The following is a 72089-nucleotide window of genomic DNA, read 5'->3' on the forward strand; positions in this document are numbered from 1 at the left end:
ACTGGGATAGGACAAGACCTTTGTCAGGCTTGTCCCCCACTTTTACTGGCCCAGGATGAAGATTTTCCTGAGATACATCCTTTAGGACTTGCTTTACCTATCAGGCCAGCAGGAAGACAGGGTAGAAATTGCCAGCTCCCCTGAATCTCTTGCCTGTCATTTGCACCCATTTTGAAATGGGGTGCATCAATATTGTAGAGCTCATGGATCCCCGAATAGCCTCTGGCAACCGGTTTATCCTGGCTCCGGTGGATCATGCCACAAGGTATCCAGAGGCTATCCCATTGAGGACTGCAACTAGACCTGCAATAACTAAGGCCCCCCCAAGAAAGTGGTCTCTGACAAGGGCACCAACTTCATGTCTGCTTATACGCAGTCAATGTTTGGGGAGTGTGGAGTTACCAATAAGTGCTCCACACCCTACCATCCACAAACAAATGGGCTTCTTAAAAGAGTCAACAAGACCCTCAAGGGCATGATGAAGGGCCTGTCTGAGAACATGAGGACTAAGTCAGACATCCTCTTACCATGCCTGCTCTTTGCTGACAGAGAGACACTACAGAAGGGGGTTGACTTTAGCACCTTTGAGCTTCTGTATAGAGATCCTGTAAACTGATCTCTCAGTCTGGTTAGGAAGGGGTGGGAGCAAGCTCCCAAGAAGCCCCAATAAGATGTTGTTAGCTACATGAACGCCTTCACAAGCCAGATGGGCAAGTTGTTGAAGCAAGCTTCTGACAAATTAGAGGCTTACCAGAAGGTATTGAAACAATGGTATGGTCCCAAGATGCGTTTTTCCGGTCCAGGGAGGACCTGGTTTGGCAGTTTGGACTGGACTGTTCCCATCGGAAACATGGTCAATACTGATTTGCAAATGGCTTGGTCCAACTTGAATGACGTGGCGTGCAAAGAAATGATGGATTTAACCCAGATCTGTGACTGCGGCTGAATGATTGATTAATTCAGCGTTCCATCGATCATCTGTTCTTTTTGCATTTGTCACCCTAAGTTGGAAGAGTATGCCCAGACATTGTTCCTGTGCTCACTACGCCACCAGATTCAAGCTAGGCTGGCTAATGAAGGGTGTTTCCCCAGAACCGGTCCCAGGATGCTTGTTTCTGTTCTGTAGAGGACCTGGCAGTTTGGGCTGTTCTGTTCCCGTGTGGAACAAGGTCAAGACTGATTTGCAAACGGCGGGGCATAAACTGGAATTAAGTGACATCAAAAGAAACAACAGATTTAACCCAGATCTTTAACGAGGGGAGAATGTTTGATTAATTCAGCATTACGTCAATCATCTGTTCTTTTTTGTATTTGTCATTCTAATTGGGAAGTGTATGCCCAGACGTGAGTCCCATGCTTGCTACTCCACCATATTCATGCTAACCTGGCTGATGAGTGGTGGTACCACAAAACCGGTCCCAGGATGCTTGTTTCTGGTCCAGGGAGGATCTGGCCTGGCAGTTCAGGCTAACCTGTTCCCAGGGGGAACAGGGTCAACACTGATTTGCATATGGCTAGGTCTAAACAGGAATTGGTGTTTCCTGCAAAAAACAATGGATTTAATCTAGATCTGTGACTGGGAGTGAATGTTTGATTAATTCAGCATTCCGTTCATCGTCTGTTCTTTTTGCACACAGGCTTCAATGGCAGCCAGAGGCATTTTCAAAAACGTTACTTAAGTGGTTGGCACAAACAGTGCCCAGTCTCACAAACAGCATAGAATTTACAGTCCTTGGGTTACATGTAACATAACTTTACCAGGGACTGACAAGTAACTTAAATGTGCCAATTGGGTGTAAGCCAGTTTCACCATATTTAAGGGAGAGAGCACAAGCACTTTAGCACTGGTTAGCAGTGGTAAAGTGTGCACAGTACAAAGGCCAGCAAAAATGAAGTCCGCAAACTCCAGAGGGAAAACCACACCAAGGATGTCAGGTCCGTCACCAGTCTTGAAGTCTAACTATTACTTTTCTAACAGAAAATATCCATCTTTAGTAAGAAATTGCTCAGTAAGACCTGTCACCTGTCTTTTTCACCAGGTGTTAGAAATTGGATTGTAGGTTGAATGGGGTATGAGCCATTGTCAAGCAGAAACCACAATTTTAGTCACAGTAAGAAGCAGGCATACCCTAAATTACCCAGGGGGCTGAGTGGTAGGGCCAGATCTACTGCCCTTTTGCTTTAGGACTCCGAGGTCCAGCTTGCCCGAAAACAAGGAGGGGCCAGTCACCAGCCACCTCCTGAATGCTGTGACGTGCACTTATAACGTTTGAAGATCTCCCGCGGCATGGGCTGTGCGCGGGCCGCACCTGGCCGAACCTGACCTGCACCCATCAGCAACAAGAAGAGGCAGGGCTGAGCCCCACCTCTAACATCTAACGTATCCAATAAACGGACTGTCATTTGCACAATGTGCTTAAAAACGTCAGGGTATATTGCTTCTGGCGTGACAGACTTGCTGGGGGACTCTGAAAAGGCATTTATTTCTTTGTATACGTTGTTGTAGGTTGGAGTTAATTTCAAGCATTTTTTTGTGTTGCTTATGCTAATAAGGGTGCGAGGGCTGGCCACTTTTATTCCGTTTTCTCCAAGGAACAAAATAGTTTTATTAATAGTGTGACATTGTGAAAGTGGGTAATTATTGTTTCAACCTTACTCACCCTCAAGCCGCTTGGCACAGAGCAGTCAGGCCTAACTTAAAGGCAAAGTGTAAAGTATTTGGGCAAAACTTCAAATAGTACAAGAGTGAAAACACTACACAAAAAGATTTCACATCAGGTTAGAATAATAGAACTTAATTTAATGAATAAAACAAGACCTAAATGGCAAATATCCAATATGTAGAACTTGAGCTAAGCATCTTTAAAGAATATACTGTAAAGTAGCGCTTAGAAGCAATAACCACTTATTTGGGATATCTGATCAGCGCCAGACTGGGACGAAGTCAAGAGTTTAGGTAGACCGCAATGGAGTGTGGGCCAAATTCAGGATCTCACTGAGGCCTGCTGAACAAAAGTACCTTAATTCTAGTTGCATCGAGGAAGATGCGTGGTGCAGCTAAGCGATGCGTTGGTGTTCCCCGTCCAGTAGGAGGTGATGCTTTCATTTTCTTCACTTCGCAGAGGTGATGAACTGGTTCCAAATTATATATAAGCGTAAAGAGGATCCCTGGAAGACACCATTCATTCACTCCTTCATACTAGAAGCAATCATTGGTCATAAACTATTTTATACCGTTCACAGACTTTTTTTATTTAAAACAAAGGGAAACATACATAAATAGATAAAACACAATGCATTACATAATCAATGTTGTCATTTAAAAACAAGAAAAAAACTGTCCATACAGTAGGTAAAAGTCAAAATTGCAAATTAATTTGTTAGTATATATGTGTAAATTGACACAAGGCCTAGCATATTTCAAGGTGTCAACAGATCCTAACCACATACATAGCAGTTTAATGTAAAGAAAACAATACCAATCATGTGGATTCAAAAACAAAACCCCCAAGAGTCAAAAACAACCGTTTCTATTGTTGATTATGAGATTCATAAAGCCCTGCTAATATTTCTTAGAACAAATCTCGTATTTTTCTTTTGATCTTATATCAGAGATTTACTGGGCTTGAATTCTATGAACAAACAAAATGCGTCGACGCGTTTCGGTGTCACTGCCTTTGGATATCGGCACACCTTCCTCAGGACAATAATCGAAGTCCCTTGGGGTTAAACTCAAGTATCCTTCCTGCATGTAAGAAAAGGATTGGTTCAATACAATTTAAGGACATTTCTGATTACAAGAGAAGATAATACCTATTTCTCTGGTGTAGTTATTTCTAAGAACATTTTACTCTATCCTCTGTTTGAGGTTCCAGGTGTATACATTCTCTCATAACATTCTATTTATTTGTGCATCACTTCCTAAGATGCTAAAGATCTATATGTTCGACCCTCCGTTATAACCTAGTTGATGACCACTCTGGACTCGGTACAACACGACATTCAGACACTCATATGGACCATCCATTCACACAACTACTAACCTTAAAGAAGGTGTTTTTCTTTAAAGAAGTTCTCTTTCTTCACGGATTATGAAGACATCAGATCCACATTGAAATCAGTATCTTTAGAATATGTGGTCTGGAAAGATACAATTTTATAGTTTACAAAGATTTTAGGTATCAAGCTAGGGCATACATAAGCCTCGTAATACAAGCTTTTTATCGGTTTATTACTTAATTACCATCAGAAGGAGGATATTTTCGCTTAGCTTCTGTTCAGGGTTCGAATATCATTACATTTCCTCTGGATACGGGATTTTACCTTGTTTAATACAAGGCCCTGTATAGGGTGATATCACATAGTTTATTAACAGTGAAGGATCAAGGTTTTATTTGGGTCATTACTGTCGAATGCTATGAACCTACATAGTGGTTTTAGTGATGGCTCAGTTCATACCTGTAATATTATAGATGGCCTCTTCCCCGTGGCGTACGTCTCCTTTTAAATGGTTATCCCCACACCTTTGAATGGCGGTGAGTGGCTCGTTAGGAGTGATGCCTGATCTGTATACGGGGTAAATTGAAGAGGGTAGTATTTGTTCCAGATGATACTGAAGAAAAGAACCGCTTATTTTGGAAATACATGGTATATATTTGGTAAAGATAGTCATGACGATAATTTGGGAATCTTATCTCTTATCATTCAAATATCGTCCTGCCCCGCTGCACTGGATTGCTCATTCTTTACTAAAGATGAGCTGGACAATTTTATATTTGCTAGACGAGAAGGGATAACTCGTGCCTGTGATAGCCGGGACTCTACCCGAATGTAAAGTGTAGACGGCCCCTTTATAATACCATGCTATTCTTTCTTTTTCCCATTGTGGCCATATCGCATATCCCCGTTTTTTAATAAAGATAAAGGTGCGCTCCAAAAGTTAGGTTAAAACTAAAGGTAAATGCAGCCCCCCGTAGGAATTGGATTTGGCTATCGGGGGGTAAATAGGTCGCATAGTCAGGAGAATGCACCCGCGTTACCGATTGAGAAGGGGTTCAACCTACTCCCATTTACAGTATACAAGTCCCTCTTGCTTACCTTGATATTAGTCTGCATCTAGAGTCGCCACGGGTACGTCTGCTTCTATGCGTAGCTCGGATAAAAGTCCGATGCGCCGCTAGCGTTTATATGCCGGTTCTTATTCTATTAGATGCAGGTGTGCAGGGCAACTAGTCGCCCACACATGCGTAGAGGCGCCCCAGCTCCAAATGAAACAGTACGCCATTTTGTAATGGTTTAGATATACTGAAGGAGATAGGGTTTCAAGGGATAGCACCTATTTTACATAGACTGACTCGAGTCTTCTTACTGGATTGCTCATATCCTGTGTGATGTATAGACCCAGATTACGATTTGTCTGTACGTAACAAAATTATTATATTTGGTATATCTGGCTTCATTATTTAGTGCCGATGAATACCAAAGTGCCGATCTCCCGGGGATATTCTGTATTCCCAATTATGGTCTATTCATGTCCGACTTATTTAGAGTTCTCCTCATGGTTTTTTTTCATCGAGTTCTAATCTGGGTGTCGGAAAACAATTTTCCTGGACGCCATTTTGTAATGGTCAAATGATAACCCAGGGAGATAGTTGGTCCCTATGTAAGGGGGAGGGTATATCATTGTTCCATTTATAATTACTATCGACTTTCTGAGTTTTAAAGTATAATTATATGGGCGAAAAATAAAACAGTGCCAACCCTATATAGGATAGACACTTCTACATAAGTTGTGTGTCCCAATATAGGTATGATACTGTTATTTGAACTTATATATATACCTCCATCTGTCACTCGTATATTTTACTTCACACTCGTGGACAGACTCCACAACCTTTTTTGTACATATTGGGTAATTTTCTCTTACTAATCTGAATTATGTATAACTTCTATTCACTTCTTTTCTCCACCTGAGAAATTTCTGCTTGAACAAATTATGACCTTTAGATTAGAGTATCCCAATCTTCTCTGGTGTTCAGTCCCTTCCTTATGGTGTCAAACTTCATGATGTTCCACTGTTCTTGTTGTTTACATTTTTTGGTACTATTACCTTGTCTAGTCTGTTCCTTAACTTTTTCCAGAATTGCCCATTTAACATCTAGGTCATTATGACCTTTTTCGTTCCAATGGTTGACTAAAGGAGCATTTTCTTTGTTGCACCTAATGGCTGATTTGTGTTCTCCTATGCGTGTTCTCAGCTCTCTGCCTGTCTCCCCTATGTACCACTGACCACAGGGGCATAGGCTCAGGTATGTTAGGTTTTTGCTTCTGCAATTGTTTAGTGTATTAATTCTGTGTGAGACTCCATTCAGGCATATTTCTTTTGTCACTATACAAGAGTCACAGACACTGCATGAGCCACATTTATGATTACCCGTCGCTCTGGTCCCTTATAGGGTCATTTGACCGCCTGATGTATCCTCTCTATATGTATGGACCAAGGTAGATCGTAAATTTTTGTTTTTTCTGAAGGCATATAGGGGTTTTGGAAGTTTGGTTTCAGTTCCTTCATTCAATATTTTCCAATTATGATTGATTATATTTCTTATTTGGTTTGCGATTACTGAGAATTGGCTGACCATAACTATTTTGTCCATACTAGTGTCTTTTTCTTTCTTGTCCAAGAGGCTGTCTCTGTTATAATATCTTGCTCTCTTGAGAGAATGATTTACTAGTTTCTTGGGGTATCCCCTATCTAGGAATTTTTGTTTAGTAGCTTCCGCATGTTTGTAGAAGTCTTCAAGAGAGGTACAGTTCCTCCTGAGGCGGAGGAATTCGCCAAAAGGGATATTATCCTTCTGGCTCTTGGGGTGGTAACTATTATAATGTAGGACCGTATTACGGTCCGTTTTCTTTTTGTATAGTTCTACCGCTAACTGGTTGTTATCTGCCTTAATGCTAATATCTAAAAAATCTACTTTTTTGTTACTGTATGCAGCTGTGAACCTGAGGTTAACATCGCCTAAGTTTATCCAGCTCAAAAACTCATTTAAAACTTGCTCGGGTCCTGACCAAATGAAAAAAATATCATCTATAAATCCTACCCAATTTTTTACATTTTCGTAGAAGGGGCTGATTTCGTTGTAAATGTGCCTTTCTTCGAAAATACTGACGTAGATACATGCCAGACTCGGTGCGCAAGTTGCGCCCATGCTCGTGCCTTTACGTTGAATATAAAGGTCTTTCTTGAAGAGAAAAATATTGTTTAATAATACCATAGACACACATTGGGCTATGAAATTCTTATCTCCCCCTACAATTTCATTTTCCTCAAGAAGAGTTCTGATGACATTAATTGTGTCATGTTGTGGGATATTGGTGTAGAGGGACTCTACATCTAATGTTACCATGTATTCTATTTCTGAATTGAAATTGAGTCCCTCCACCTTGGTTATCATGTCTGCTGTATCTTTAATGTAAGATTTTTGCATTTGGACTAGAGGCTTTAAAAACTTGTCTGCGTAGATACTGAGTGGTTCTAGTAGGGAGTCTATAGAGGCCACTATCGGTCTTAGGGGTGGGTCCTCTATGCTTTTATGGACTTTAGGAAGTCCATAAAAAGCAGGTATCTTCGGGTCCTCATTTTTAAGGAATTTAAAATTCAGCAGACATGATAACCAAGGTGGAGGGACTCAATTTCAATTCAGAAATAGAATACATGGTAACATTAGATGTAGAGTCCCTCTACACCAATATCCCACAACATGACACAATTAATGTCATCAGAACTCTTCTTGAGGAAAATGAAATTGTAGGGGGAGATAAGAATTTCATAGCCCAATGTGTGTCTATGGTATTATTAAACAATATTTTTCTCTTCAAGAAAGACCTTTATATTCAACGTAAAGGCACGAGCATGGGCGCAACTTGCGCACCGAGTCTGGCATGTATCTACGTCAGTATTTTCGAAGAAAGGCACATTTACAACGAAATCAGCCCCTTCTACGAAAATGTAAAAAATTGGGTAAGATTTATAGATGATATTTTTTTCATTTGGTCAGGACCCGAGCAATTTTTAAATGAGTTTTTGAGCTGGATAAACTTAGGCGATGTTAACCTCAGGTTCATCTAAACTCTAAACTTAAAATCTAAACAAGTGCAAAAAAAATTTAGGAATTTGGGGCCAGATGTAGGTAGCAAATGCAGAATTTCTCAGAATTTCAGCATTTGCGATCGCCATTTGGACAGTGTGCTATGTAGCACACAAAAACCCACATGCAAAATAAGGAATCTCAAAATGTGGTATTCCTTATTTTGCAAATGCATTTAAGGAGTCCCATATTGCGATTCCTTAAATGCAATGTAGGAAGCACCCAAGTTGTGTGATTTTGGCTTAAGGAATCGCAAATTACCACCAACTTCAGGTTGGTGGAAATTTGCGATTTCTTTGAAAAATGCACTTTTTTGCATTTTTCAAAGTGCCATGTGGCGCACATACAAGCCCTTAGCACATGTATGTGTGCCACATGTGCATAAATGTTTATTTCAGGGGTGCAAAAGGGTGTCCTATTGACACCCTTGCAACCTTGAAATTGCATTCTCAATTTGCGACTCTCTAATTGAGAATCACATATTGATAATGTCTTCCCATTCATTCCTATGAGCCTTCTAGCCCATAGGAATAAATGGGAAGGTATTCCTTATTTGCGAATCTCAATTTGTGATTCGCAAATAAGGAGTAGGTGGGATTTGTAAAATGTTTTGCTAATCCTACCTACATTGTGTTTTGGGATTCTCTAATTAGCGATTCCCTCAAAAAACGCAATTTGAGAATTGCAAAACACGTATTACCCACAAATTGCCCTTAGTATTTCAATATTTTAAAATAGAAATAATCAGGTCTTCATTCTCTTCCTAAACTCATCTCTATCTTCAAGAAACTGTCCTCTGCTTAGCTAGATTTAAAGGCAAGAAAGTTACCACGATCTTTTATTTATTTTTATTTACTTGTTTCTTTTCCCCGGAGCTGTCCAATGAGGTAATATGGTGTCACACCTGTTACCGACTTCTCTCATTGTAGATTACAAGCCAGGCATCTTCATGTAGCCTAGATGTGTCAGTTTGGGTCATTAGAGAGATATCTGTGACAAGGTAGGGTTCACATGCTGCTAATTGCAAATTTAAGGCAAAGGGGACGATTAGGATGGCGGTTGTAAAACCACCCCGACTGCCATGGAAGCAGAAAACAACCACCTGCCGGCAACGTCGAAAAACCGACGACCAAATTAGGATAATCCGCTCAAAAACACTGACCGCAGTGGAACGGGGCCAAGAAAAACCGCCTGTAGCGGGCGGTGAATGCCAAAATCTGTCTGCGGTGGTCGGATACGCAGCAGAAAAAAACAACCCGCCACAATCATAGCGGAGTCCCTGCACGTGAAATTAGGATATACCCGATGGTCCAGCGGTACGTTCCACTGTTTGCAAGCGCTGCGGTCGCACACTCGGATGAATGGGAGAGGCAGTGGAAGATCTGCAACGTAGCCACAGCTGCGGACAATCCTTGAAAAATATGGTGGACGAAGCAAAAACCCCACAATAAGGCCAAAAATTGCACACAGCAAACTAGCAATGCTCTCCAAATACACAAAACACACCCCAATGACAAAAACACATGGCAAAAAAAAAATTACAATTCCGAGGATAAAACACACAACACACCTGGCAGCAGTACCCCATTTGGACACACCCACATAGCTGAGTATAAAACCAACCCCTTCCCTGACCACAATCCTTTGCAACCTTCCAAGACTGAAGGCCACCAACCCTCACAATAAAGGATAGGCAAAGCAACACACCAGTACTACTCACACCATACACAGCACCACCACCACTTTCACACATGCACCACTAATTCCCCTGTACATCACACACCATACACATCGCAACCACACCCACCACTCACACCCCTGCACCCACAACCACTTTGCACCACACACCATGTCAACACATAAAATGCCCAAATTCACAGGGAGTGAGTTGGCAGTCATGGTAAATGAGATAGTCAGAGTGAAACCACAACTGACAACCCTAACTGGAAAAAGAACTTGAAAGTATTCGTCAGATACATTGACGACTTATTCTTTATCTGGAAGGGCACCAAGGAAAACTTGGAACAAGCACTCATAGAGTTGGAATACTAAATACAACAGAATACAACTCACCTGGCAGATAAGTGAAGACACTATCACATTTCTAGACGTTTTGATTTCAAAAACTAACATTGGGTTTGAGACTGACTTGTTCCGGAAAGAAACGGATCGCAACAACACGGTGCATTTCTCTAGTTTTCATCAGGGTTCACTGAAACGCCACCTACCATACTCTCAGATGCTATGCGTGAAGCGTATAGCATCAAATACCGATGGATGTGAAAAACGATGAAAGAGATTGGCTCTAGATTCCTTGAAAGAGGATACCCGCAAGAAATCATAAAAGAGGCTGGAAATCGTGTATCTAAAATACCTAGAGAAAAAGCATTAACTAGAGCCATGAAACCTAAAGATACCAGGATGGTATTAGAATCGAAATTTTCCACACAAAGTGCCACCTACAAAAAGATAATTTTGAAACACTGGCGAATTTTGACATCTGAACCTGAATTCAATGATTTGTTTAAAACACCACCCATATTTGCCTATTCACGGAATAACAACCTCAAAGAGATCCTTTCTAGCAAACCCATCATTCGAACAGAATTCAAAGGAACCCGCCCATGCCTTAACTGCAACAGTTGTAATAATGTGACGAAAGGCAACTCCATCTGTCATCCAATGAAGGGTCATAACATCAAATTGAACGTCAACGCCACTTGTGATTCATCTAACTTAATTTACCTCCTCAAATGCCCATGTGGAAAAATCGATATTGGGAAAACTGAAAGGAAAATAAAAATACGATTGAACGAACATAAATCTAATATCCGCACTAAAAATGACAAATCGAACATTGCAATGCATTTCATGGAATATAAACACAGCATTGCCCAACTTAAGTTTCTGATATTGGAGATTATTGAGAAAAAAGAAGGTAAAGACAATAATAAGGCACTACTGCAACGTGAAATAGCTTGGATATATCGCCTTCAGGCTATGAAGCCCTTTGGGCTGAATGACAGGACTGAATTTAGTTGCTTTCTGTAAACCACCATGATGGTGGAGATCTAATGTATAATGCTTTTTTGCTGCCTGCAATGACACTATTGACTTTACTATGATTTATATATTTGTGGTTTGGATGCCATGTCATTAAATGATGCACCGTTTTCTATTTCTCACACCCCCGGCGTACACCCAATATGGTAACTCCATCATCAACTCGCCCACCTAGTCCGTTTTTTATTATTATTACACACGTGAGCGTTTTTGAGCCAACCAGGGCTCTTCACCTTTCATTTCCGCACTTGTCGTTTAAATATCCCGTAGCCCGGCAAGTTTACTACTTCCTGGGAAGAAATTGACTACACGCGTTTGGAACTCGCTCCCGTAACACACCCGCTGAGAACCTTGAAGCACCCCCCAACCTTTCATGTAAGTCGGCTTATTTTCCGCTGTCACCTTTTTTGACCTAGGCAATGTAGCGAGTTCGTGCCCTGAGAGGCCAGACCTCACTAACTGATGCTTGTTACCTTCTTTCCAGTTGGTGAACTCGTCCACGTTTGTTCACATAAGTGTAGTAGTTTTACCCCGGCGCGTTCTCATGGTATACTGGTATTTGGCATAATACACCCGCCGAACCGAGCACTTGATCACGTATCACATATCACTTGTCGATTTGCGTATGCATGCACAAATGAGCATGATACCCTTGTGCATGTACTGTTATTACTTAGTATATGAATGTTGAAATGATGGACTATATATTTAATTTTCGCTTGTAGAGCTCCTCGATAAAGGGCAATGGAGCCCGAAATGCATCGGAGCGGTTAGAAACATGATGGAATGGGAAACATCCATTACAACGCGGATGTTTCCCCGCGGTGCTGTTACGACGCGTCCCTAACAACGCAAGTCGTTACCACGACTTGCACTGGAGGGCGCTAGAAGATTAAAAATAGTAAATTTACTATTCCAACACCTTCCATAGCGTCCACGGGGACTGGTGTTAGAATAGTAAATGATACTATTCGACATCCGCGCCCCCAACGCAAGTCGTGGTAACGACTTGCGTTGTAAGGGACGCATTGTAACAGCACGCGTTGTGACGGTACGCGTTGTACCGTCATACATCCTGATGGAATATGTATTAAACATATGGATTGCTTGAAACTTACATTTGATATGAAGTGAAAATATTGAATTGAATCACAATATTAAAGAAATAATTAACCTACCTGAACTGAGTCTTCTGTGAAGAACAAAAGATGTGCCCATTGGCAGGGATGCACCCATAATGTATGTGTGCACATATTCTAAACGAAAAGTAGATTTAGTCATCTTCATTGATGCTTTGTTTGCATATGTTTGTTTTGTTGCTGCCATTAAACTGACCCTACATCTCTCTCTCTCATGCAACATCTCCTGTGGTCACAGAGGGACAGGAGACAGACACCAGAGGGGGAAACTAGCACAACAGCTGTACAGGAGCCCAGTAACACAGATGTCACAAGTGCCTCAGAGAGGGACAGGAGTCTGCTGGAGGAATCCCAGCCTGAGACGCAAAGTACCACGTCATCTGATGCCAGCGGGGATGCAGCCATGTTGGCGGGCGCAGGGAACGGGGAGTCTGTATCATCTTCCACCACACAGCGCCCAGTGCCCACCCTCCCAGTCACTTCCTCTGGTGCTGCCTGTGTCCACCTCAGTAAGAGGGCAGGAGTGTCCTGTGGAATTTTTGCGCCAGCTGTGTGTAGGTCCAATAGCTCTCCTCAATGCCTTCATTGGCCACGAAAAAAAAGTGACCCAGGTGGTTGCTTTCATGGAGGGCATATATTCAGACGTGGGTGGGCTGCACCAAACTCTCCAGGCTTTGTCCTCCACAGTGACATCTGCCCTTCAACAGGCACATACTCAGAGAGGACAGCTCTGGTCCGCTTCTCCACCCCCCTGGCAGTGGCCACATCTGACAATAGTGACCACGGTCCACATACATTAAAGTCATGATAAGGCACACGAAGCACACAGCAGCAGCAACCCAGGCGGTCCCGCCCGCAGACACCATCCCCACAGAATACCAAAGCCATCCCAGAGCGCAGAGAGAAAAGCCCATCAGATGACACCAGGGGACAAAAAGCAAAGCAGCAGACTCTCCTGGCCCTAAAGCATCTTCCAAAGTGAAGCATACTGTTTCTGTGTCCACCAAGTAGGTGGTGCATGCCAAGGGTACACCTAGGAAGGACTCCAAGGCAGAATCACCCACCACCTCGACTCCCATTCTAAGCCCAGTGAAGCAGGGGAAGGAGGGCACTGTAGGGGTGACACCTAGTAAACAGGGCAAGGGGGGCAGAGACGGAGCCAGGCAAAGCGCACCACTGGGTCCAGCACATCACCAAAGGGGGTGCCAGTTTCTGTGAGTGTAACTGTTGTGTCCATACCAGTTGCAATTGACCCCAATGCAGGGAAGCCAGTTAGGATCCCCAAGAAGTGGAAAGGCACCCATCCACAATCTCCCAGCCACACCGTGTGTCCCGTCTGCATGACTCCGCCTCCACGTGCCACTGCACCACCTGGTCCAAGAAGCCCTTCGGCTTGCCAAGCCACTGATAGCTCTACCTCAGCTGGTACGCTCTCTCCCCAGTCAAGTGCCCCAACAGTCACCGAGACACAGCCTGCTCCCAGTCCGCCAGCCAAGTCTGAACGGTAGTCACCCTCACACACCTGTCTCTCACACAGGTGGGCCGGTACTGCACATTGTTACCCCCGACTGTGTTTCTGACCATGGAAAGGTACAGTGGCACACATTCCCTGTGCGGCCTCTCCTGGACATACCCTGCATTTCATTTCTGCCACTGGGCTTGTTGCTCTTTGGTAAGTTCAAGTATTCCCTGTGCAGCCTCTCATGGCATACCCTGCACTTCGTTTCTGCCATTGGGCTTCTTGCTCTTTGCCGTGTTCAAGTATTCCCTGTGCAGCTTCTCATGGACAAACTCTCCACTTAGCCCTGGTCACTGGCCTTGTTGTTCACTGCTATTTTGCCCTTGCCTGTGCAGCTTCTCATGGACATACTCTGTACTTAGCCCTGGCCACTGGCTTTGTTGTTCACTGCTGTTTTGCTTGCCTGTGCAGCTTCTCATGTACATACTCTTCACTTAGCCCTAGCCACAGTCCTTGTTGTTCACTGCTGTTTTGCCCTTGCCTGTGCAGCTTCTCATGTACATACTTGGCACTTAACCCTGGCCACTGGCCTTGTTCACTGCTGTTTTGCCCTTGTCTGTGCAGCTTCTCATGGACATGCTCTGCATTATGTGCCTTGCTCTTCTCTTCTCGTAGTGCCTATCTGTGCAATATGTGAATAAAGACAGTTGCCCAAGTTGTCTATTTTTTCAGCGTACTTACTTAATAAAGTTATTTTCCTGTGTGTGTATATAGTTTACTGTGCCACATGGTCTGTGTGGCACTTCAACATAGTCAATGTTTTTGCTCACTTCCTCTATTTTTGCTGGGGTGACACGGACTTCAGTGCTCACTGACCCAGATACTTGTGGGGGCAATTATGTCAATTTTTAATGGGTAGCAGTTGTCATTTTATTAATTTGTTTATGTTGGCTATGTTAAACATATGTAAGGTTGGGGGCACTACCAGCACAGAGTGGGATTCTATCCACAGTACTGCAGGCAGGCTGGCCAGGGTCATCATGTATATGCATTCTTCCTTTATGTGTGCCCAGTGGTGTATGTGTGTGGTCATCTTGTGATGGCCAGTCATCCTGGTCCATTTGCTTACTTTCCATGTGTGCTCTTGGATGGTCAGGAGGTGTGCAGTGTACAGGGGTGAGTTTGTCGGGAGTGTTGATGTGTGCATGCCCCTGCATTGTCAACTACACATGTGTCACCCAGGAGTTGTATGCCTGCTGTTTTGATTGTTCAGCCCTGTGGATGTGGTTGTATACACATGTGTGAGTTGTGAGTTGTATGTTGTGCGCTGTGCAGTGTGTTGTTGTTTCCTTGCAGTTCTATCTGACTCCTGCTTGCTTTTGTCACTTGTATGTAGAGTGTGTGACTGGCAAGTCAGTGTTGTGTTTTGTTGATCATCAATGTGTCTTGTTACTTTTTCTGGTTACTGTTTAGACCTGCTGCTCCACACTGCCATTGTGGTTGTGTTTTCTCATGCCTTGCTTTCACATGGTGCCTTCTTGACTCCAGTGTGGCATGTTGTGTGTAGTGTCATACCATCCCCTATCTGTGTTTCAGATGCCTACCCATTGTGGGTCTGCACTCCCTCTATTTGTGTATGGTACACTCCTGCCATGTCCCCTACTGACATGCAGTACACTTCACTTTGATGTCAGCTGTCCCCTTGCTTTACATGTGTGTGTGCCTCCCCATCACTTCATTGTCCTGGAAAGACATGGCTTGGCAGTTCGGGCTGGACTGTTTCCATGAGGCACAGGGTTAAGGCTGATTTGCATATGGCCATGTCTAAACTGAGGTGGTGTGGAGTGCAAAAAAACGATGGATTTAGGCCCATATCTCTGTACTGGGGTAAATGTATGACATTGTTCTGCATTCTGTCAATCAACTGTTGTTTTTGCATTTGTCACCCCGAGTGGGATGGGTATGCTCAGACGTGAGTCCCATGCTCTCCACACCACTGGAGTCAAGCTATCCTGGCTGAAGACGGCTGATAGCCAGAAACCGGTCCTAGGATGCTTGATTCCGGTCCAGGAAAGACATGGCTTGGCAGTTCGGGCTGGAATGTTCCCATGAGGCACAGGGTCAAGGCTGATTTGCATATGGTCATGTCTGAACTGGGGTGGTGTGGAGTGCAAAAAAACGATGGATTTAGGCCCAGATCTCTGTACTGGGGTGAATGTATGACATTGTTCTGCATTCTGTCCATCAACTGTTGTTTTTTCATTTGTCACCCCGAGTGGGATGGGTATGCTCAGACGTGAGTCCCGTGCTCTCCACACCACTGGAGTCAAGCTATCCTGGCTGAAGACGGCTGATAGCCAGAAACCGGTCCTAGGATGCTTGATTCCGGTCCAGGAAAGACATGGCTTGGCAGTTCGGGCTGGAATGTTCCCATGAGGCACAGGGTCAAGGCTGATTTGCATATGGTCATGTCTGAACTGGGGTGGTGTGGAGTGCAAAAAAACGATGGATTTAGGCCCAGATCTCTGTACTGGGGTGAATGTATGACATTGTTCTGCATTCTGTCCATCAACTGTTGTTTTTTCATTTGTCACCCCGAGTGGGATGGGTATGCTCAGACGTGAGTCCCGTGCTCTCCACACCACTGGAGTCAAGCTATCCTGGCTGAAGACGGCTGATGGCCAGAAACCGGTCCTAGGATGCATGATTCCGGTCCAGGAAAGACATGGCTTGGCAGTTCGGGCTGGACTGTTCCCATGAGGCACAGGGTCAAGGCAGATTTGCATATGGCCATGTCTGAACTGGGGTGGTGTGGAGTGCAAAAAAACGATGGATTTAGGCTCAGATCTCTGTACTGGGGTGAATGTATGACATTGTTGTGCATTCTGTCCATCAACTGTTGTTTTCGCATTTGTCACCCCGAGTGGGATGGGTATGCTCAGACGTGAGTCCCATGCTCTCCACACCACTGGAGTCAAGCTATCCTGGCTGAAGACGGCTGATAGCCAGAAACCGGTCCTAGGATGCTTGATTCCGGTCCAGGAAAGACATGGCTTGGCAGTTTATTTATTTATTTATTTATATGCTTATAAAGCGCCTGAGTCAATTCCCGAAGGGATATCTCTGCGCTTTTTGCTTGCACTGGACAGTTAACTCTAGGGATACAGCTTTGGAGAAGGGGATAGGCTACATTTATGACAGTAAAAAGAGGTGTGTTTTAAGTTTTTTCTTAAATAATTCTAGATTCCTGATCTGTTTCAATGCGGAGGGTAGGGAGTTCCAAAGGATTGGTCCTTTATATGACAGAGCTCGACCGCCTTGTCTAGCTCTTTTTATCTTAGGGACCTGTAGCAACTGGTGGTTGCTTGAACGTAGAGTGCATCCAGGGATGTAAGGGACACATTTTTCTTTTAGGTATTTGGGGCTAGTTCCAAACAGGCATCTGTGTATTATACTGCATATTTTAAATTTAATGCGCTGCTTTACCGGCAGCCAGTGTAGTTGACGGAGTAAAGGGCGGGAGGGTGTTCTGGGAGGAGCATTGAGGGCAAGTCTTGCGGCCGTATTTTGGACCACCTGTAATTTATCCAGCTGTTCCTCATTTGCCGATAGATACAGTCCGTTGCAGTAATCCATTCTGCCTATAATTAAGGTCTGAATTAATGTTTTTCTGTGATTGTCCGGCAGGAATGGGAAGACGCGTCGGAGTAACCCCACCACATGAAAACAAGCACCAGCCACTTGGGTGGTGTGTTCCTTCAGTAGGAGCGCTTGGTCTAGTTTGATACCCAAGTTTTTTGCTGTTGGCTTGGGGTTCGGGACTGGACCCAGTTCCAGGGGCCACCATTCTGGGGACCATAGCAAGGTCGCCCCCCCGAATAACATGACCTCGGTTTTGGATACATTGCATTGGAGAAAGTTCTGAGCCATCCAATGCGCCACTGCTCTCATCCCATCCGCAAAAGTTGATTGAATTGCCGGTGTGAGAGTTTGGAATGGGAACAGGAGTTGGGTGTCATCAGCGTATGACACCGGGGAGAAACCATAAGATCTTATCAGATTTGCTAAGGGTGCCACATATATGTTGAAGAGCGTAGGGCTCAAGCATGAGCCCTGTGGCACTCCCTTAGTTAGCTCCCTTGAGGATGCTTCCAGTTCGGGCGGGAATGTTCCCATGAGGCACAGGGTCAAGGCTGATTTGCATATGGCCATGTCTGAACTGGGGTGGTGTGGAGTGCAAAAAAACAATGGATTTAGGCCCAGATCTCTGTACTGGGGTGAATGTATGACATTTTTTCTGCATTCTGTCCATCAACTGTTGTTTTTGCATTTGACACCCCGAGTGGGATGGGTATGCTCAGACGTGAGTCCCATGCTCTCCACACCACTGGAGTCAAGCTATACTGGCTGAAGAAGGCTGATAGCCAGAAACCGGTCCTAGGATGCTTGATTCTGGTCAGGGAAAGACATGGCTTGGCAGTTCGGGCTGGACTGTTCCCATGAGGCACAGGGTCAAGGCAGATTTGCATATGGCCATGTCTGAACTGGGGTGGTGTGGAGTGCAAAATAACGATGGATTTAGGCCCAGATCTCTGTACTGGGGTGAATGTATGACATTGTTCTGCATTCTGTCCATCAACTGTTGTTTTTGCATTTGTCACCCCGAGTGGGATGGGTATGCTCAGACGTGAGTCCCATGCTCTCCACACCACTGGAGTCAAGCTATCCTGGCTGAAGACGGCTGATAGCCAGAAACCGGTCCTAGGATGCTTTATTCTGGGCCAGGAAAGACATGGCTTGGCAGTTCGGGCTGGACTGTTCCCATGAGGCACAGGGTCAAGGCTGATTTGCATATGGCCATGTCTGAACTGGGGTGGTGTGGAGTGCAAAAAAACGATGGATTTAGGCCCAGATGTCTGTACTGGGGTGAATGTATGACATTGTTCTGCATTCTGTCCATCAACTGTTGTTTTTGCATTCGTCACCCCGAGTGGGATTGGTATGCTCAGACGTGAGTCCCATGCTCTCCACACCACTGGAGTCAAGCTATCCTGGCTGAAGACGGCTGATAGCCAGAAACCGGTCCTAGGATGCTTGATTCCAGTCCAGGAAAGACATGGCTTGGCAGTTCGGGCATGACTGTTCCCATAAGGCACAGGGTCAAGGCTGATTTGCATATGGCCATGTCTGAACTGGGGTGGTGTGGAGTGCAAAAAAACGATTGATTTAGGCCCAGATCTCCGTACTGGGGTGAATGTATGACAGTGTTCTGCATTCTGTCCATCAACTGTTGTTTTTGCATTTGTCACCCGAGTGGGATGGGTATGCTCAGACGTGAGTCCCATGCTCTCCACACCACTAGAGTCAAGCTATCCTGGCTGAAGACGGCTGACAGCCAGAAACCGGTCCTAGGATGCTTGATTCCGGTCCAGGAAAAACATGGTTTGGCAGTTCGGGCTGGATTGTTCCCATGAGGCCTTGGATCAAGCTGATTTGCATATGGCCATGTCTGACATGGGGAGATGTGGAGTGCAAAAAAACGATGGATTTAGGCCCAGATCTCTGTACTGGGGTGAATGTATGACATTTTTCTACATTCTGTCCATCAACTGTTGTTTTTGCAGTTGTCACCCCGAGTGGGATGGTTATGCTCAGATGTGAGTCCCATGCTCTCCACACTACTGGAGTCAAGCTATCCTGGCTGAAGACGGCTGATAGCCAGAAACCGGTCTTAGGATGCTTGATTCCGGTCCAGGAAATACATGGCTTGGCAGTTCGGACTGGACTGTTCCCATGAGGCACAGGGTCTAGGCTGATTTGCATATGGCCATGTCTGAACTGTGGTGGTGTGGAGTGCAAAAAAACGATGGATTTAGGCCCAAATCTCTGTACTGGGGTGAATGTATGACATTGTTCTGCATTCTGTCCATCAACTGTTGTTTTTGCAGTTCTTTGGCCAGGATCAATGTGTCACTCAGGGTATTTCCCCAATGGGTTGTATGTGATGTTCTCGTGCTGTTTGACAGGTATGGTTGTGCATATGCAGTTCAACTGTGTGTGCTACCCAGTCCTCTGGTCAAATTGTTTCCTCCTTTGTGTCTCAGACTTGTGCATCTGTTGGTGCTGTGTTGGATGTGTGTGTGTTGGGTGTGGTGTTGCTTCACTTCCTGGGTGTGCTGTTGTCTTTGTGCTGTGCTGATTGGTGTTGTGTGGGTCGATTTTCTGTCACTCATGTCTGTGTGTGGCTCGAATGTTTGGTGTATACACACTCCTTGCTGTGCATGCTGTGCTGTGTGTGTATGTTGTTTTGTCATTGCCTGGTGTGCATCCCCTGATGTCCTGCTGTGTTTGAAATGTGATTTTCTTTGCTTGTGCATCTGTTGTTTGTTTGATGTGGCTGTGTTGTTCTGTTATGGTGCACTACTTGTGTGTGTTGTCGTATGTTGTATGTGCATTGTTCCTGAGTGATGAGTTTGTGCACTACTGGTGTGTCTATGCTCCCATTGCCTTTCCACAGTTTAGCTGCAGAGGGCATGTCTGTTCGTGTTGTCGTTCTGTGTGTGTTTCTGTTGGGTTATGTGTTTGTCTTTTGTTTTTGTGTAAACATTTGTTCTGGCATCCCTGTGTGTGTGTGTGATGTTTGCGGCTACCCCCAGGGTGTGTTATTGTTTGTGTGTGTATTGACTGGCAAGTATAGCCAGCCTTCAGTGTGTTTGACACTGATGTTGTGTGCTGCTGGTGTGAGGGGGGTATGTGTGTACATTCCTACTGGTGTTTGGCAGTCATGGAGTGTGTCAATGGCCCTGTGTTTTGTGCTGCTTTTTGTACTCCTGTGAAGTAGTTGTATACATGTGTGGCTGTTCACAGTTTGACTTCGGGGCCTTTCTGTCATCCTTGTGCCTATACATGGTTTGCCTTGCTGTCTCCCTGTGTTGTTGCACTGTAATGTCTGTGTTTTGACTTGACTGACTGTACCAACCATGTGTGCTTTGATGGTCTGAGGGTGTTGTTCTTTGTTCCTTGTCTTGCATGTGATGTACATATGCTGGTTGTGTGTCTCCATGGCTTTTTATTTGTGTGCTGGCCACTTTGGCTTTCCCTTTTTGTTGTGCTCCATTGCTGTAGGCATGTGGGGTGTGCATGTGTCTGTGTGTCAGTCTGTGGTATGTATGTGTGACTATGCAGGCTGTGTGTCCATTTGTATGTTTGTTCCTTGTAAGTGTTCATTTGGTGCTTGTACTCATTTGTGTTTCCCTGAGTGTGGTGTTGTTGTGGTGTGTGTGTTTCCCTGGCCATGTGCTACTGTGCTATGCATTGTGTGTTCCTGTGCAGCCACTCGTGCAGTGGCTGTCTCCCTAGTTGTGTGGTGCATGGTGTGGATTGACCTAGCTTGTTGTTGTGCATGGGGGTGCACACGAGGGGTACATGGTGTGTGCCTTCATGAGGTGTGCTAATGTGTGGTGGGAGGAGGTGTGGGCCTGTGGTCTTTGTGCCTTGCCCATACCTGTCACTGGCCCTGCCTTCAGCATTGGTCGCATGTATTCCCTTGTGTTTACCACTGCAGTGATGTGACCGGGACATTGCTGCATGATTGTGGAAGATGTGTGTCCAGGAGGCAGAGAGGTGACTTGGTGGCAGGTGGGTCATGTGTGGGTGCCCTTGTGGATGTGTTCCTGTCCCTACCAGGGTGACAGATGTGGATTTGGACCCTGTGTCAGCTCTTGTGTTGTGTGCTGTGTGTTGTGTTTGTTTTATTGCGTACCTGTGGTGGCGTCCGCGGCGGTCCATGAGTTGCTGGTGATGTAGCAGGTACAGTACCGGGAAAACATGAAGAGCTGGAACAATGGCGGTTTTGACCGGGTGGTGTTGACCGGGACTCTGGTTTCATGCTCCGCTGTCGAGCTTCCGCCTTCTCTAGTTGGAAGGTTTCTCTGCTGTGGTGCATCTGCTTGTTTGGGGCATCCTAATTTGTGGAGCGGGGCTGACGTCATCCCACACGGCGGTGAGTCTCTATTGGCTTCGACCGGTGTGGTGGTGGGCGCACTTTGATGGCGGTGCATGTCGCACCGCGGCGGACGGGAAATGAGCTATTTTTGGCCATACTAATATGGTGGAGGTGAGTACCACTTCTCGCGGGTGGAAAAATGCATTTTTCCGCACCGCCAGCACTGCGGTGGTGCCACTGCCCGACATCCTAATGGACCCCTATGTGTCTTTCAGTGCAGGAGCGTAATGCAGGCCCTGCAGCTCTTAACGGGGGGCCTATTTAGCCCAAGGCCAACGAATATTTTTGAGATATGGGATATGGGAGACTTGGGGGGTCTCTCGTCCCATTCTGCAAGGGGGCGCATTATTTTGCATTACGCCACTGTTCCAATACAGAAAGTTGAATTTCCAAAGAAACATGCAAGATGAGCATGCATGTTCATTATTTTTTTTTTAATCTTTGTATTAAATCAAGGCATCAAAACAGAGAAAGACACAATACAGACAAATCACATTATAATCTACAGTACATTTGTAAAGAAAAAATAAGGGGCGGAAGGGGGGGCAGCAGAACCAAAGTACATACTTATTGAAAGCTTCACAGGGATGGGGGAACATCAAATACTGAATAACCAAATTGTATCCCATTTGATGCTTGGCCATGCATGAGTTTCCAACTAAATGCGTTTCTTGAAGCAAGACCACATCTGGTGCATGGCGCCTGCAATATTGAAGAACCACACTACGCTTAATTTTGTCCCCAACCCATTTACATTCCAACTTATAACCTTGAGTTCACTACCCCCCATCGTCATAGGAAAAAGAAAAATTATCATCTGGTATCTGCTTCATGCTAATCAAAATCAATATACTGATGCCATCGGTAACACAATACATAGAAAAAATTAAACCAAATGCGAATAATGTGACATACAATAATGCAAAAAACTCTTCAACTCTTCTTCCCCCACCCCCTACCCCGCACCCCTGCTTGCGCGCATACCCAACTAGCAGTGTGCCTATTGCCCCCCTGCACCGCAATACTAATCTACAACTAACTAGAGGTAGAAAATAGAGGGAGGGCCTACACTCGCCCGCCACCTCACCCCGCTCCCAACTCCAACGCATCCACCCCATTTCAGATCAATATATTGCGGCACCTATGCAAACATAGTAAAAACAAGGGAGAACTGTACACACCCATTCCATCCCTTGATCACAACCTATTACTGTTTAAGCCCAGTGTCACAATTTCACATTATTCTTGATCCCCCATCTCGCCCTGGTCTTGGCCCCCTTCTCTGACACAATCACACTATCCAACCAGTCTGCCGCCACCTCAGGATTTTCAAAAAACCAGGCCTTTCCATTTAGTTCTACTTGGAGTCGGGCCGGAAACATCATAGCATATTTTAGTCCTTTGTCCCTCAGTTTTACTGAAAGTAAGCTATGACGTTGTTTCTGAACCATCTGGGTATAGTCTAGGAAAAAGGAAAGGGTCACGTTCTCATACTGCAAGGGGGTTCCGTTTCGTGCAGTCTGTAAAATCACATCCTTGTCCTGAAAATTCAGGACCCTTGCGATCATAGGACGAGGGGGCGCTCCTGGCCTCGGCCTACCCCCGGGACTCTATGCGCACGTTCAACTGTGAACAGGTTACTAAGGCCTTTAGGTTTGAGATGGTTAAGAACAAGAGTTTCAACAAACAGATCCGGTGTCTGGCCTTCTGTTTTCTCGGGTACTCCACGAATGCGGATGTTATTACGTCTGGCGCTTCCTTCATATTCGTCCAGCTTATGATCCGTGAGAGCTCTTGATGTCTTGAGGTCCTGCACCTCTCGCTGCAACTGACTCACATCGTCAATTAGCCTATTAGTCTTAAGTTCGAGTGATTTGACCTTCTCATTGGTCTGTCCGGATTAGCCCCATCTCAATTGTAACAGTGTCTAGTTTGGTGTCGTGGGCTTCCATCTTCTGGCCCAGTGATGCCTGCACCCCATTGATGGCTGCCATAGGATTCGCTAGTGTTGGCTCAAAGGGAACAGTAAGTACATCCTCACCCACTGATGCCGTCTTCTGTACTTTCCCTGGGGACCCCTTAGGTAAGGTGTAACGATCCAGTCTATTTGCTTGGATAGTCCTGGATCCCTTGGAGGAGTGCAATGGGGGCTTGTCTAATTCCGGTCGTGCCGCCATTTCGTCATAAGCTATCACTATACAAGATCAGAGTGAATACATTCCCAATATAGGGTCTCCAGTCACTTCGTCTTCTCCGATGTCCTCCAATCAGGCACATGTAATTACGCCACCCCCGAACTTCATTTAGGTCATGTCCGCTCTCCCGGTCCGGACCATTCACGACAGATCCAACAGTTAACGGATGATAAAAAGGAATCCGTGGGGTATACCCCTTTACCAGGATATTTGAATGAGGTACAGCATAGGGGGACTCTGATGAGGACTAATCACTCCATTATACAACACCTCTATTTTCCGTCACACAGCTCATGCCCTGCTCACCTTTTACTGAACTGCATCTTATCGAAGCCGTGCACATTCAGCAGTTCCTCCAGGGCTGCCTCGACCAGCTGGACAGTTCGCCACAAATCTCATTCACGTTTTATCTATGGCTTCCCTCTGCCTCCCCAGAGTGGCAGATCATCTAGTCACCAGCGGGCAATTGATATTTATTCCAGGGTTTAGGCGCTGGTGGCACACAGTACACATAGAAGTCGTCACTGGCCAGTCCGGGCAAAAAACCAGCGTCTATCGGGCCATTAACACGCTCCTTATCTTCCATCTGCCCTCATCTCCTTCACCAAACACAAATCCGCAGTTGCCCGCAGAATCTTAGGGCAATACAGGCTAGCACTGAGAGATGGTATTGCAATGGTTCTCACTAATCGCCGCGTCTCTAGGCCAGTATCACTAGACTCCCGGGGGCCAAATACAACAGTTCTGGACTGGTGTTCAAGGGGGCGGGGGGCTCAATCGCACCGCTCTCCATGTGTGCGGCCCGAGGCGGCCGCAACGTCCCACAGTCCTGCAGCTTATTTCCAGAGTCCGGGCTGTAGGTCCCAGCCGGCCATACTTCTCCGCCCACTGCACAACTCTCCAGGCGGAGGGGGCGAAAAGCAGCTCCCTCCAGCCCCGCAATCTCTTCTTGGAGACGTGTAAAAGTACCCCCCCCCCCGCTCGTGTTCCTTGCCACTCACTGAGAGCTCCCAGGCGGAGGCAGCGGGACGCAGCTCCTTACAGCCCCGCAATCAATTATCGGAGCCGGGCAGAAGGTCCCACTCGCCCGTGCTCCTCGCCTCCCACCTCGATCCTCCAGGCAGGGGCGGCGGGAAAGCGCAACAATTCCGGGGCACCAACCTCTACCTTCGGGCCGGGGTGAGGTGACTCACTCCGCGACCCCCGATGTTGTTGCACTGGAGGTCGGCCTCTCCATTCACGCAAGGTCCCGTCTTCTCTCCGGACCAGGCCCCAAACTTCTGGACAGCACAGCTGCGTACCCGAGTCACGGAGGCGATCCAGGGGAGAAGGTATGGGCATCGCTCACACTCTCGGAGCGGGGGTGGTGATAGCGTACAGGATAATTTGCAGGATATATTATCTAGGAACGGAGGTCGGCAGAGCCGAGTCTCTACGCGACCATCTTGGTCGCCGGCTTGGCTCCTCCCCGCATGTTCCTTATTTAAGGAGGGAAGGAGGAGATTGTTACCACCTCTCACAGAGTGACGATTTGTGTAACAGTACAGTGTGGTTTGCCAGTGAAATTGGAAGTCAGGAAAAAGGGTTCTGGGAAGTAATGGTTTAAGGAGGCCGCTTTTGGTGCTTGCTTTGCTCCAGTTACAAAGCGATGTTGTTTAAATGATATTATCTAGCCTACTTAAATGAGATATTTTTGTAGACAACACTTGTTATCTACACGTTAATGAGAACATATGAACGGTTGAGCAGGTGTGACCTCTCTGTGTATGTGTTAGGTTGAACGAGGCAAAACTAATATGCTTTCACGCGGTGTAGGTCATGGGATAAGCAAAGATAATTTACTTAACATCTTCGGGTGCAGCATCATTAGAAATATACGCCTGTGCAAAAATTGGATTGTGCACCTCCACGTGCGCAGATACAGCCAAGTTGCTGTGATTTATGCATATAGTCGTGAGCATTGGCACATGCCCTCTCTTGTGATTAACGCAGCTGCTAATATTACATTTTTTATCAGCCAGTGCTCATGCTATGAAGTTGCTAGCGACAGATTATGGCACAAAAACGTTGGGAACAACTTCATAAAAGGTGCAGGAGTTGATAAAAATGTAATCTGCGCATCTGTACTAATTAGAAAAGAGACCAATTGGTTATGCACATAAATCACAGAAACCCAGCTGCAGCAGCGCAAATACATTTTTTCACAGCCGCACATTGTTCATGATATTGCCTGTGATCCCCTTCAATCAATCATGAAGAAATGAACTGTCCCCCTCAGTAACTTAATATGTGCGTGTATAATGACACGTGTGGCAAGAGCAAATCGAACAAAAATTGCGTAGCCCCTCTACCTCCAATGCATTTCGGCCAGAAATGATGCTGCCATCATGTCACAGTAACTATCTGTATATATATTTTCGACCTGAAAGCTGGGTCTGAAAACAACTGTCGCTGCACTAGTGATTTTTTAAACTGTTATGTTGAGCACTCGGAGCAGCTATTGGGAGTAACAGATTCTAAATATGGGTATTCAAGACAAACATGCTGCAACATTGGGAAAACAAAAGTTATTTCCCACTTTTCCTACATAATAAGGGAATCGCTGGTTCTGTGGTAGTGCTCTCGGGGAGCCTGTCAGTGCAATGTTGGCTATCTTCTCCTATGGAGTACAGAGAGCACAGCTTCAGGATGGTTTGGAGAATCAGGCATGTATGTGGTAGCAGGCCAGGTAACATTTTCTATTATTTGGGACAGGGAGAAGTCCATGTAATGTCTGACTGCCCTTGTGTAGCAGTTCCAAGCAGGGGCGGATGATTTGGGTACCATATGACATAACATTACAGATGGGAAAAAGATTAATAAAATGTTTTTCACCTTGGTGTACAGCTTGACTTTTGCTCTTGTTGTCTATTTGATGCCGCTCAAAACCCCACAAATCCTGAATGTTCCAGTTTTGAAAATTCTGAGAAAATCATTGAGTTTTTGATAAAAATACATTTTGGCTTTGATGTGACTGAGAGAGATCCCTTCGTTCTACCCATCAACGTGTAAGGTACCAGAGATAGGAGGTTTCAAAGTGTTGCTCAGAAATGAATACACCATTAGGCAAAACAGCCCCACAGAGATGAGTGCGGAGGTATATTACAAGCTGCAAGGAGGATGGAGAGCTAGTACATCAAGAGCCGCTTTCACTACTATTGCCAAATGTACTGGTAGACTCCTTGGCTTATCTTCACCCTCAAAATCAGGATATGTCACCTGCTACAAGGTACAATAGCTGAGAGATAGTGGAAATAGGAAAGATGCCTCCTTAAAACAATGTGTGAAACACACAGAGAGAAACAAATGATGCGGAAAAGTTGCTTGTAAAAGTTGTAGCTGCATACATGCTCATCCTAATAAGCGTGTAATTTTCCTGAGATGGCGGCCGCAACCTCCTCACAACTTGCATAACTTGCTGAGAGGTAAGGTGAAACTGGGTTGCAGCGCTGCCCCAACTTCCTACAAGAGGAAATATTAATTTCAATGCGTTCTAGAGAGATTGGAACATTTTGGGAGAAGTCCGCTCCCTCCTCTTGTGAGGAAAAGCCAGCATTTGCGTCGCATGCAAAGTAGGCAGACCCTGTATTCAAACGGTTATCTCGAATTTTGGAAGTTTCTAGATGTGGAAAGTGAGCGATAGGGCTCAAATACTTGCAAGCAACTGTTCATGAAATTATTCCTCCAGGGAGCTATGCGTTAACTGCTCCAAAAGCGCGCTTCCACCAGCCCGGTCCGGGAGTCTCTCGACATCACCACCATATTCAGTGGGTGTTTGGCCACGCCCCCCGTCCCAGGAACTCTAGTGATCAGCATTCCCCATTTTTGAAATACAACTCTTTTCTTCCAAACTCTCTCTGACTTCTAATTGCTCCATGCGGAATACGATAACATTTTAGTTGTCTTATGTAAGTCTTTTATTCCAAACTTGATTAACTCTCTCTGGGAAATATTATGATACTGTAGGTGCCTCTTAATAAATTTACCGTTTGGGAACAAAATTAGTGTGATGTAGGAGGCTGTAATTCCTATGATGTAATCAGATTGTCTCTGTTTAAAATATCATGTATCCCTCTCGAGGTGTGTTGTGGGATAAAATGCGAAGAGAACCATTCATACAAAATGCACACTTCTAAATCCTCAAGTGTAAGCTCTTTTATGACATTAATATGCTTTTCAATATTTGATTGATCTTTTTTCCCTATCCACACTCACTTATCTTATTCACTACTCAAGTCTTTGAATGCTTTGACTAAGAGATTTAATTTGTCCTTATAATTATGTGACTGTTAATACGACCTGGACAGGTTTTGCAGCTCGCTTGTGGCCAGTCACGCTTTCCCTGTCGTTACATGTTTTGGAATCTGACTGTGGAGAGAAGAAGAGCATTCTGGGCACTGACTTTCTTGTTCCAAACTGACACAGATAAAACATGATTCTTCTCTTGCTCACCTTGCAAATATACCTGTGGGTTTTCCGTTGTGTCTATGTTAATGCCTAATAGAACAGGCTGCATGTATTATCCTTGGTGCTATATTAATTTACTTTAATTTCTGTTTATTCTTGCTTAACAAGTTACCCTTATCCTTCATACAATAATTTGGATATATTTACCCATTACTTAGCACTACCACCATTTATTTGCCCTCTTCCTGCACCTAGTCACAGATGCAACCAATTTCACCATCCAAATGTATGAGTAAATGTTCTAAAAGACTACAATATCTTTCCAAAACTTAATGGCATTTATTGGCCCGATTCGACCTTAGTTTCTGATCTGAAACAGTGTGTACATTTATATTTTACAGATAAATTAACAATGTTCAATTGGCCCGAGAAAGAGAATGCAAAGAAGTGAGGGGAATATTTACAATAACTGGCGCATCCCTGCATATCAGCAGGGATGCATCAGTTATTGTGCGCCGCAGCTCCACCACCCTGGATGCGCCGCACCATGGGGCAAAAATGGCACAGATGTGTCACGCATCTGTGCTGTAAAAGTGGTGCATTGCTGGAGTTGCGTCAAAAGCGCGACGCAGCTCCAGCAATGCTCTGGGGGGCCCTATCTCCACAATGCTGCATCAATCCTTACGCCTGCTTCAAGCAGGCACATGGTTTTGACGCAGCATAGGCCCAAAAGTTTTGGGGAGTTTTCCTGCGCCGGAACGCCCCCCCCCCTGCGATGAAACGCCTCCTTCTGGTGCAGGGCTTTGCAACGTGACGCAACTGGGACATGCGTCACGTTTTAAATAGCCCGCACCATGGCGCATCTTTTGCGCCCCCGCTGCATCACAAAAGTGACACAACGGTGGCGTTAAAAGAGGCGCAGGGGCTTGTAAATCTGCCCCTGAGTTTTTTTCTTTTCTAGTTAAGTCAATTAGACTATTTAAAAAAAATAAACATTAAACATGTTTGTTTTTCAGATTTGGCATTTGCTAAATGGTAGAAAATGTTCACATTATTTAGTAAGGCCAATTCTACCTCCACATCTACTTTCCCATTTTGATGTAGTGGTCAATGAAGCATAATTGATAACGATGGCATGCAACACAATGATTATATGCTTCAAATGTATTAATAGCCTGAATGTCAGAGGCAATTTTCATGGTATGCTGAAAGTGCTGTCATATTTTGTTAGTAATACATTCGACTGAGTTCATATATTAAAAGCGGATGGGAGAAAGGGAATCAGTAAGATGATTGTCAATAAAAGCAATAAAAGGAACATCTTGCTAGAAATGGAATAGCCGACTCAATTTCAGTAGGTTCAGGGGATGCTAATTTATATTGTAAACGTAAATTTTATGATTTTGTCGTAGTAGCTGTCAAACGTGGTTAACAATAGATGTCTAAGGGGGCATGGCTACGGCGCCGAGGCGTAATGGCCGACCCAGCTTGAGCTCCGTCGCATCGCGGAACTCTGCCTACTTTATATAGCTTCTTATCTGGCTGCCAAGAGTGCTGAGCGTCGGATTTGTTTTCCCGAGAATGTAGTGAGTTGGTAGACTGCTTCTCGGGCAACGGGATACATTTGCCGAGCAGCTATCACTTCTCGACTTTTTCTCCTGTGAGAGAAGCGAGCAGCTGCCATTTTAGGTCGCTACGCTCTCGTCTAATTTTTCCTTCAGACGCTGCCCTTTTCTGCTGTTTTTTACTGGGAAACAATGTTCAGAGACATGCTGCCTCCGTTTTTCAGCCATAATGATGCCCTTTCTTTGATGCCATGATTGTATTTATCTTTTCCTGGGCTTTCTTGGAGGATTTGGAATGCTTTATACATTTTCTCCTTTGCCTCATTACATAACTTTCTCTCATGCCAGCATTCTGAGGCAATTGATCAGTCCCTCTATCTAATAATCAACTCAGTAAATTCTAGAAAAAGCATGATGATTCCACATGGTTTTGTAGCGTTAGGAGAGAGACGACCCTGGTGATGAGCTCTTTGTATATTGATGGGACTTTTTCTCTCCTTCTTCTCAGGTCTCTCTTCCCCTCTATCTTTACCTGATGAATTTAACGCGTTAGAGAAAGACATCACTCTTCAAGAGGTAACTAATACTATCAAATCCCCAAAAAAGTCAAAAGCCCCAGGACCTGATGGCTTATCTGTAGAGCTTTACAACACATTTATTTCCATCTTTGTCCTCAAGCTCCTCCAACTTTTTAACTCCTTTATTGCTGACGCAAAAGCATCAGGTTCTTTTATGGATGCCTTAATTGTTATAATACCTAAACCTGATAAAGATCACTCTTATTGTAAAAATTATCGCCCTATATCGTTAATTAACTATGATTGTAACATTTTTGCCAACATTCTCGCATCCTGACTTGAAACTATCATTCCTCTTTTGATTAAAACTGATCAAGTTGGTTTCGTGAAGGGCAGATTGGCATCTGATAATGCTCGGATCTTTGCTAATATAATTTCTTATGGTAAAAAAATGTAAATCTCCCCTTGCAGCCCTGTCTTTAGATGCTGAAAAGGCATTTGATTATACTAATTGGCAATTCTTGTTTCAAACTCTACAATGGTTTGATTTTAGGGCCTCTTTTATTTCTTATATTAAACTTTTGTATTCTTGTCCTCGAGCCAGTACTTCTCAAAATCTTTTTCTTTGTCTAGAGGCACAAGACAGGGATGCCCCCTTTCACCTTTATTATTTATCCTATGCCTTGAACCATTCCTAGAGCGCATTCGTATTAGTTCTCAGATTGCTGGCTTCAAACATAACTCTGTAGAAAATAAAATATCTGCATATGCAGACGATATACTGATTTATATGTCTAATCCTGTTGAATCTCTCCCCCATTTTTTGAATGAAGTTAGATTATACTCTAGCATTTCTGGTTACAAACTCAACCTCTCAAAGACAGAAGTCTTGCCCTTAAACTCTACATGCTATCAGTTTATGTTTAGTGATACTAATTTCGCCTGGTGTCCTCCTAAAATAAATACCTTGGCATCTGGTTTTCATCTTCCCTAAATGATACAATTAAATTTATGTCTACTGCATTATTAAATAAAATCCAATCACTCCTCCTTACTTGGTCACCCCTGTGTCTTTCCTGGTGGGGCAGGTTAGATACCATTAAAATGATTATTGTACCTCATGTTTTATATACATTGTCTACACTTCCTATCAGAATTCCCAATTCTTATTTTTCTAGAATTAACTCTACATGTACAAAGATTTTGGGGAAAAATAAACACCCACAAATTGCTCTAAACAAACTCATACGTCCTAAGGATTAAGGTGGTGTGCGTTTCCCCAATTTTAAAGCTTATCATTCAGCTTTTTTGATTAAACAATCTTTTGCCTTAGCTTATGATTTTGTAGACATTCCTGTTCCCAGTTGGGTCCTTTTTGAACACTCCTTATTAAAAGATTTCTCTTTTCAACATGTAATCTTTATGTCAAACTGCACTTTTTTGTCCACTAGTCCTGTTCTAAAAAAATACTCCCGAACTTTATTATATAACACTTTTTCTAAGGATTTTACTCCACTTCAATGTTTTTTGTCCTCCACTGTATTGTATAATCCATTTCTTAAATATAAAGGTAAATCATTTTACTGCAAATACTGGAAAGAAAAGGGTATTATTTTTGTTCATCAGTTACTGCACAACTACTCTATTGTTCCCTTTCATACCTTACAAACATGCTATCAATTACCTGACTCTCTTCTTAGTGAATATGATATTATTGTTAATGCCATACAATCTCATCTAACCACTTTTTCCCTTCTGCCTCACACACCGTCTATATCCCCTTCTACTCCTCTATATTCCTTATTTTCAACTCACAGACCTAAAGCCGCTCTTGTATATAAGTTATTGTTATCAAATGTCATTGAAAGACCTAAGTCCCACATTGAGATTGCAAAAATTATCGTTTTTACTTTTTAAAAGCTTTTTCACTTTCCTTCCCACATAGCGCTTACCCGCATTTAAAAGGAGACTTTCACCGCTGTTGGGAGCGGACTACTTAGACCCTTAACACACTCTCCAATCTTGACCTCCATCTTGGGTGAGGCAGGGAGTCATCGCGCCACCATTTCGGCCAGCGCCCTAGTCTTCCAGCAGGGATTTGACGCCCCTACTTAAGGTGAGCACACCTGCCTGGCCAGCCTTGAACCAAGGTATTCGACCGCGCAGCACAGGGCTCCTCAGGCGCGTTTACTGCGGAATTTACAGCGCTTAACGCGCATATTTAAAAAATTATCGTTTTTACTTTTTAAAAGCTTTTTCACTTTCCTTCCCACATAGCGCTTACCCGCATTTAAAAGGAGACTTTCACCGCTGTTGGGAGCGGACTACTTAGACCCTTAACACACTCTCCAATCTTGACCTCCATCTTGGGTGAGGCAGGGAGTCATCGCGCCGCCATTTCGGCCAGCGCCCTAGTCTTCCAGCAGGGATTTGACGCCCCTACTTAAGGCGAGCACACCTGCCTGGCCAGCCTTGAACCAAGGTATTCGACCGCGCAGCACAGGGCTCCTCAGGCGCGTTTACTGCGGAATTTAGAGCGCTTAATGCGCATATTTTAAAAATTATCGTTTTTACTTTTTAAAAGCTTTTTCACTTTCCTTCCCACATAGCACTTACCCGCATTTAAAAGGAGACTTTCACCGCTGTTGGGAGCGGACTACTTAGACCCTTAACACACTCTCCAATCTTGACCTCCATCTTGGGTGAGGCAGGGAGTCATCGCGCCGCCATTTCGGCCAGCGCCCTAGTCTTCCAGCAGGGATTTGACGCCCCTACTTAAACCTCACCATGACGACGCGCAGCGGAGATGCGCAGCGGAGTCGCCGGACTCACGCCGGAGTCCAGCCAGAGTCCTGCCCGTCTGGGCTCGTCCGGGCTCAGACGGGCCTGGGGCCTGGCACTATGCCCAATAGTTCGGCATTGCGACTCACATACTCTCGGGAGGACCTCCTTGTTTTGCGCAATTCGGTTCCTGCGGACTATTTTCCTATTGACGATGGTGTGCTTCTACCACCCTTATGGGCGGTGGGCACGCCGGCCCCTTCGCAAACAGGAAAGAATACCTTGCTGTTGGGGCTGCTTAATTGCAGGTCTCTTCCGCGACACTCAATTGAACTCAATCATCTCACTCAAGATCAGGATCTAGATATCCTGTTTCTTTCGGAAACTTGGATTACTTCCAGCTCCGATGCGGATATTGTGCAAGCCCTCCCGCCAGGTTTTCTTCTGTATCATCTGGACAGACCTGAGGGGCGTGGGGGTGGTCTTGCTATCCTACACAGAGAAAATTACGTCTGTAGGGCCCAGAAGGGATTCGTCGCCGACTGTGAGAGCTGCCAGTTCTCATTACAGATATCCCCCACTGTGACACTATCCGGTCTGCTGATTTATCGGCCTCCGGGGGGGGTGGACATTTTCGTAAGTTCCATGATGGAAACTGTAACACTGTTGGCCTCATCTACTTCTAATTTCATAGTGTTGGGAGATTTCAATCTCCACTTCGATGAAATTACAGATGCTACTGCCAAAGATCTCAAAGGTGACCTGACTGCATGTCAGCTCCCTTTAATCAACACAGAAGCCACGCATGAGAAGGGTCATTTATTAGACCCAATTTTCTCTAATATTCCCCGGTTTACGGCCAGGCCAGTACTCCCCCTTCCGTGGTCTGACCATTTTTTAGTTTCGGCGGAATGGCAAGTTAAACTTCCCTTAACATCTACGCATCAAGCGTTTATGGTGGACAGAGCCTGGTCCAAATTATCGATCAGTGACTGGTCCATCAAATTGGTAAACTCGCGACCCCCGCCCGAGTCAGACCCGATCAAAGGAGACGCCAACTTTAACCGGTGGGTGAGTGCCTCGCTTGATGCCCTCATTCCTTTTAAAACAGTACAAAAGAGGGAGAAAAGAATTGGCTCTGCTCCATGGTACACGGATGAGCTTCGCCTGCTCAAAAAAGGATGTAAAAAGCTGGAGAGGGCGTGGATGAAAAAATTTGATGCAATTAAGCGAAAAAAATATCATACAGGGATGCGGGGTTATAAAGCCGCCCTTCGATTAGCAAAAGCCCAATTCTTCGAGGAGCGCATTCGACTAGCATCACATTCTTCTAGGGAAACCTTTAAAGTGGTCCAAGAACTCCTCAAAGTTCCTGAGCCGGCAGCCACACATGACGTTCAGAAGTGTAAGGAGTTAGCAGACTTCTTTCATACCAAAATAGAGAGGATTCTCAATTCCCTACCCCAGAATACACGACCTCAAGTCACCCCGGAAGAGCATCCCTCAATTCAGCCGAGAGTGCGATCTATCGTCTTGGACACTTTTGGCCAGTGTCAGAGGCTGAAACACTGAAAGCTCTTACTTCTATGAAAAGTGGTTCCCCCAGGGACTCGGTCCCTATTAAATTTTTAAAGCAAGTAGCTACTTCAGTTGTGGCGCCCATTACGGACCTGATGAATGCATCTTTTTCCCAGGGCCTGGTGCCACCAAGCTGGAAAACAGCAGTGGTAAAGGCACTGTTAAAAAAGCCTAATTTGGACATTGCGTAGTTGTCAAATTACAGGCCTATATCTCTGCTGCCAGGCCTCAGCAAAATTGCTGAGAAGCTGGCAAACCACCAACTGTCAAACTTCTTAGAGTCGAACGGTCTGCTTCGTGACTCGCAGACCGGTTTCCGTCCAGGCCAGAGTACTGACACCGCTCTCCTGGCAGTCGTTGAAGAATCTAGACGCATCATGGATTCAGGAGGTTCAGTGGCAGTGATCCTCCTGGACCTGAGTGCTGCGTTCGACACCGTGAATCATCAGGTGTTGATTCAGCGACTGTCAGAGGTGGGTGTGGCAGGGGCCGCCCTGAAGTGGCTTAGCTCATTTCTCGACGGTCGGTCATACCAGGTTTGGGAAGGCAGCAACCGGACTCCATCTATCCCCCTCCAGTGGGGTTTGCCACAGGGCTCTTCATTGAGCCCGACATTGTTTAATGTTTATATGGCCCCCCTGGAGGATGTGGTGGCTCCCTATAACATCAAGATCATCAGCTATGCTGATGATACTCAGCTAGTGGTTGCCCTTCCTCAACTGGTCGACAACCCTGACCTGTTGCACTCCTGCCTGGTGGAAATTCATACCTGGATGGACGAATCAGCTCTTAAGCTGAACGGCTCTAAGACAGAGATTATGCTGCTAGGGAATAAAGCTCCCTTACTGCCATTAACCTGCTGGCCGATCTGTATGGGTGATCTCCCCATTTTGAAAGAGGAGATTAAGAGCTTGGGGGTATGGTTGGAGCAAGATCTTTCCTTCAAGACCCAAGCCAAAAAAACGGCAGGAGTGTGTTTCGCCCTGCTACGAGCAGCTCGTAAAATCTTTCCGCTCCTCCCCTTTCCATCGAGGAAACTGCTGATTCAAGGGCTTATAACATCTCGCCTCGACTACAGCAACAGCCTTTTTCTAGGTGCCCCTGAATCCACCTTAAACAAATTGCAGCAGGTCCAAAACGCGGCGGCTCGACTGCTCATGGGCATTCCCAGAAATGCATCAGCAAGACCTGCCCTCAAGGCGTTGCACTGGTTACCAGTGCGAGAGAGAGTAAAATTCAAGGCACTCTGCACTGCTCATAAAATTCTTCAAGGTACTGGACCACCAATTTAAAAAAATTTAGCAGTGCCTTATAAAGCGAATAGAACGCTTAGATCTGACCAGAAACATCTCCTTGTCCCCAGAGTAAAGAGATCGCGTACGGGCGGGAGAAGATTCTCTGTGAATACAGCTACGCTTTGGAACTCTCTACCTCTAAAACTTCGCGCCGAGACCTGCACTCTGCGCTTTCGCAAAGGTCTGAAAACATACTTGTTTCCTGCATGACTCGTCCTGACGAACTAACTGTTTTAGCTGTTGTTGCCTTGCTCAAAGCGCCGGGATGCCCTAGGGTAACTGCGCGCTATATAAAATTTTAAATAATAATAATAATAATGGGAAACTGATTTGTCCGTTTCTTTACCTATTAATACCTGGGATAAACTATGGTCCAAACTATTCAAAATTTCTGCTGCTGCTCGTATAACCCAATCTTTGTATTTTATTTATCATAGAGCGATTATTACTCCTGTTAGTATTTGTACATTTTCACCAATCTCTTCTCCATTATGTTGGTCATGTTCCACTGAAACGGGCACTTTAAAGCATCAACTTTATGAGTGTTCTAATGTTTTATCCTTTTGGAATTCTGTTTGGAATATTTGCATGTTAGTATTTAAATTCAATGCTACTTTAACACTACAGAATGTTTTTCTAGGTTCCTTATCACCTGCTGTGGATGTTGTATCTTCTGTTCCCAGATTATTTGATCTTTTTATTGCATTAGCTTTTAAAGTTATTCTATCATCCTGGAAAGACAATTCTAAAATGTCTTTGCTAACTTGGTGGACTTTTATTTGTGATGAACACAGGATTGCTACTGTTTCCTGCTCTTCTCTTTCTCAAAAAATTACATCAGATCTTCTTTGGATTCCTTTCACTACATATCTTTCTTCACACTCTCCTATACATTAATTCTTTTTCTCTCCTTCTTTATACTATTCTCCCACACCATTTTGGTTCTTCCTCCCCTATCTTTTTCTCTATCTCTATTTTCTTATTTCTCTCTTTCTCGTTCCTACTTTCCTTTCCTTTCTCCTTCTCTTTAATTATAATATTTCTATTTTATCATATGGTATTTGCCTGATTGTTTATTTTAATTATGTTGTGTATGTTTTATTATGGCTTCAACCCCTTCCCCATTTTATTGTTTCCATTTTCTCTCTTCTCCTATGTATTTCAAAAACTTAATAAAAACTTCTTAAACCAAAACAACCAATAGATGTTTAAAAAAGACAAAATGTTGGAAAGGCCTGAGGGGAGATCAATTTGAAAGTTTATTTCCTGCTTGACAGGCTGGCTGTCCCCAGTATCTATACCGTAAGTAAACAAGTGTGTAAGCCCAGGATTCAGGGATAACACTGAAGCAAACTGCCCCTACAACTGGTGATAGCCCCTCTGTTGTTCTTGGGTGAGGGTAGGAGAGAGGTTTATACCTTCCACTGAGCCCTTTTTTTCCTTAGCTGACAGAAAACATCTTCCTCTCAGTCTTTCACCAACAGCATGGTGACCTCAGACCCCTTATAGTGGCGTTTGAGGTTATTAAAGAGTTTCTGGGGTTCTGAGGTCCACGAGGTAGGTGGCCTTTCCCTTCCTCTCTTTCACCCCACAGGGCCCTGTCCAGCGATCTTGGAGGATGCTGGGCTCTATTGGCTCCATAACGCTCACTTTTTAGCCAGGCTAAAAGTCCACCAGAGTGGCCTTCCAGACATACCAGAGTTTCAAGATTTCCATGCTGGCTTCCTAGTTCCCAGAAGCCGTTTTCTAGAACTTGGCAAATCTGGTTCCTGATGGCTAGCATGTAGCTTACCACCTCCTGAGGGTTTCTTTGGAGCTTGCTCCAACACCTCCTTCACCAGACTGAGAGACTCCCTAATAGGGTTGAAATCGAGGATCCCAAATAGGCTAAACCCAACTCCCTTCTGTGACTCCTTCCTGGAGGTAAAGCATAGGCATGGTAAGAGGAAGTCCCACTTCCACCCCATGGACTCAGGTTTGCCCATATTCACGCCCTTCAGGGTCTTGTTGAACCTTTCAACAAACCCATTGGTTTGAGAATACTACTCCACACTCTTTACACATGTACTTCATCTAGGCAGAAATTTTGTTGGTGTCTGACACCACTTTCTTGAGTCACCTTAATTGGGTGAAGAGACCTGTCAGGGCTCTAGCCACTGCAGGTACAGTCACAGTCCTCAAATATATGGCCTCTGGGTACCTAGTGGCATGGTCCACAAAAACAAGATAAACCTGTTGCCTAAGGGAGTTTTGGGGTCCAAGGGACCAACATTGTCAATGCCCACCTTTTCAAAGTGGATGCTAGGTAAAGGATTCATGGGAGCCTTTAGCTTTTTCCCTGTTTTCTCTCTGACCTGGCAGGTGACAGATGTCCTGCACAATGTATCTGGGCATGTCTTCATCCGGGCCAAATAAACATTTGAGACAAGCCTGGAAAGATCTTGTCCTGCCCCAGATGTCCTGCCAGGGGTCTTTCATGAGCCAGTCCCAATAGGAAGGCCCTTTACATTGGAAGACCACTAACACATGTGTTGTCCCATGCACAGGCACCATAGGCTCTCTAATAAGGAAGGCACTTCTAGAATAGATGAGGTGATATCTGAAGGTATTACCAGCTGCCTGATCTTCATCTTGCTGCCTTCTGCCCTGTAGGGTTGTATAACTCCTCCCTGGTGGGCCCACCATCAGCTTGCTTTCAAGTGAGTTCAGGCAGATCTCCTAGAGAGTCAGTGTCCTCACTCGTAGGCTCTAGGGCATCCCATCCACCTTTACAGTGGGAGTTTCAGGGGCTGGTGTCTTTCTTTCTTCCTTGACTCCCCTCATGGGCACCCTCTTGACGCTTATGGATATGCAGACCAACCCAGGTAACTAACCAACCCAGGTGTGACTTGACACCCATCTCGTTCCAGACATTGTACTCCAGATCATTTCCAAACAAACAATCCACAGGCATGGCAGGGCTCACAGTTATCTTAATCAAACCCGAGACCCTACCCCTCATTCAAAGGGAACTAGAGTTATAGCGTTAGTGATTTTCACGGTTGTCTGCTACTACAACCTAGTGGATTTTATCAGGTATCACCTGCTCTGAGGATATCAGATAACACCTGACAATAGACATACCAACTCCTGTGTCCCTCAGAGTCCCCACCTTCCTCACATTATTGGTGACAGACTGCATATATGTGGCAGTATTTGAAGGCATGTTGGCTTTGGGTGCCATCTCACTGTCACCCAGGGACACTAGGGTATCCTAGCTGCCTCCTCCACTCTAACTGGGTCCATCTCCTCCCCAAGGTCTATGCTGGACAGCGCAGAGGTACTCCCATCATTGGAGGGCTGTGCCCTCTTAGGGCACTTGTCATCACACTTGATGTGTCCCAACTTGTAAAATTCATGTGGGGATAAAATTACCAGTGTTGTTATCTGCAAGCTCTACTTTCTGGTCAGATTGGGACTGGGTCTCTTGTCCTAAGAACTAGTTTGTGGGCCATGAGAGAACTCAGACGTAGTTTTCTCTCTCCCCTCCTCCTTCTAGTGGGAACCCTCACCACCCTCTTGGAAGTCCTCCAGATACCTTCTTGGAACTCTGATATTGACCCAGAGGTCTGCCACCATAGAAAGCTTCCTGGGGTCAGTGATTTTACTATCTACCAGATCCTGCACAGCTCTGTAAAACAGTTATTGAACATGTGCCCCCTCAAGATTAAGTTGGATAGACCACTGTAAGTGTCAACTTTGCAGCCCCTCATCGAGCCACTCAGCATCTTGCTGGATTAGTCCAAGAAATCCACCCAAGAATGGTTTGAGAGGGTGTTGCTGTCCTTGAACCTCTAACAGTATTTCTCAGGAGTCAACCCAAATTTGCAGACATGTATGGCTTTTGTGGGGATGTGCTTTGTCTGGTCACCCACCTCAAGTGTAAGAAGGGTATCCCTCCTCACTGTATGCATGCAGTCCCCCAATACTGGGTCCATATCATATCCCACCACATAACAGGGCACAAGGTCTGGTGGCATGCAGATCCTCACCTCTCCAGGAGACACTGAAGGCATGCTGCCACCATCACTGTTGGATTCTGAAGTTTGACTGACCTTGCACTCCAGCTCCTTCATGGTTTACTCATTCTCCAACAGCAGTTTCTGTTTAACCAAGGCCCTCTCAGTCTCAGATTATTTGGCTAGCGTTCTCTCTGCCTCAGCTCTTCTCTCCTCTGCTTATGTCTTTTCTCTTGCTGAGGATTTGTCAGCCTCAACCATTTACTCCTCTGCTTACAATTTCCTCTTGGATATCTGTAGTTTGTGCTCCCTTTCCGTCATCCTGTCCTCCAGCTCCTCTGGGACAGACTCCAGTGCAAAAACACTGCTTCCAGTCCCCTCATGGCCCTCCTCTTATGGTGAGTTATGCTCCTCTTGCTACTCGGGACTCATGTTTAGGACCTCCTCCTTATCATCCATTTGCATGTCCTATCATCAGGGTTGTCAACCTCTGATGTGGCCTGCAACCCCTTGCACTGCTTATATTCACTGTGGAATATCTGGAGGTCTAATCTTGTGGCCTTCTTCCCTGCATTCATTCCCCTTTAATTGCAGAGCCTCTACAGCTCAGTCCTGATGAGGGTGTCAAAGTTGAGCAGCTCCATCTCCGTGGTACAGAAAATAGAACTTAAAATTACAAAACTTAGAAAACAGCCATTGTGTATGGCACTACACAAACAGAAGTACTGGACTCACCACTGATCCCCAATGTTAGGATTTCAGTATTTATGCAGCACACTAACAGTAATAAAAAGAAAACACATCAAAAGAAAAATCCCACACCATTTTAGAAAACAGAGTACATTTCAGTAAACTATGTGACACCAAAATGACAAACATCCAAACAGTAAAACCAAAGTTACGATTTTTTTAAGTTTATGGTAAAAACTAGCATCTAAAAGATCAAAGCGCCAACTATGGATGTCTAGTCACATGAGACTGGGTCATATTAAATAATTTGGCCAACTGCGATGGATCGCCAATCGGGCAATTGGGATGCTAAGAAGAGTGTTTCCCTATCTGCCAGATTGCCACAGGAAAACACTTGTGCAGGCACTAGTCATCAGCAGAGTGGATTACTGTAACGGTCTTCTTTTAGGAGCTAATGAAGGTCAACTTAATAAGTTACAAGTAATCCAAAACACGGCTGCAAGGACTGTCCTGAATGTTCCCCCTAGGACTCCTTCTCGCCCCCTGCTGACTAGACTCCACTGGTTACCAGTGAGGAAGCCAGTACAGTTTAAGACTCTATGTACCATTCACAAAAGTGTGATAGGCGAAGGCCCAAAATATCTGGCCAAAATCTTTCAGCCATATGCTCCTGGGCGTTCCCTGCGATCCAGTAATCTGCAGCTATTGCAAGTACGCAGAATAAAGAAATCCAGACAAGGAGGCCGAGCGCTGGCCCATGCGGGACCAGTGCTCTGGAACTCTCTACCTCTTGAGTTGAGATCACTCACTAGCCATCTGGCCTTTCGGAAGACCTTAAAAACACACTTATTCACTAGTAATTAACGCTTCCTTTGCAATATGTACTACCCCCCCTGAACAAGACTATCTGGAGTCATATTCTTACTGGCAAAAGCGCGGAGATACCCCTTCGGGTTCTATTCAGGCGCTATATAAGAATATAAAATAAAATAAAATAAAAATAAATACAAGTAGAGAATTGAGCCATTCTGCACTTAGCTAGGCATGTAGAAGAAACGTAAACAAAAATGGCTGAGAAGATAGAAGTTCAGTGGGGCAACGCTGAAGGCGGTGTCCCAGGAGGAGGCATCATTGTCAGGGAGCCACTGGATGAATTCACAGTGAAGATTTCTACATTAAGACGTAGTCACTTTTTTGGAATTGGAAAGTCTCCGGCAGTATAAGGCTGGAGGCTGTAGTTGATGAGGGTACCTCAAGGTGGGGTACCTCTTCTGCAGAACACGATTTGCTCCTACGGAGAAGAATGTAGCAGGAGCTGCCACAAAGTTAGACCAACTGGTAATGCACCTGGGGCGGAAAGACAAGCAGGTCGGTCTTGGTGTCCTCTTGGTTCTCAGAGCGGTTTTAAGCCAAAAACATTCTAAGGTACACGTTTTGGATTTTGGCTATCTGCGCACCTTTAACACCATTCCCAGGGGTCCAGGACTGGAAAGGCACCACTTAGAGGGTTCAGACTCACTCAAGATGGGTCCAGGTGTGGATTTAAGATGATTGGAGCCTTTTCTGTCCATGTCCATCAGGAAGCCAGTCAACTAGCACCTGGAGTCACTCTGGTTGTCCTGGGTTCAAGAGGTCGAACAGGCTTCAAACAGAAGGCCATGTCTCTGAGGTTTCAAGGCAGTCTCCAGGCAGTAGAGCCGTCCTTCCAGGTGCAGCAACGCAGTCTTTTGAAGTACACAGCAGGCCACAGCACCAGGCAATCCTCTGAGAGTATTTTCATTTGTCCAGTAAGTGAACTGAAGAGTTGATCTGAGGGTCCTATTTTATACCTGTTGCCTTCTTTGAACTAGGTGAAGTTTCCAGAGAATTCCTTTGGAGGTGCTTGGAGTTTCCTGACTTCCTGCCCGGACTCCAGCCGGACTGCCTAAACAATGAGGTAGTGGGAAGTCCTTTGTGTGAAGGTAGAGCATAGCCTATTGACTTGTAAGTGGGGCTATGCTCAGCTCCACCTCCATCCTGCCAGTGTTGGCCCATCGAGGCTCACCGGATCCCTCTATTGTGTGGCTGTCTGGAAGGAATAAGCAAAGTCCAACTGCCAACTACACCCAGTGATGTGTGCCAGGAGCACTCAACAGGTACAAAATGGCTAGGCCAGGAAAATGACAAATTTCTAAAAGGGAAAACAACAATTGATGGACAGAATTCAGAACAATGTCATTCATTCACCCCACTACAGAGATCTGGGGCTAAATCCATCATTTTCTTTCTTCCCATGTGATTCCAGTTTGAACCCAGCCATATGCAAATCAGTCTTGACCCTGTGCCCAATGGGAACAGTCCAGCCCAAACTGCTTTCCCGGTCCTCCATGGACTGGGAAAAAGTATCCTAGGACCAGTTTCGGGGTTTCACCCCTCATTAGCTAGGATAGCTTGACTCCAGTGGCATGGAGAGCACTGGATCTATCTGGGCATACCCATCCCACTCGGGGTGATAAATGCAAAAAGAACAATTGATGGACAGAATGCTGAACAATGTCATACATTCACCCCCGTACAGAGATCTGGGCCTAAATCCATTGCGTTTTTTTTGCTTCCCATGCCATTCCAGTTTGAACCCAGCCATTTGCAAATCATTCTTGACCCTGCGCCCAATGGGAACAGTCCAGCCCGAACTGCCAGGCCAGGTACTCCCTGGACTGGAAACAATCAACTGGTTTTGGGGTTTCAGCCCTCATCAGCCAGGACTGTTCCCATGAGGCACAGGGTCAAGACTGATTTGCATATGGCTGGGTCTGAACTGGGGTGTCATGGTGAACAAAAGAACAATGGATTTAACCCAGATCTAGTGACTGGGGGTGAATGTTTGATTTTCTCTGCTTTCCGTCTATCATCTGTGTGTCTTTTGATTTTTATATTTCTGAAAGTGTCATTTTCAAAATTGTATCTCAAAGTCTTAAAGAGGATTATATATTACAATTTCTTAGACACTAAGCATAAAATCACTACCTGTTCCCAAGCAACACAATGTTATCTTATCAGTGAGGCAGGATTAACAGTAGTGAAAACAAATTTGTTTGTTTTTCACTACACGTAGATGTCCAATCTTTTCATTACAATGCACCCTGCCCCTTGAGCTACCTAGGGTCTAACTTAGGGATAGGTTAAATTGAATAAAAGGGGAGTTTAAGGCTTGGAAGGTTGTTTTTTTGGCAAGTCGAATTGGCTGTTAAAAAACACTCCATTCCAACAAACTTTATTTAGGTCGGTTAGACCTTAAAAAGTGAACAATACAACGCATAAAAAACATGGAAAAATAGCGATATATGAAGAGGAAATAAGACAAAACTTCAATTAAATTCATCATAACGGGGAGAAGTTGATATAAATAAGGTGCTCATAGCCCGCGACAAACAATCACCCGAATCAAGTTGATATCTTAAAATTTCCATTTTTCAATAGTGTTGATTTTTAAAATATAGCAGTTTAAAAAATAATAAAACATAGATTGAATGGTTAAAAAGACTAATGTAAATAAGGAATGACAAGATAGGCAAGCTTAGACTTGCACAGATGAATGTAGGATTGACCTTTGGTTGTACCACATAGAATTCAAAAAGCAGGAAACTGCAAAACTATAGGAGGGTGGGAGTCTGTTGGCTATAATCTGAATGCCTCCACATATTACCTACACCCCCAGGTTTCTGCAAAGTGGAACTAACCATTGCGGTCCAGCTGTTTTGTACCCAGGACAAAAAAAGAAAACATGGATATCAGTCTCGTCAGTACAGTTACATGCGGAACACCCCAAGGGGGAGGCTTTTGACCACTTGTTGGTAAAGGCACGAAGTGGAAGAGTTATAATTCTTAATTGGAAATAGAGTTTTCTTGCCAAGAAGGGTTGAATGATATCCAAAAAGGGCTCAAATTGGTACTCAGCTTTGATGTTTAGAAAGTCGACTGTTAAATTACCTAATAGCTCTGACTAGTGCAAGACCTGAAATGGCCGGACATGCTACTTCCGGGTTGTGCCATAGGTCTGGGAGGCCTAGCTTGTGACATGTGTCCCTAATATGTGCGAACCAAGGCAAATTACCCACTCCCGGAAAGCCTAGAATTTCCATAAATTCCATCCTATAGCCTGCAAGTTCCAGGGTCACCCACAATCTGCACCAGAATGTTAATGGTCGGAGACCTTTCTCCTCTGTGCCTAATACCAAAGTCCATGTGTAAGGGGATGAGTGGTGTACTAGGTGGAAGACCCAGCAGCTGTCTCATAATGTGCTCGAGTTTGGATAAACCACAAGGGAGACAATGCCCCCAAAGCTCAGCCCCATGCATTACAGCACTCCTGATTTGCACTTTGTAAATCTCGGCCACCGCTGCAGCCGGTTTGCAAGTAGAGCTCTTGTAGGTATGTAATACTCCCCCTACTGTCTGGGCAAGTTTGAGGCTAGCTTTAGCTAAGTGTGGGCCCCGATCAAACTTTTCAGACAGTGTGACACTGATATAATCAAAAACTGTCACCTTCTCTAGCAAGATACCATTTGAAGAGGAATTAGGACGGGAGGATTTGGCTGAAATAAAAACCATACATTTGGTTTTTAGCATGTTAATCTCCAGCCCTCTAGTTGTACAGAAGGTTACAAGCTGTCCAGAACCATCTGGATGCCCATGGCTGACTTAGAAAGAAGCACGGTGTCATCTGCAGACATCATAGCTGAAACCTTGCTACGCGGCAGTTTGGGGACATGATTATCCACTACCCATTTAAATGGGTGACTAAAGCATTGATGAAGAGGCAAGAGGGGTTTGGAGCAAGCACACACCCTGCCTTACTGCTCTATTGACTTGGAAACGAGGGGTTATTTCCCCAAGTTTCCTGTACCTTACTTGGGCATAATTGCCTGTAAGCAATCTCATGATCAATGTCAAGAGATAAGGGGGGATTCCTTGGTGTTTGAGAATCTCCCATAATTTATATCTAGGAACCAAGTCAAAGGCGGTTTTCGGGTCAATGACTATCAGATAGAGACTGCCACCCTCCATTGATACCGTCTTCCAGTATAGTACCTGCAACCTTAGTATTTGGTCAATGGTCGAGATGTTTATCATGAAACCTGCCTGGAAGGGACTCCAGATTTCACTCTCCTCCATCCACACATGAAGGCGATCAAGGAGAATCCTAGCAAACAGTTTCTGGGTGACATCGATCAAGCTGATTGGTCTATAGTTGGTCGGTAAGAAAGTTGAGCTCTTTTTGAAAATGGGGTAGATTTAAGCCCCTAACCAGGTGTCTGGAATCGCCATACCTTGCAGTAAAACATTAAAGACAATCCAGAGGTAGGGTCCCCATATTTCTGGTTCTGCCCTGAAAAAAATCCAGTGGAATCTTATTTAAACCTGGTGCTTTTCCAAGAGAGAGCCTTCTGATAGCATTGTGGACCTCAGCTAGAGTGATACCACAGCCCTCTTCAGAGGATGACCCAAGGAATGATAGGGAGCTGCCAGCATCTAGGTCAGTATCTTCTTCCATAAAATATAGGGCTTGGAAATGCGATTTTCACGCTGATGCAGCTATTTTCACGCTGATGGCTCTAGAACAGGCTGGCCTGGCCTAAGTTGCTTTCTGAGCAGACTAATGATCAAAACGACTTCATGTTTCTATTGGAATGGGCTGATGGCATCCCATCTATCTGACTCACAATTCTTCATAGCTCTTTGATGGAATCATGATGACAGAGCCTCGTTCACTTGATCAGAGGTCTATCATTACTTTTGATAGCCTCTAGGAGGGCTCTCTTAGCCTTACAGCTTGTGCTGTTGTACCAGGTTAGATGGGAGCCCTGCTTTGCTTTGGAATGTGACGGGGGTTAAATATATTTGTCAGACTGGTTGTTAATTCTAAGTGCAGCACCTCTATTCTATCAATCGATTGTGGAATATTCTTTGCCCTAGCAATATCCCCCAATTCCTGAATGAGCAATATGGATAGAGAGAAAAGTGCAGCTATCTTATCTGGTGATTGCTTCAATGCCCCCCATCTGATTCTCCTTCTTCTGTTATCCAGAATTAAATTATTAACTACCAGGGAGCTGCTATCTATAGGTTTGTCAAAATTTGGGAGCCACAGCTCTAATTTCAGGGCATTATGATTGTTGTCCTGCCGTGGCAGGAGAGCAAAATCAGCAACCCACTTGCATGACCTTACTTCAACTAAGATGTAATCCAGCAGGGGGAGTTGCCCTGATCTATTAAAGGTTGGCTTTGCTGGTCTATCTGACTTAGTGCGGCCATTGCAGGCTCTCAGAGAATGGGTTAATGTAACTGCATTGATCTGCAGTGCCAGCAGTGTTCAAGCCTTAATTATGTGAGTTTGAGGGCCGCAAATTGACCATAGCTGATCCTCAACACTAGTTGTAGCGTCAAGAGAGGCATCGAGAGGCTCAAATTGACAATTGAAGTCACCCCCTATTACTAATCTTAAATTTGGGTGGGACAGTGCTAATCAAAGTATTCAGTTGTTCTAAGGTCTGAGATGCGTGGCAGTTGCTTACGGGGCGAGAATAGATATTTATAAAAGCAATTTTGAGGCTAGGTGGGAATGTAAGTATGGTGCACTGGATGTCATTGGACAGGGTGTTCAAATGGTCCACTGTACAATTCAAGTGTGCAGCAACCCAAGTACAAAGACCCCCAGAGGGCCTACCCCCCCCCTATAGCTGGAATATTGAAGGTTTTATACCCTAACCTCATAACCTCTTCCCTTGCCCAGGTTTCCTAAAACATACAAACATCAAAACTGTCTCCAAAAGGCCCTCAATCTGGGGATTCCAGTTTGTCTTTAATTCTGGGGATGTTCCTGGAAAGAACCCTCAGCTTGCGATCAAAATTAGGGTTACCACCGGGGGGGTATGGGGGGGCGGGTGGGGTGGTGGTTGTCTAGATCTAAGCTGCGTGAGTCCTCGTGCTGGGCCAAGCGGAGGGCTTCCATGCCTTCCCTAAGGGTGCCACCACTGGTTATACCAGAAGATGGAGAGTCCTGCACGGTCAACAGTTGAAATCCCTGCTGATAATCAAGTACCAAGGACCCTATGACATTCCCAACACCACACACAATAGCATGAGTCGTCTTCCCCTTCTTAGAGCCCTTTAGTTCCCTGCCCGATCACCTAAGCCCGTTATTCGGGTCAGGACCACCAATCCACATAAGTCAATCCACCTCCTTTAGGGCCCCAAGCCTATTTGCTACTGGGATGTTAAAAAAAGAGGTATTGGTTATGGGGACACGGTAAGTTGGTCTAAAGGCCAGTTGACTGGAGCATAGTTATTTTTGTCCTAATATGGATACAGCTGTGGAGCTAAAAATATTCCAAAGTAAAGACCCTTAGCCCTGTAGATGGCACTTGGGGGCTAATGAAGTGGCCAGCCAGGATGTGAGCTGCCTGAGGGTTGCTAAAGTTAATAACAATGCAATCCACTTGCATTGTCTTAGGTCTTGTGCCCACCCAACCAATTCTACGAACCAATAAGATCTCCTCTGCACGGTCACAGGAAAACTGCCCATATCTGGCAAGCCAGAATAAACACTGATTCCTTAGATCCAACTGTGTTTCTTTCTGACAGGTTTTTAGCTCTGGATCTCCTCTCAATATGAGGACGTATGGCAGGGAAGCTGGATGTAGATTAATTGTCGGAAGCATCACAGTACAGTAGCCCCCGAGAGTCCCCTCCTATCCTGTCCACCCCTGACACTGTTTGAACAGGTTCTATATCATTTGTGTTAGCCATATGGGGGAAGGAATTATAGGGCCTTTTTAGAGTAGTTAGACCCATGGGGCCAAAGGGGAGCCTCCAAGCTAAGTTCTGCAGAGTGTTTGACCTCGCTAGCGGCAGACCAGTAGTTGCTGCTATCTCAATGTTATGGGCCTCTTTTCTGCTCGCTTCCTTTGGCACATTATGTAAGGCTTCCCCCGGCAGTCTAAGTTCACCTGGCGGTGTGGATGGTTTTTCCAGGCCAAGTCCCTCCCCAGTTCCAACAGCAATTTGCTGTGACTCTTTCTGACCAATCATTTTGGCCATTGCAGTATCCAATTTTTCTAAATGCCTCCAGAGTGTAACCAAGTTATTGTTTAATAGTTCTTTAAATCGTAGAAGAATGATGTCCAACAAGGTCTCCCCAGCAATGTCCAGAACGGCATCCTCAGGGACATTACTAGTGGGAACAGGAACACAACATCCGTTTGTGTGCTGATGGTACAAGTTTGTTTTATCTCAGTATTGGCGTGAGAAGTACCCTTCGGTTGTTTAGATTTGTGTGAGCCCACACTCCTCCTTCGCTTCACCGATGGCTCTTTTGACTTAACTTCATTATGGGATTTAGAGGTTTGGGTCCGTGTCTTTGTGACTAGACTTTGCCTATTACAAGGATCCGAAGACGGTGAATCCAAAACTGGTGCGGGGGATAGCTGCTACTGTCCTTGTACAATGGGGGACAAAAGAAGCTGCAAGGCATCACCTGGAAGAGTAGAGCCTACGGAAGAACGCTTCTGCAAAGAAAAATTACCTGAAGAGAGTCGCCTCTCAGTCATTTCTAGTTCATGACTAAGCATAGATTCAGCCCTAACAATGAAAGCATCCAGGGTCTCCGCAACTCCCTTGCGCTTATTCATTGTGGGAACAAGAATAGACAATAGCACAAACACCACTATGGATTATATGATTTAAGAGACAGCGCAAGTACGCCACAGTATCTGAAAATTGTACACATAAAACTTCGTATCCCTTCCCACGGTTGTTAAGAGGGTGGCCCAGCCCAGCCTCCGTCGGGCTCGGACGGGCGCAGACGGGCCCGCCCTTGACCCGGGAATGCCCGCACGCGTCCAACTCTGTGGGAGCCCAAGCCGTCTTTTCAGCGCCTCCTGGAGCAAAAGGGAAGCATTAGCACCTCCCCGGCGCGTGTGATTATGGGTATTGAAGTCCCCTGGCGAGGTCTGTAGGCTGACCGTGCAGGCGGTGGAAAACAAAAACACGGGCTACCGCAATGCGGGAGCCCAAGACCTCTTTTCAGAGCCTCTTGGCGTGAAAGTGAAGCATTGAGACTACCCCTGCACGTGTGATTATGGGGATTGAAGTCCCCTGATGAGTTCTGCAGGCTGACAGTGCAGGCGGTGGAAAACAGTAACATGGGCTCCTGCGCTGCGGGAGCCAAAGCCCTCTTTCCAGCGCCTCCTGGCGCGAATGTGCGTAGGCGCCTCCCCTGCGCATGTCATTATGGGTATTGAAGGCCCCTGGCGAGGTCTGCAGGCTGACAGTGGGGCGGTGGAAAACCAAACCACATTCAGGATGCAATGGCAGGCCTGGGGCATGTTTTATGTCACTACTTAAGTGGGTGGCACATTAAGTTCATCAGGCCCACTGTGTAATTGCTAACTGTCCTGGGTGCCAAAATATTCTACATGAGAGCAGGGGGAGGAAGGACTGGATCATGGAAGTGCTGTAAGGGTCCCTGCCAGGCTCCATCTGAACAAGTCTTGTGAAGCTGTCCAGATCAGGGACTTAGATTATTGTGACATATCCTTGTCAGAGCCTCAATCCTCTGGAGTGGTGTGCCCATGTGGTGGCCCTGACCAAAGCTGGGATGGACTCCTTCTTGAGGCTTTGTGCCCTGTAGGTTGACTGTGTAACTGCAACACTGTCAACTGTGTTGTTGGAAAGACCAATTCTGAAGACTAAATTGTACTAGGGCGTTTGTCGACTCGAGGTGCTGTTTACTGAAGATTGTACATGGTGCCTGCTGCACTGAAGAACCATAACCTGTGGGCAAGTGGCTGCCACGCCCAAGAAGAGTCACCAAGCACTCAAGAGAAAGCAGGAGGAAGCCCAGGACTGCTTTCCCTGCCTGGAACGTGGCCACTGTCAGTCGCCTCTGCTCCTTCCATGACCTGGAAGCATCATTATATGTGACTGGCTGCCACTGTGCCCGAAGAGGGCTTCTGTATACTGCCAGGAGAATCCTTTCTGCCACCGGAGAGAACTCGCTGCTGTCAGTAGATTCAACGCAGCCTTGCACCTGGCCTGTACTTCCATGTACTACTGCAGGTTGCCCTTCACTGCTGGTGAAGATCCCCCTGCAAGCCCGTCTGCGCCCGTCCGCGACGGGCCGGGACCAGGGGCCACAACTGCTGGGCAAATAAATACCATTACTTATAGCCCTAGCACCTTACTCCAAATGCGAGGCTCTACCAATGCCCAATGTCTCGCATCCTGGGACCCGACCACAAAACATTTTCTCTGCCAACACTGTACATACCAAAGCTGTCCACCAAAACCTCCCCCATCATATCACATGTTCCTTGTGAACTGTAGATCTCTTCCTAAGCATGTCCTGGAGATTTCTTTGCTGCTCTCTGATAAAGAACCTGACGCCCTATTCCTTACAGAAACATGGTTACACACAGACTCTGACCCCGACATCATTCAAGCACTCCCCGCAGGATATCAAATTCTTCGGGCTGATCGCCCTCAGGAAAAGGCGGCGGCATAGCTATCATATATAAAAACTGATATACCTGCCGCAGCTCCCCTACTAACCTGTCTAATTGTGAATATCTCACATTTTCGCTTGACTTCTCCCCTACATGCACCTTTTTAGGGACTCTTGTTTACCGGCCTCCCGGCACTCCTAGTAACTTTATTAACAACCTAGCACCCGCAATAGCCAGCGGAGTCTGCAACCTACCGAACTACACCCTGCTGGGTGACCTCAATGTCCATTTAGATGACCCCCTGGATTCGGCAGCTACTGAACTATTCCACTGTCTCGAGGCACTAGAACTCTCCCAGCGAGTGTTGGGACCCACACACTCCAAGGGACACCTCCTGGATCCAATTTTCAGCAACTGTATTCACCTTACAGTCAGCCCACCCACTCCCCTCCCATGGTCCGACCACTCCCTGATCCCATTTACCTGGTTACCGTCAGGTTCACGCCCCACACCACCCCCCGTACCCAGGAGAGACCGCAACTGGTCAAAACTTAATTCCAATCAGTGGGCACATACTTTGGAAGCCTCCGTCCCAGAAGGCAACCCTGACCCGGTTGTCAGTAATGCCAATTTCAATAAATGGATCACCAATTCTTTAGATCGCATTATTCCAATCAAAGACATCAAACCTAAACAGAGACCAAAAAGGGCACCATGGTACTCCCAGGACCTATGTAATCTGAAGAAGGAATGCAAAAAATTAGAAAGAAAATTGCGCATCGACTACTCACAAGCTAGCAAAGATGCATACCGGACTGCCATAAAACACTACAAAAATAGCATAAAAAATGCTCAAGCCATTTTTTTCGAAAACAAAATAAACGAAGCAGCGTCTAAACCAAGGGAGATATACCAAATTGCAAAAACCCTGCTCAAACTTCCGGACAATTTGCCAGATCCTCTGAGTGCTCAGACTCGCTGCAATGAGCAGGCCGAATATTTCCACAATAAAATAGCCATGATCTACTCTTCCTTCCCTCAAGCCCCGTACATCCAAACAGGTCACAGGCAAACAAGCCTGCCCCCTCCTGCCGCCCTGGAAACCTTCCCACCACTGGAGCCCTCCTCCCTAGAAACTATAATGCTCCAGGTAAAATCCGGATCTCCCAGTGACCCGGCCCCAGCTCAGTCACTCAGAACAATTACCCCCATTATTCTGCCCACCATCCTAAATCTGATCAACAATTCTCTATCCTCAGGTAGTGTACCACCCATGTGGAAACAAGCAACAGTTAGGGCCCTTCTGAAAAAGGCCAATCTTGAGCAAAAGAACCCGGGGAACTACCACCTGATCTCCCTGCTGCCATGGATAAGCAAAATTGCGGAAAAACATGTAAACCACTCCCTCTCAAATTTCCTGGAAACGAACAACTTACTGGATGCATCACAGACTGGGTTCCGCCCCATGCACGGAACAGCATCTGCGCTCCTTGCTGTGATGGAAGGAGCCAGAATTATTGTGGATCAGGGCGGTACTGCGGCCATCATCTTATTGGACCTCAGTGCCGCCTTTGACACCGTAAATCATGATATCTTGCTGCACAGAATCTCAGAACTAGGAATCTCCTCTAAAGCAGCAGCCTGGCTCCATTCATTCCTATCAGAACGCTTGTTCTGAGTCTGTGAGGGCAATGTCACCTCGCCCAGTAAATCACTCAGTTGCGGGGTTCCTCAGGGCTCCTCCCTGAGCCCCACACTGTTTAACATTTACATGCGCCCCCTTGCTGAGATAGTTCGCCCTTTTGGCGTTCAAATTGTGTCCTACGCTGATGACACCCAGCTGGTGGTAACTTTGGATGACCCAATCTTATCTAAAACTAAACGGAGATAAGACAGAGCTAATGCTACTGGGTAACCCCCCACATAAATCCATTGACTCCATGTGGCCACCAGCACTGGGCCCTGCACCCTTAGCCAAGGACACCACTAAGGGCCTAGGAATCTGGATGGACAACACACTGACTCTTAGCTATCAGGCAACCAAACTATCTGCCACTTGCATGGGCATCTTGAGGCTCATCCGGAAGATCCTTCCGCTCCTCCCATTCAAGGCCAGACAGATCATGGTCCAGGGCCTAATCCTCTCCCGGCTGGATTTCGGGAACGCCCTCTACCTAGGAGCCCCCAAATAACCCTGAGAAAACTCCAGGTAATTCAAAATTGCGCTGCCCTCACTCTGTTGCGCATCCCCTGCTGTCAATCCGTGAAATCTGAACAAAAAGATCTCCACTGGTTGCCAGTGAGGGAAATAATCGACTTCAAAAGCATGTGTATTGCCCACCATGCCTACTGGAGGAAAGGAGCAATCATGAACAACACCCTGATCACCCCCTACCATCCTAACAGACAGCTTAGATCGGCCCATGCCTTCCAAGTCATCAATCCTAGGATCAGAAGAGAGAGGAGCGGAGGCAGAATGTTTTCAGTAAATGCGGCAAAACTCTGGAACTCTCTTCCAATCCCCCTCCGATCAGAACCAAACATCCTGCTTTTCCGGAAAAAACTAAAAACCCTTCTTTTCAGTAGATAATTCAGCCCCTGCCACATACACCTGTTGCTCTTAAGCGCTAGGACGCCTGCGGGTAGCTATCGCGCTATACAAATATAAATCCAATCCAAACCAATCCTGCCACAGAAAGGCTGAACTTAGCCCTCATTGTGAAGATGGACTGGTGAGAAACTGAGAGCGTCATGTGTGGCCTAGCACTGCTAGTCTGAAATTGGGAGAGAGTGATCAGGCCAAGGCCCAAGAAAACTAGGTGCTAACCTAGACACAAAGGAGAGGGAAGTATGAGATGCCAATCTCAGTTTTTCTAATTGACCCTCAGTGTTCCTCGAGGGGGTACCCAGTACTAGTGGGAGAGACCTAACAGAGCCAAGAGACTGTCAAATCAGCAGAGGCCCTAAGAGCACCACACACGTTATTGGGTATTAGTGCATAATTGAATGTGTAGTGACCTTCAATGTTTTTGTATAATTAGAGTACTTGTCTTTCCCTAAAAAGAGAAGCACAGGGCTGGACATCTATTTTATCATACACCTGGGGTGACGGTATTGATTCTTACACCTGAGTAACCCTCACACTAACCTCCCTGAGAAGACTGTGACTGCTCGCCTATGCTACCACTCAGAGTCAAGTGTGGAAGGGTTGAAATGTGCCTAGTTTGCAGAGCAGAGCTATAGTAGGGTCTGCCCCAGGACAACAGAAGTAAAAGTCCTCAACTCGCAGACTTGTGGCCCAGTAGCCATCTCCTGCCTCATATAAAGTGAGGAGTGGACTACACTGCTCTTTAATGAAACAGTCAACGACAACTTCCACCTATCAGGGTCTACTAGAACATTGATACTCAAAATATGTCTTGGCGGGAGCATGTGTCCATTCTGACCTTTACATGCAACTTTCCTGGTCCACTGCAGTACTGGGCTGCTGTTTACTCGACTCAGCACTGCACCTTAAATAATGTTAAATAAACAGGCAAGTATTTATTTAAAGGTTAATTGATGTTAAAAAAACAAAGTAACAATGGAGTCCTGCACGCTTAACTTTAGGTATACCTTTAAGACATCTTGCAGCAAAAGTGTAAAAATATGATAAAGTCTCACCAAAATTGTATTTCATGAACATACAGAACTGTGTCTCTTTAGTACATCAGATTATACCAGTGCATTGAGAATGTTATTTTTTGAGTGAATGGTTTTCAAACAGGAATTTAGAAACATTAAAGACAACACACCCACCATCTGACAACTATGCCAGTAGTGACATAAGCGACAAGTCAGCTGTGCACTCTTTGGGTTGCCTGAGAAATTACTTTACATGAACAACATTATACTTTATTAAATCGAAGACAGGAAAAAATGTGTATAACACACATCATTAAGTCATGTATTAAAAGGTCCTCTTATAGATGATATATGATAATGAAGAAAAAGGAGGGTAAGTGAAAATAAACAATTGGAAAGACGGGCTCAATCTCAGGATTACTGGTTTCTCATAGTGCAATTTAGCCACTAGATGTTTATGGCTCATTCCCCCTACTCCCACCTTCCAGGCAAATCCCCGCCACCTCCCCCGACCGCTACTGCAGGCATCAGTTCCGCCCTCCCCTCGGACACATCACAGACCCAACGTATTGACCCTGTACCCATGTACTAGAACATCATTGTTTGGCGCACCTTAGTTTATTAACATGCACATCCTTTAACTAATGGTTGATTAGTAGCTTCTATGCATCACACATGATGAAAGTAATCTCTGAATAGTGACAATATACTAATTATTTCTGGAAATACATTCTTCATCTATAATAAAGTAAATATACAAAGGTTTTAATTGTTCTCAGGTACCAAACATTTTTCAAGGAAGGCAATATAAAATACCTGGCTGCTTTGTTATAGTTGAACCAGCGCTAAAAACCATTCTTGCACCTAATTGCAAATAAAATAAAAGCGAAAAGAAAAACATTTTTTTGTTACACTGCTGACTTTAAGACTTGGTAAACAATTGGCAAAGACATGATTGAAGGAACAGGCATATCCGATAATACGCTGTCAAAAGCACCTTTCAGAACTTGCCTCATTTAATTCCTTTAAAACTCACTGACATGAGTGATGTTTCATTTATTAGGTATAAAGATTCTTCACGAAGCTGGAAAAGTGATGAACGGTGTCTTTGACCTTGGGGCACAGTAATAATTATGATTATCTGCACTATTTAGCCGGTGAAGAATCGGACACCGTTCACGCTCCGTTAATTCGGCCATGAGGTTTGATAATCTATACATACAGTCATTGAAGGTCATTCAGGCTTAGAGCGCCTCCAGTGCACTAAGTTAACCTTTATTGAATTGACAAAGAATGTATTCTTTTACGAGCGAGTTTCCATTTTTCTGCAGACCGGTATTGCTACAAATGTGGAAAGTGAATATTTTATATCTGCTTTGTGGAGCGAGGTGAATTTACAGAGTTGGAATTATGACTACGGCGTGGCACACGGTGCTCTTAGCCTGCCATTGAGAAGAACACAGTCCGGATTGTTTAACCAGCAAAAAGGGCACATGGAAGAACATTAAGATCTTACAAGAATTCCGACTCTGCAATGTGGCCTTACTGCAGGGCACAGACAATGGTGCGGTTCAGCTCTTGCTAAATCAATACAAGTTCGTTCTAGCAAAACAAATATGCATAAGGCACAGAGCAGATCCTATGTACTCAAAAATCCGTTCATCGTAGAGTAACAGCTAGTGCTGTTATGTGGCAGTAGATGTTCAGACAGTTAATGATTTAGTAGGAAAAGCACAGGATAACCCACGACACATTCACAAAGTTAATCACAAAGCTGCAGGTTGCCCCCCACAATGTAAACAACTCATGACACCACTTCGTTATCATTTGTGTCAGTAGTTTGTCAAATAAATTGGGGACACTTTCCAAATGCTGCATCCATGTCTCAGGCAGTCTGAATGGATCTACTTTGCTCAGGGGCCCAATATTAACCAACCAACCTACCATTGGTAGGGCTGGGAACACACATCTGCTCCGTGCCAGGGTACACTTGCGGGTGTAGGTAGTTTGGCTATTGCATTGTACATTGTAGTAAAGTTATCTTTTCTGAGTGGCCACCCATGGTATCTACCTCTTTTGGACATGCTTTTTGAAGGTATTAGGTCTCTGCGAACTGTGGCACCACAATAAATGCCACAGTACTATCAGTTACTCAGTACAGTGGTGCCGGTGATTTACTGTAACTATGGTTTCACCCAGTTGGTTTATTAAACCATCCATTATGCCCGTTGTATTTTAGCATGAAAATTGCTCTAGTACTATGCAAGTTTAATGTTGTATGTTAGCTGCAGTGAATATTCACATCACATTTCTTTATAGACAAAATTATGAGGCTTCAGAGAGCACTAGTGTGCTTTAGTTGGGCTGGAGTTTAAAGCACATGAGTGACATATGGCAAAGAAATGTCTCTTTGCCATGTGGGAAAACCTAGTTTTACATGTGAGATAAACCACTTCTGAACTGTTCCTTGTACGCCGACAGGGCATTGAAATTAATATGTAAAATGTGGCATGATATGCACTGGAAATTGTATGCCTGCACATTAAACAATTCTCCAAAGGCAGCTCTAATTATGTAGGTAAAGCTGTGTGTTTCATGTACAGGCCTAGCTGTGAAACCAAAGCATTATTTCATATCACCACCTGGGAAAATGCTTGTCTGATGGGTAAAACCTATTTTTCACTTTGTATTAAAAATCAAATTAAGATCTTTGGTAACTTTAGAGGAATAGTACATTTAAGAAAGTGTACTTTTTGGTGCTTGATTTTCAACCCATTTAACCAGTTTAAAATTGATTTAATTTTCTTCTCATCCCTACTCAAAAATTAGCAATGCATCCTAGAATGGCTGCTAAAAACCCTGCTCTCGGAGGACAAATGGCAGTGCATATGAGTCAGAAAGGCAGAGATATTGTCCTCAATATATTGTCACCTAGGAGGGATTAGGCTTCTGGGAATGGGGTAGGAACAGTTGGCAGAACAAGAGGCAGTTGCAATCGAGAAGAAACTCCTAACATTCCCTTACAGAGATCTTCCAGACTTTCCAGCTCCAATGGGAGAAAAAACTGTTCTGGCTGTGTAAGTGAGGGGTCACCAAACGTTCATTGGAGAGTTGCTAGGTTAAGTAACTGAGGATTTATTATCTATTGGACGGAGTATTCTCTTTTGGCCGGACTTTACTCTGCCTGCCAGATTTATAAATGACTACCTCCCTGGTGGTCATTTTTAAAGACATTGGCAGGAACCACCGTTACGGTGGTTCCTGTCAATGCATTTTGGTATTTGCTACAAAGTTGCATCAGAAGGGTGCAGCTCTGTGGCAACAGTATTTCTTTCTGCTTTTTATAAAGAAAATCCCCAAACAGGATTTTCATTTTGGCAAAGAAAAGGAGTAATGCTCCCCTTGCCATGGGAGACTTGCCCCATGGTGGGTGGAGCATTCTAATGTGTTTTCTGTAAAACCTGGCTGTAAGGAACAGTAGCAAATGACTACATGTCCACTTATCTAAATTGGCCATGTGGACATGTAGCCATTTCTCTGATGGCCTGACTCCCAAGGGCTGTCAGTGGGGATTAATCACGGTGAAGTCAGAGTAGTCTCCACCGTGATTAACCCTAAAGTCCGCCAGCGTGTAAATACAGCGGGTGAACCACTATATTGGTGGAGAGGGTACTCCATTGCTGTTGCGATGGAGTACCCTCAACCCCCAATATATAAATCAGGTCCTGATTTCCTTTCTTCCAGAAGAAGATGACAGGAACCCTCTTGTTTCAGTGCTCCTGAGAAGATTTACATTAAACCAAGTGATAAAGTGCTGTCAAAAGAGGAGGGTAATTTGGAGGGAAATAGGATTGGATTTAGGGAATTCTCTAATCACAGGCTAGTGCACATGGTACCGCACCACCACCTCCTCAGAACACCCCTGGGCCTGGGGAAAAATATTTTTTAAAACAGGACTCTGCGAGACTAGTGGGTGAACAAGGGTCAAGGACTTCAGACTCCTGCTGTTACCAAGGGACTGGGACTCTTCTCCAGGGTTTCAGTGGTTGACCTCCTGTTTTCCTGCAGAAAACAGAAACTGAGGGATTCCTGGCTCCAAGAAGAGCAGTAAGGACTGGACCTTCAAGAGCCTTGCTTGGAGTGTGACCTGACGCTTCAAATTGAACACTGATGACCTGATGGCTCTAAATGTGACCTGGAGGAACTTATCAACCAGTTGGACAAAAAGTGGGATTAGTCATTTTCCAAAATGTAGAGGAATGGGACAAGATGCTGAGGCTTCTTCGGTGATAGCATGACCTTGGTTGGCAAGAAAAACAGGTTTGTTCTGCTCTAAATGTTTTGCCATGTTGAATATTGCTATGGTAAAGATTACTGGCCCCATGAATTTCTGCCCATATACAGCTGGCAGCCTTGCCCCTTAACTGATTTTGATTGATTTGTTTGTGCTTATAGATTTTGGCGTTGCATTGTGTTTGCTTGGCTTTAAACGTGTTTGCACTGATTAAACTTAATAGATGCTTCTTTGGAAAAATACCTCCTGTTTGTGTGCAGCTTACAGGGGTTGAGCAGAGATTCTTAAATGACTATGTTTTTGAGTAACCAAATTGAGTATATTAACTTATACCAACACAACTGCTGACAAGGGTCTAGCACTTCAATTCTACAGTTTCAGTAGTCAAAAGATAAGTGCAACAACTTCAGGCATCCGCTGTTGAAAGATACCAATTTAAGACAAAAGTTCATGCAAAAGGTGCACTTGATAGAAGTCAAGCAGGTGACAAATTTATGATCCAGAAATTCTTCTTTTTATTTAAGTCTTGTTAAAAAACCGGCACACAGCCAACGCGTTTCGTTCCCCAGTGCCACAAGAACTGTGTCAGGGGTTTAATAGTTACAAAGACCAACATAAATATACATATTATGTAATAAATATACAAACGTATATACACACATAAAGAAAAAACAACAACGATAAAACAAATGACCCAAAACACAATGCCAAACAATACGTTTTTTTGAAACACATATATCAACAATTAAAAACAAGCAGCAAAGACATACGTAAACATTTATAAAATGGCAACTTAAAGGTATCATCCTGTCCGTCACTGTAAAAACAATACATTTCAAGATGAATTGTAAATAGATAAAATATTTTTTTATATATGTAAGTGGGAAAGCAAGAGGATGGAAATAAAGAATTCTTTTAGAGCATATTTCAAAGTCTCAAAAGAAAAGAATAAAACGGAAAAGACAATTGTGATATTATCACTAAGAAGAATGGTGATATCAAAGCAACCTCAGATCCCAATAACACCAAAGCAAACTCATCACCTCAGTATTTCGAAAAATCAGATAATATGAAGTACAATTTATACCTACAATAGAGTGCAAAGATAAACTGCGAATCTGCAACTGTCATTTCTCAATTAGAACAGACCCCATTAACGATAACCTAGTATGTGACATTCAAATAAACAGAAGTTATATGGTAAAGCAAATTAGCACCCGACATCCCATGGGATATTTATATTAGGAGTCCCCCAGTTGCAATACCATCATATAATACAAAGACACTAAAGGGCATCTCACCTTAAGGCATTATCAGTTAAGTAACCTGAGGGCTGAGATATTTTGCGGTCAGTCACGCATGGGTGATTGTGAGAACATGTCTGATTCACGTAATTCTAAACACAAAGAAAAATAGATGGCAGGATATAGCATGGGTGTAAAAATGGCTTATCCATAATAAAATGGAGCAGTCTATACCACACTGTCAAATGTCAAATGTCAAATGCTTTTGTATAGCGCACTTATCACCAAGAAAGTCTCAAGGCGCTTTGCAAGAGGAGGCATTGACCAACTAACGTGGAGGCATATTACGGGAAACTTTATTTTGGAAAGAGATGTGAACCAGTCCCACATATGTGAGTAGTGCAATTTATCCACAAAGCAACCTAGAAGATTAATATAATATAACTAATTAACCAGTAAAACAACCCACCGACAGAGACACCAGCCAGAGAGCCAGCTGGTTCACCCCGGAGCTCCTGGCCTCCAAGCGCACCTGCCGGAAACTTGAAAACATCTGGCTCAGCGATAGTACACCCGCCAACCGCGCAGCCCACAAAGACGCCATCCGCATCCATCACCACCTCATCAGGACCACCAAAAGAGCCTCGTTCAAGGACCGCCTCGACAACAACTCCCACAACAGCAAAGAGCTCTTCAACATTGTGAAAGAACTCTCCAATCCTAACTCCGACACCAACGACATCCCACCATCACAAGCCCTGTGCGACACCCTCGCCGCCTTCTTCCACCGCAAGATCACCGACATCCACAACAGCTTCAACCCCCGGGTGAACCCTGCGGACTCCGCCATGACGAACACCCCAAACCCCCCAAACCACGACCCTCTGACCACATGGACTAACGTGTGCACCGAAGACATAATCAAGACCATGAGCACCATCCACTCAGGCTCCCCGTTTGATCCTCTTCCTCACCACATCGTCAACAAAGCCGACAGACTCATTGCACCCCACCTGCGGAACATCATCAACCTCTCCTTCGAAACCGCTACCTTCCCTGAAAGCTAGAAACATGCAGAGATCAACGCCCTACTAAAGAAAGCCAAGGCGGACCCAAGTGACCTCAAGAACTTCTGGCCCATCTCATGCTTACGTTCCCAACAAAAGTCATCGAAAAGATTGTCAACACCCAGGTCACCCACTACCTAGAAGAGAACAGCATCCTGGACCCCTCCCAATCAGGCTTCCGCAGCAACCACAGCACCGAGAACGCCCTCATCACCGCCACAGATGACATCAGACTCCTACTCGACAACGGCGAGACAGCAGCCCTCATCCTCCTGGACCTCTCCGCCGCCTTCGACACCGTCTGCCACCACACACTATGCACATGCCTCTACGACGCAGGGATCCGAGACAAGGCCCTGGATTGGACCACCTCCTTCCTCTCCGACAGAACCCAGAAAGTCCGCCTAAACCAAAACCATCTATATTTACAACAAGGGGTGGTGAGGGACAGAGTCTCTGAATTAAGCAGAATACTCTCACCCAGTCAAGAGATCAGGGCTAGATCCAACACCGTTTTTTAGCTCACTGCACCATCCCAGTTTCAGAACCTGGCTGTATGCAAATTAGTCTGTTCCTGTCCCAGTGCATGATGGGAACAGGGCAAACCAAACTACAAAAGCCAATTCTTACACTGGGAAGGAAACAAGCTTCCGGGGACCGGTTTCTGGCATTACAGCCGTCTTCGGCCCGGCTTGCTTGAATCCTGATGGTGCAATGAGCAAGGGACTCATGTCTGAGTATACCCTTCCACGCTTAGGGTGGACAAAAATATTTACAACAAGGGGTGGTGAGGGACAGAGTCTCTGAATTAAGCAGAATACTCTCACCCAGTCAAGAGATCAGGGCTAGATCCAACACCGTTTTTTAGCTCACTGCACCATCCCAGTTTCAGAACCTGGCTGTATGCAAATTAGTCTGTTCCTGTCCCAGTGCATGATGGGAACAGGGCAAACCAAACTACAAAAGCCAATTCTTACACTGGGAAGGAAACAAGCTTCCGGGGACCGGTTTCTGGCATTACAGCCGTCTTCGGCCCGGCTTGCTTGAATCCTGATGGTGCAATGAGCAAGGGACTCATGTCTGAGTATACCCTTCCACGCTTAGGGTGGACAAAAATATTTACAACAAGGGGTGGTGAGGGACAGAGTCTCTGAATTAAGCAGAATACTCTCACCCAGTCAAGAGATCAGGGCTAGATCCAACACCGTTTTTTAGCTCACTGCACCATCCCAGTTTCAGAACCTGGCTGTATGCAAATTAGTCTGTTCCTGTCCCAGTGCATGATGGGAACAGGGCAAACCAAACTACAAAAGCCAATTCTTACACTGGGAAGGAAACAAGCTTCCGGGGACCGGTTTCTGGCATTACAGCCGTCTTCGGCCCGGCTTGCTTGAATCCTGATGGTGCAATGAGCAAGGGACTCATGTCTGAGTATACCCTTCCACGCTTAGGGTGGACAAAAATATTTACAACAAGGGGTGGTGAGGGACAGAGTCTCTGAATTAAGCAGAATACTCTCACCCAGTCAAGAGATCAGGGCTAGATCCAACACCGTTTTTTAGCTCACTGCACCATCCCAGTTTCAGAACCTGGCTGTATGCAAATTAGTCTGTTCCTGTCCCAGTGCATGATGGGAACAGGGCAAACCAAACTACAAAAGCCAATTCTTACACTGGGAAGGAAACAAGCTTCCGGGGACCGGTTTCTGGCATTACAGCCGTCTTCGGCCCGGCTTGCTTGAATCCTGATGGTGCAATGAGCAAGGGACTCATGTCTGAGTATACCCTTCCACGCTTAGGGTGGACAAAAATATTTACAACAAGGGGTGGTGAGGGACAGAGTCTCTGAATTAAGCAGAATACTCTCACCCAGTCAAGAGATCAGGGCTAGATCCAACACCGTTTTTTAGCTCACTGCACCATCCCAGTTTCAGAACCTGGCTGTATGCAAATTAGTCTGTTCCTGTCCCAGTGCATGATGGGAACAGGGCAAACCAAACTACAAAAGCCAATTCTTACACTGGGAAGGAAACAAGCTTCCGGGGACCGGTTTCTGGCATTACAGCCGTCTTCGGCCCGGCTTGCTTGAATCCTGATGGTGCAATGAGCAAGGGACTCATGTCTGAGTATACCCTTCCACGCTTAGGGTGGACAAAAATATTTACAACAAGGGGTGGTGAGGGACAGAGTCTCTGAATTAAGCAGAATACTCTCACCCAGTCAAGAGATCAGGGCTAGATCCAACACCGTTTTTTAGCTCACTGCACCATCCCAGTTTCAGAACCTGGCTGTATGCAAATTAGTCTGTTCCTGTCCCAGTGCATGATGGGAACAGGGCAAACCAAACTACAAAAGCCAATTCTTACACTGGGAAGGAAACAAGCTTCCGGGGACCGGTTTCTGGCATTACAGCCGTCTTCGGCCCGGCTTGCTTGAATCCTGATGGTGCAATGAGCAAGGGACTCATGTCTGAGTATACCCTTCCACGCTTAGGGTGGACAAAAATATTTACAACAAGGGGTGGTGAGGGACAGAGTCTCTGAATTAAGCAGAATACTCTCACCCAGTCAAGAGATCAGGGCTAGATCCAACACCGTTTTTTAGCTCACTGCACCATCCCAGTTTCAGAACCTGGCTGTATGCAAATTAGTCTGTTCCTGTCCCAGTGCATGATGGGAACAGGGCAAACCAAACTACAAAAGCCAATTCTTACACTGGGAAGGAAACAAGCTTCCGGGGACCGGTTTCTGGCATTACAGCCGTCTTCGGCCCGGCTTGCTTGAATCCTGATGGTGCAATGAGCAAGGGACTCATGTCTGAGTATACCCTTCCACGCTTAGGGTGGACAAAAATATTTACAACAAGGGGTGGTGAGGGACAGAGTCTCTGAATTAAGCAGAATACTCTCACCCAGTCAAGAGATCAGGGCTAGATCCAACACCGTTTTTTAGCTCACTGCACCATCCCAGTTTCAGAACCTGGCTGTATGCAAATTAGTCTGTTCCTGTCCCAGTGCATGATGGGAACAGGGCAAACCAAACTACAAAAGCCAATTCTTACACTGGGAAGGAAACAAGCTTCCGGGGACCGGTTTCTGGCATTACAGCCGTCTTCGGCCCGGCTTGCTTGAATCCTGATGGTGCAATGAGCAAGGGACTCATGTCTGAGTATACCCTTCCACGCTTAGGGTGGACAAAAATATTTACAACAAGGGGTGGTGAGGGACAGAGTCTCTGAATTAAGCAGAATACTCTCACCCAGTCAAGAGATCAGGGCTAGATCCAACACCGTTTTTTAGCTCACTGCACCATCCCAGTTTCAGAACCTGGCTGTATGCAAATTAGTCTGTTCCTGTCCCAGTGCATGATGGGAACAGGGCAAACCAAACTACAAAAGCCAATTCTTACACTGGGAAGGAAACAAGCTTCCGGGGACCGGTTTCTGGCATTACAGCCGTCTTCGGCCCGGCTTGCTTGAATCCTGATGGTGCAATGAGCAAGGGACTCATGTCTGAGTATACCCTTCCACGCTTAGGGTGGACAAAAATATTTACAACAAGGGGTGGTGAGGGACAGAGTCTCTGAATTAAGCAGAATACTCTCACCCAGTCAAGAGATCAGGGCTAGATCCAACACCGTTTTTTAGCTCACTGCACCATCCCAGTTTCAGAACCTGGCTGTATGCAAATTAGTCTGTTCCTGTCCCAGTGCATGATGGGAACAGGGCAAACCAAACTACAAAAGCCAATTCTTACACTGGGAAGGAAACAAGCTTCCGGGGACCGGTTTCTGGCATTACAGCCGTCTTCGGCCCGGCTTGCTTGAATCCTGATGGTGCAATGAGCAAGGGACTCATGTCTGAGTATACCCTTCCACGCTTAGGGTGGACAAAAATATTTACAACAAGGGGTGGTGAGGGACAGAGTCTCTGAATTAAGCAGAATACTCTCACCCAGTCAAGAGATCAGGGCTAGATCCAACACCGTTTTTTAGCTCACTGCACCATCCCAGTTTCAGAACCTGGCTGTATGCAAATTAGTCTGTTCCTGTCCCAGTGCATGATGGGAACAGGGCAAACCAAACTACAAAAGCCAATTCTTACACTGGGAAGGAAACAAGCTTCCGGGGACCGGTTTCTGGCATTACAGCCGTCTTCGGCCCGGCTTGCTTGAATCCTGATGGTGCAATGAGCAAGGGACTCATGTCTGAGTATACCCTTCCACGCTTAGGGTTCCTCCCTCAGCCAGACACTGTTCAACGTCTACATGGCTCCCCTCGCTTGCATCTTCAGACTACACAACCTCAACATAATCACCTACGCCGACGACACCCAGCTGATCCTCTCCCTCACCAAGGACCCCCTCACTGCCAAATCCAACCTGCACGAGGGTATGAAGGACGTCACCGACTGGATGGAGACAAGCCGGCTCAGGCTGAACACGGACAAGCGTGGGACGATTCCTGGTGGCCAACTTCACTGGGAACTCCCCCGGCACCAACCAACCACGCACGCAGCCTAGGAGTCATCTTCGACTCTAAGTTCAGCATGACCAACCAAGTCAACACAGTCTCCTCCTCCTGCTTCCACACCCTCCGTATACTCCGCAAGATCTACCGATGGATCCCGGTGGACACACGAAAAACCGTCACCCACGCCCTCGTCAGCAACCGACTCAACTACGAAAACACCCTCTACGTCGGGGCCCTGTACAAACTGTACAAACTCATCAACAGACTCCAAAAAATCCAGAACGCCTCCGCACGCCTGATCCTAGATGTCCCACGCCTGATCCTAGATGTCCCACGCCTGGACCACATCACCCAGCACCTGAGAGACCTGCACTGGCTCCCCGTCGACAAAAGAATCACAATCAAACTCATGATCCACGCACACAAAGCACTCCACAAGACCGGCCGGTCCAGCCTATCTCAACAACAGACTCACCTTGCCGCCAGGACCTGGAACTCCCCCTCCCTCCAGAAGACTCCTCAAGACCTGGCTCTTGCTCCAACCCCCCCCCCCCCCCCCAGCACCTTGAAACCCTTGCGGGTAAGTAGTGCGCTTTACAAATTCCATGATTGATTGATTGATTGAATTGACGCCAGTATCACACCTGGGTCAGATAGCGAATTTCAGGAAGGGTCACAAACAGCTTGAACAGTACTTCAATTAGTATTTATGACAATTCTGTTGAATGCAAAGAGGAAACATGAGCAACAAGTACAAGCAAGTACAAGCAAGTTGCTGCCTAAAAGTCTATAACATATTCAATAAAAAAATAACCTTTTTAGGCTCACTGTTTACAGCACTGCACACTCCTCTTTGTTCTTGGCCAGTGAATGGCTACCAGTGTCATGGAGGTCACATTTAGGACCATGAACTTACATTCTCACACTCTTCTCACAAGGTGTAGGCCTGTCTTGTGCAATCCTCAGGCCCAAGATAGCTCATTGAGAAATAGGGTGGCGGACAACAGATATGTTTAACTCAGTCCTTTTACAGATGGTTGCTTGTTACATTGGGCAGTTTCTGTGCAGGCCAGCGGGGCCTCGCACTGAGGGCAAACGTGGGCAATGAGAAAACTTCCCATGCATGTTCAATATGAGAGAGCAAACAGTGCCTGTACACGGGAGACAGAACACATAATGAAAACAATGGAAGGATGATATCTACAAAATACATTTATCTGATGTGTCCTAGGTGAATTACCACCAAGAATGTTACACACAGGCATTTGACGCTTGTGCATAATGCACACTTATCCATGGGGGCAATATGAAAACTGTACACACATCCTTCAGTAACCTCCGGATGAAATACATTGGTAATGTCACAAATGAAATTGTTTTTACCTCATGGACAATGACATCAGATAGCACAGGCAATGTTTCTACTGACTTCGACTGTACAAACCAACGGTGTTACTGTATGGTTGCAAAAACAATGCATGTTCTCTTCCCATCCTTCAATGCAGTCATGGATCTGTGGAAATAAGTAAGCATGGGCGTAAAATCCGTTTCGCTCGCGGAATTTGTGGATTTTCGGTAAATTCGCAATCCGCGAACTCTCGCGAATTTGCCAAAAATCCGCAAAGCCGCACGCGGCGGATTTTTTTGCTTGGTGATACAATATTGCGGCACGCGGCGTGGCGCACGGCGTTCACTTTCCGTCATTCAGCGTTTGCCGAGTTGTTTTTCTCGATATTTTGCGAGTGCTGCGCCATTTTGGATCTTGCTGCGGGATCCCGCGGGAGTTGGCGTCCGCGAATACGTAATCCCGGCTTGCCACCTTACCTTGCACAGCACGCATCGCGAGAGTTCGCAATTGCAAACACGTAGGTGCGGCGGGCAGGAACAATCTCGCACTCGCGAAATAGAGATTTTGCAATTCTGCACAAGAAATCCACCAGCAAACAGCATAAACCTTCAGAAAATGATGATTTTTATCAGAATCACTCCTCAGGTTGACATTTGCCAGCACTTTTTTTTGCAAGGAGTCCATTTTTGGGGGGGGGGAGGAAGGAAGTGCCCCACAGTCTCCAACTTCCTGTTCCTGTCCAGCAGGCTCCTCCCAGTGCTTTCTTCATGTGCTGGTCACTTTCATTTGGACCTTGACCTGGAAGGATTACTTTTTGTGGGTGCTGCTGGATATTTGGATTTGAGGCCTTTTTGACTTTCTTTGGATCACTTTTGGATTAGAAATCAACTTTCACAAGTACGTTTGTTTGGGGCATTACAGTTGCTGCAACTACAATTTTGGAACTTTTTCAGAACATTAAATAAAATATATTGTGGGTAGCCACAGTATCCAGTAGGACCAGGGTTGGTTATGGGTGCATGATACAACTGTTTTGTTGAATTTAAACATCATTGAGGCCATGGATGGGCTGGGATTGTGCTTAATTTTGTGTTTTTTGTCGATTTTTTGGGGCTGCTGTTGGGGCCTTTTGCCCAGGGGTAGTGAGTGGTGCATGGACTGAGTCTGCCTGTGGGGTCTTTTTAATGTAAACATCCTGGATGGCATTGGATTGTGGTGATTTTTGTGTGTTTTTCGTTTTTTTGGGGGTGTACTGTTGATTTGGCCTGGCCATGTGGGTGGTGGTGGTGGCCATCTTGAGTGCTGGTACAGGCAACATGTGCTTGGGGTGCAAGGGGCCATTTTGAAGAGAGGCAGTGTCTGAGGCCTGCACTTATTTTGCCTAGCTTTCATCCATTATGCCCAGGGGTAGTGAGTGGTGCATGGGCCTAGTCTTTCTGTGGGGTGTCTTCTTGAATTTAAACACCATTGAGGCCATGGATGGGCTGGGATTGTGCTGAATTTTGTGTTTTTTGTCGTTTTTTTGGGGCTGCTGGTGGGGCCTTTTGCCCAGGGGTAGTGAGTGATGCATGGGCCTAGTCTTTCTGTTGGTTGTCTTCTTGAATTTAAACATCATTGAGGCCATGGATGGGCTGGGATTGTGCTGAATTTTGTGTTTTTTGTCGATTTCTTTGGGGCTGCTGGTGTGGCCTTTTGCCCAGGGGTGGTGCCTGGGCCTAGTCTTTCTGTGGGGTGTCTTCTTGAATTTAAACATCATTGAGGCCATGGATGGGCTGGGATTGTGCTGAATTTTGTGTTGTTTGTCATTTTTTTGCGGCTGCTGGTGGGGCCTTTTGCCCAGGGGTAGTGGTGCATGGACTGAGTCTGCCTGTGGGGTCTTTTTAATGTAAACATCCTGGATGGCATTGGATTGTGGTGATTTTTGTGTGTTTTTCGTTTCTTTTTCGGGTGTACTGTTGATGTGGACTGGCCATGTGGGTGGTGGTGGTGGCCATCTTGAGTGCTGGTACAGGCAACATGTGCTTGGGGTTCAAGGGGCCATTTTGAAGAGAGGCAGTGTCTGAGGCCTGCACTTATTTTGCCTAGCTTTCATCCATTATGCCCAGGGGTAGTGAGTGGTGCATGGGCCTAGTCTTTCTGTGGGGTGTCTTTCTTGAATGTAAGCACCATTGAGGCCATGGATGGGCTGGGCTTGTGCTGAATTTTATGTTTTTGTCGTTTTTTTGGGGCTGCTGGTGGGGCCTTTTGCCCAGGGGTAGTGAGTGGTGCATGGGCCTAGTCTTTCTGTTGGTTGTCTTCTTGAATTTAAACATCATTGAGGCCATGGATGGGCTGGGATTGTGCTGAATTTTGTGTTTTTTGTCGTTTTTTGGGGGCTGCTGGTGGGGCCTTTTGCCCAGGGGTAGTGAGTGGTGCATGGGCCTAGTCTTTCTGTGGGGTGTCTTCTTGAATTTAAACATCATTGAGGCCATGGATGGGCTGGGATTGTGCTGAATTTTGTGTTTTTGTCGTTTTGTTGGGGCTGCTGGTGGGGCCTTTTGCCCAGGGGTAGTGGTGCATGGACTGAGTCTGCCTGTGGGGTCTTTTTAATGTAAACATCCTGGATGGCATTGGATTGTGGTGATTTTTGTGTGTTTTTCATTTTTTTGGGGGTGTACTGTTGATGTGGACTGGCCATGTGGGTGGTGGTGGTGGCCATCTTGAGTGCTGGTACAGGCAACATGTGCTTGGGGTTTAAGGGGCCATTTTGAAGAGAGGCAGTGTCTGAGGCCTTCACTTATTTTGCCTAGCTTTCATCCATTATGCCCAGGGGTAGTTAGTGGTGCATGGGCCTAGTCTTTCTGTGGGGTGTCTTCTTGAATTTAAACACCATTGAGGCCATGGATGGGCTGGGCTTGTGCTGAATTTTGTGTTTTTTGTCGTTTTTTGGGGCTGCTGGTGGGGCCTTTTGTCCAGGGGTAGTGAGTGGTGCATGGGCCTAGTCTTTCTGTGGGGTGTCTTCTTGGATTTAAACACCATTGAGGCCATGGATGGGCTGGGATTGTGCTAAATTTTGTGTTTTTTGTCGTTTTTTTGGGGCTGCTGGTGGGGCCTTTTGCCCAAGGGTAGTGAGTGGTGCATGGGCCTAGTCTTTCTGTGGGGTGTCTTCTTGGATTTAAACACCATTGAGGCCATGGATGGGCTGGGATTGTGCTGATTTTTGTGTGTTTTTTTGACTTTTTGGGGTGTATAACTGATGTTCCTCTGTCTTCCATTGCTTGTAGGTGCACAAGAGAACCACCAGTGCCAGGAAGAAGTCCTGCTGCGGTGTGTGCAGCACAACGTCACGTGTGGCCACAGACAACTCTGCAACTTGTGCAACTGCGGCCTGCTGTTCAGAGTGACATCTGAAGAAGACGGCCCCAAAAAAAGTTGCCCGTAGCTCCTCTAGCAAGAAAGTTGCCAGTAAGGAGCAGAAGAAGCAAGTGGCGCCACTTACCAAGGAGACTGGTGTGATGACGACCGCCACATTTTTTGGGATAAAAAAAAGTACGCCTGCAGCAGCAGCGGGGTCTGCTGGCGACCGAGCTGGGAGCAGCACCTCCGCTCCATTGGGCTCAGTGCCACCACTACCACGCCAACTTAGGTCCAAGCCCTTGAGTGCTGCAGAGGCAGCCAGTATAGTTGTTCAATCACCATCGACCAGTGATGTTGGCTCATCGCAAGAAAGTAGCAGCAATGTCCCTCAATCAACACAGGTTGTTGTAACTCATCTGACGAGTGTTGAACAACCACAGCCGCAACAACAATCATATGTGCAAGTACAAGCCCAAGTACATGTGGAAGGAGAGGCGGCGCAAGGAGAGAAGCAAGCAGAGGTGCATGGAGGGGCACAACAAGTGGCCACAATAGTTGTTCCTCTAGAAGTAGGGGCACATCTGGAAATCGACAATCAAGCCGAGGTATCATTCGAGGAAGCCACTCCTCCTGATGATCATTCATTGTCTTCCACATCCCGAGCAAGGAAAAGATCAAGGGTGTTGGTGTCTACATCTTCTTCAGGCCCACCTCCTTCTGATGATATGGATCTTACTTGGGAACCAGCACCACTGCCGTCTGAGAGTGAGGTTGAGGAGGCACACCATGATCTGACAAAGGTAGCTAAGCGTAAAAGGAAGGTCGTCAAAACTCTCATAGTTATGGAGTGTGATGACGCTCAACAAGAAGTGGCGTATACTCCTGCTGCTGAAGACTCTCACGACGACGACGCAGTCATCATCACTAACGTCACTGAAGCCCCAGCGGGCATGCAGCAAACAGACATTTTGACCCTAGCCCGACAAGCTGCTGAGCGTGATGATGAAGCCGACGAGGAGGCAATGGGAACACCACAATCATTGATGTTAACTAGTACACCACAACCTACCGCTTCCATATTTCTTACTCGCCGGAAGGGACCTCCATCCACCTCGACCTCAATTAGTGGTGGTGAAAGTGCACAACGTAGTAAAGTTCAGCAATACACATCCTCCACTTCATCTGGCATTAGCAGCACGACCACCACCAGTATCGCCTCCTCCGGCCCCCACAGACATTTCAAGTCCGCAGTTTGGGACTTCTTTAGTGTTTGCCCAAAAAGGGAAAACATAGCCATTTGTAGCATTTGTAAGCTTGCAGTTAGTCGTGGTAAGCTTGGTAC

The sequence above is a fragment of the Lissotriton helveticus genome, chromosome 3_1 (genome assembly GCF_964261635.1).
Source record: "Lissotriton helveticus chromosome 3_1, aLisHel1.1, whole genome shotgun sequence".
Taxonomy (NCBI): domain Eukaryota; kingdom Metazoa; phylum Chordata; class Amphibia; order Caudata; family Salamandridae; genus Lissotriton; species Lissotriton helveticus.